Source organism: Magnolia sinica, chromosome 12 (genome assembly GCF_029962835.1).
Source record: "Magnolia sinica isolate HGM2019 chromosome 12, MsV1, whole genome shotgun sequence".
In the NCBI taxonomy this organism is placed as follows: Eukaryota; Viridiplantae; Streptophyta; class Magnoliopsida; order Magnoliales; family Magnoliaceae; genus Magnolia; species Magnolia sinica.
This window is the reverse complement of record NC_080584.1, coordinates 70,056,180-70,128,268: the sequence shown is the minus strand read 5'-3', so window position 1 is coordinate 70,128,268 and position 72,089 is coordinate 70,056,180. Positions and strand designations below refer to the sequence as shown.

General features: G+C 37.8%; 1 protein-coding gene, 1 long non-coding RNA gene and 2 pseudogenes across 3 annotated transcripts; all 4 read left to right on the top strand.

Annotated features, from left to right (window-relative positions):
* Positions 1 to 37,234: 37,234 nt before the first annotated feature.
* On the top strand, positions 37,235 to 38,616 carry LOC131220620 (pentatricopeptide repeat-containing protein At2g15690, mitochondrial-like; annotated as a pseudogene).
* Positions 38,572 to 41,788, top strand: LOC131220222 (B-box zinc finger protein 19-like; annotated as a pseudogene).
* Positions 41,789 to 48,558: 6,770 nt separating this feature from the next.
* On the top strand, positions 48,559 to 49,119 carry LOC131220221 (eukaryotic translation initiation factor 5A-2-like; the record flags this gene model as incomplete). Its single annotated transcript, XM_058215181.1, has 1 exon — positions 48,559 to 49,119. A coding segment is annotated over one exon (546 nt), but the record flags the coding sequence as incomplete, so codon positions are not given.
* Positions 49,120 to 49,224: 105 nt separating this feature from the next.
* Positions 49,225 to 55,100, top strand: LOC131221618 (uncharacterized). 2 transcript variants are annotated; one of them, XR_009159495.1, is made up of 6 exons: positions 49,232 to 49,864; positions 50,306 to 50,371; positions 50,455 to 50,904; positions 54,333 to 54,435; positions 54,737 to 54,767; positions 54,900 to 55,100. It is a non-coding gene; the product is annotated as an uncharacterized LOC131221618 (long non-coding RNA). The 2 variants fall into 2 exon arrangements; XR_009159494.1 differs by lacking the exons at positions 54,333 to 54,435; positions 54,737 to 54,767; positions 54,900 to 55,100 and having other exon boundaries at positions 49,225 to 49,864; positions 50,455 to 50,921.
* Positions 55,101 to 72,089: the final 16,989 nt, after the last annotated feature.

The window sequence follows — 72,089 nt, the reverse complement described above, 5'->3', positions numbered from 1 at the left end:
GATGCCAATGACATGGACGAGAAAAGGACCCGCTCTATATTATAAACTCCGGAGGAGGATGAAGTTGATGAAATGGACTATCTAAGGACTCACTCCGCCCCATTAGATGTAATAACTTAGATTTTCCTTACTTGAGTTTGAAAAAGAATGAATTATTACATGGAAACTTTTCACTTAAATATATCATAAGATGTTTTCACTTTTACAAGTTTGAAAGATGGCCGATATAACCTTCAAACCTTTATTGTTAGGAATTATGAGAAATAGTTTTTATGAGAGTTGCTCAGAATCAAAATAAGCTATCTTTTAAATATGATAAATTTTTTTATATAAAATAACGAAAATTCCCTTATGGACCCACCTATCACATTTTCTAATCAAACGATTATAACTTATTTCGAAATAAACCATGATATTAGAGTAAAATAGCTAAAGGAACAATTTCGTAAAATAAAAATCTTAAATAGGCCACTAGATCATGGAGATCCAATATATTGACTCATCGTAGCTGTCGATTCAGAAATGTGGATCCAAAGGTAAACCAACCATTCTCATTATCATGTTGATAAAATCTAAACCCACCATTGAAATTACAAATGGATAGATATAAATGCGATTTTCAAAATGACCCAAGAGTTATAATAGTTCACATTAATCTACACCTATAATGATTAATTAGATCACTACCAGTGATTCGATCGAACCTAAATTTTAAACCTAAGTTATTGGGCATGATTTTACCATACAAACCAAATTTTCAATTATTATCATCTGCAAATCTACTTTATATTGAACTAACTAATATATGTTATGCTCTTTCAAGGTGCGTAAATTCAGACCAACCCTCACCATCTGAGTAGTTAGAGACCCAATCAACATCATCAGATTAGGCAAGAGACAATGTCATTGACATGGACGAGGCGTGCACCCACTCCTCATCATCAGATTAGATGGGAGATAATGTTGATGACATGGACGAGAAAAGGACCTGCTCCATATTATCAACTCTAGAGGAGGTTGAAGTTGATGACATTGATTATTGGAGGACTCACTTCACCCCATCAAATGTAATAACTCAGATTTTCCATAACCGGGTATGAAAAAGTCTGAATTATTACATGGAAACTTTTCACTTAAATATACCATAGGATGTCTTCACTTCTACAAGTATGAAAGATGACATATATAACCTTCAAACGTTCATTGATAGGAATTATGAGAAACAGTTTTTTTTTTTTTATGAAAGATGCTTAAAATCAAAATAAACTATCTTTTGAATATGATAAAATATTATAAAAATACAAAAATGTCCTTATGGACCCACCGATCACATTTTCTAACCAAACGATTATAACTTATTTTGAAATAAACCATGGATTATAGTAGAATAACTAAAGGAACAATTCCATGAAATTAAATCTTAAATGGGACACTAGATCATGGAGATCTAGTATATCGACTCATCATAGCCATCGATTAGGAAATGTGGTTCCAAAGGTAAATTGACCATTCTCATTATCATGTTGATAAACTCTAAACCCACCATTGAAATTATGAATGGATAGATATATATGTGATTTTCAAAATTACCCAAGAGTTATAATGGTTCGTATTAATCTACAACTATAACGATTAAACAGAGAACTTCCAGTGATTTGATCGAACCCAAATTTTAAACCTAAGTTATTGAGCATGATTTTACCGCACAAACTAAACATCCTTTTTTAGATCAACGTAGAAATACCCAAACTAACAAATCATCCCTTAAACCCTTCACTTAGTATTCTATGATCATAAAATTAATTTTCCTACACTTGGGGCAATGGACTTGATTTAATGAAGGTCTAGCATCGCACCCTTCATGGGTCGATCATGGAAATCTAGGAGAGCACTTTTGTTTAGTTAAAAATTGACCTAATTAGAAGTTTCCTAATTCTTTTTAAAATCGTTGGTTTAAACCTTAAGTGACTTGGAGTGAGATGTTAAGTGGTGTCATTTCCCACTATTCGTTCATGATGAAAATTTACATAATTGCCAAGATCGCCTGACTACAAGTTCGTATACATTTTGAGACTTGATCATCGAGGATGAACCGTACATGAATTGTCTAAAACACTCTTACGTGTCCATCCATCATGAAAATTGCAACTTTGATTACCGTTCATTAAAAATATGTAAGACAATACATTGAATGGTGGAAACACCACATGAACGAGACCGAAATTGGGTTTCACCTTGACTCCAAAAGGGGGCTGATGTGTAAACCAGCCCTTAGGCATGTGAAATCATTCAAGGGGTTGGTCGACCACTAAAAGTGGGCCCCCCTCATGGGCCATCTACATTAAAAGGGTGGATAACGCTTGGTTGGTAAGTGGACTTAGGATGGTTCGATTGTTACATAAAATAACACCTTTGTAAAGGGATTTAAAAGAAAAAAAAAAAACTAATTAGTTTCATGAATGTTTTAGATCCTGAGTACAACAAGTGGGCCCCACACTTACTCCCATATTTAGCCATGCAAATGGGTTGCCCTAAGCTTCCTCAATAAGAGGGAAGGGCAGGATGCCTAGCCCCTTATTGCATTTTAGAGAGAGAGAGAGAGAGAGAGAGAGAGAGAGAGAGAGTACAAAGAGAACAGGGTGTGAGCGTTCCTACCTTTTCAAAATGAGTTTTCTTCTTACACTTCCTTCCTTATCATCCTTCAGTAAAGATATGTCAATAGTAGATTTAATTGATGTAAAAAAAATAAAAAATTGTCTTATAGTTTATAGAATATTCGATTGAAACCCTACTTTTGATATGCACTGTATATGTATAATTTAAACGGTGTAAAGTTGAATTTTTATTTTAGATTTTTAAATTCTCCCTTGGATTATCCCTAATGAGACATATGATCTAAGGTGATAGATTTTTTTATTTTTTTATTTATTTTTTTTACTTTTTGCAACTTAAGATTAACTTATGCATAACTTCTTATATTTTTATTTTATAACTGCGTATAACATGATTGTTATTGCCATTTCCATGATATTAAGCTGCTGATCTATTATGATTGATTTTTTATGTAAGAGTTATGCTCAATATATGATATTAATATGATATTAATCTTGTTAGACCAATTTTGTGGTATGGGTAATAAAACTACACTTATTCTGTAAAACTACGTGCGTTCGGGCTTCGAACGATGTGTAGTTTGTGCATATTTTGAATTGGATGTTTAGGTCAGTAAACCTTAAGAGTTTTTTTAAAAAATAATAATAATAAAATTTAAATTTTATATTTCAAACCTTAGGACAACAGGACCCAATTTTGGATATTTTAGACCTATCAGGTTGTCCCATTTTAGACTTATCATGTTAGACCTATCAGGTTGACCCATTTTAGACTTATCATGTTGAACCATTTTAGACCTATCGGGTTGACCCACTTGAAGAAACTTGCCGTTAAGTTCCCACTTGTTGATTGTCATGATTCTCCCTATATCTTGTTCTGGTTAGTTTATGGAACTTATAACGATGACCAACCTATTGGATGGCAAGAAATTTGCTAGATTCCACCGTGCTTCATACTGCCTTGTTTTGGGCTTTGTTCATACTTTTTACTTCTGTTGGAGCTTCATTATCTTCTTGAACTTAATTAGGAAAACTGACCTTTATTTTAAAAGAACAATCAATGTGTCCATACTTGATTACAAGAGTTGAGACGATGATGGTACATGGGATAAGCAAGCAACATGGGATGAGTTACGGGAAACTAGAAGGGAGGAAAGGGTTTGCATGGTAATAGTGTCAACCAGTGGTTAAACCTAATAATATGCATGGAGGTAGGTGATAACATGGTCAAGATGAACATGATCTAGAGAATAAGAGTGCACAAGTAAGGTCATATCTTATCTAAGAGGAGGGGCCTTATTCGTAATAGCTAACTTATTCGTGATAGTGAACAAATAACAATGTTCATAAAAAAGAATTTTGATGCATGTATACATTTTTTAAAGTTGAACAAAATACTTATAACTCTTATAACTTTTGTTATATCTAAGGAATACACGAGGTATAGTGTGTAATGCAAGTTTGGGATTCTAATAAAAACAAAGATATAAAAAACAAGTGTACCCAAAGTTACTTAAAATTTTATAGTCAGGCAGAACTTGAAACAATTCATGATAAGGAGAGAGATAATTAAGAATAAGGTTGGGTAGTCAATTAATAAGAAATATTCTAGTGGTAAAAGCATCGTCCCAAGATGATATGGGACACTGGAATGAGCTAGTAAGGCTAGTCCAATTTCAACAATATGACGGTGTTTTTATTCCTACGGGCCATTATGTCTAGGCATGTAAGGGAAAGAAAGCTTATGAGAGATACCATATATTATTAAGAATGATTAAAATTAATGAGTTAGGGCATGCCATGGGTGGTGAAGCTGATGAAGCCGATTGCATTCTACAGGATCACGGTGAGCCGCTACTCGTGAGGCGTCTACTATATACACCCATTAAGGAAGTACATCCATAATGACACAACATCTTCTAAACAAGATGTACGATGAATTGAAAAGTCTATTAATGTGATCATCAACATCACGAGCAACGAAATTATCGTCTCCAAGGTCATGGTGGAAAAGTTGCAATTGAAAATGGAGCGTCATCCCTCCCCGTATATAATTGACTGGATTAAGAAAGTCAGGGAGACAAAGGTAACTGAATAATGCACAATATCTTTTTCAATTGACAAACATTATAAAGACCAAGTGATATACAACGTTGTTGACATGGAGGCCTGTCACATTCTACTCGGCTGAGCATGACAATCCGATCATGACGCCACTTATAAAGGATAAGATAATGTGTACATTTTTCATAAAGATAATTGAAAAAGCATATTAGTCCCTTTAGATCCAGAGGAGTCACCCGAAACTTCTAAAGTGGAGGAGTGTTCACTCTTAACTATTTAGGACTTTGTAAAGAAATCCAAAGAGACAAGACAAGTCTATGCATTAATAATGAAGGGTAAATAATTGGAGCCCAACATCATTCTTGAGAAACTAAAACTATTGCTACATGAATTTAAAGAAATTTGGACTGACGACCTTCTCAACAGATAGCCTCCTATGCGAGACATTCTGTCACGCCCCAAACTCGGGAATCAGGCTCACAAAATTCCCGATCGCCGAACCCGACACCGACAGCCTTCGTAGTACCTCATTCTCGGCTCTTAGCGTCTATATGCCAGATTCCGATCTTGGGATCCTACAAGGAGGATTTTCTAATGTACATTTAACTCGTAATAAGCATAACCACAAGTTTACCTAAATCACGAAGGCAACATCATCATCACATATCCACTAATATAAATAGTTGGATACAATGCTGAAAGGGAAATACATATGTCAAAAATCAAAGCTACATAAGTCCGCCGCACGCTCTAAGCTCAATGCTGCTGCAACCTAACGCCACCTGCACGCATCTATCATGCATAAGCTTATAGAAAGCTTAGAGCGTGGTGAAAGTGTGTGCACAAGGTAAGTGCTAAGTATACAATACAATGTCATAAATCAGACAATGGAATAAATAGAAATATTGACAAGAGATGATATCAGAGTAATGCGAAAACCTACTGATAGGTCCATAAATACCATCAGCCTTATCCAGACTATACGATGCAGAAATATAATAAAAATAATATCATATACTGATGAATCAATGCAGATCAGCTATGCAATGCGGAGACAGTAAGCCAAATATTAAATGTCGATGATGCAAATGCAATATGCAAATCCTGATGAGTCCACGAATACTGTCAGTCGTATCTAGGCCATATAAATGCATAAACATAGTAACCCTAAATACCATATATTGCGAATGTAATGCGATATGCGGTGCGAATGGAATGACCATGCTAGGGTGTGAAGTCGGGATGATAATACTTAGTATCACAGACTACGGGGTCCACCATATGGGACTTCTATCCAAACCAGTCTCATACCTAAATTTGGATAGTCAGACTCAATGTGATAAACTCCTAATCTCAGGTTAGTCGCGCGCCTAACCGAAATCCTGGCCATGCGAAGGTACATGTAACAAATAGTTACGCACCACCAGCCCGAGTGGATAGTGAAGGAATGAATGAATGAATATGCAATTCCTTCTCAATAAGTCCACATATCAGTACGGTTACTCTCTGAGAAATCATCGGGGTCTATTACACTCTAAACCAGATTGCCGCCCATCTCGCGCAACAAGGTGAGTGGAAGAGACCTCACTATCCGCCTGCCAATATCGGGCCCGGCTCATCGATAGCGGACTCATTCCTTGAGCTGGTCAGACTCAGCCTAACATTGCCCCCTCCTCTCTGGCAGGTAAGGCCGTACCCCTTTCCAACCGACCACGACACAGTGGGAGACGTGGCCTAACGGTACGCGGCCCTCATGCGCTCATGCATCCACTCGGTCTAGATGTTGGAGCAACCTCTGGAACCAAGAGGGTTTAGGGACTTTCACTCAGGGATATCTATAGCACCCCATGTAGAACAGATTTTCGGTGTCCCATCTGGCCATCCACGAATTACCTGTGGAGGCTACGACCCTGATGTCGCTAGGGCGTACAGTAATCACCACACACAATGCAAGATGTATGAGTCATACAATACAGTCATGCATCAATCCTACGCATACCGTGTACTCATGTGAGACAATCTCTGCCTATCAGGGAGTCTCATAACAACATGCCCAATGACATATGCAATGGTCAACCACATCTCATAACAAACATGCAGATAATGCGCATAGGCATGTATCGTGATGCTATCTTGTCACATACTGATAATCGGTATCAACAATCGGCCTTGACAATGTGGACATTTAACCAACATTACCCCCAAGGAATGGCCCGCATAGAGCCTACCATATAGTGGACCCCTGGCCTCATACAAGGGCCTAGTATACAACATCATAGGTCTCACTCAAGAGATTAATACATCATAATGGGCCTTTCACATGGGCCTCACATACATTATATAAGCCTCAAAATGCATCAGGCCGAGGCTGAATGCTCATCAAAATAGGCCTCAATAGTAGGAATCGGCGATCGGAATCCGTCGCGAGATTGACCTCAATAATCGGCCATAACAATTGGAATTGATCAATAATCGGCCTCGATGATTGGAATCGGCAATCGGCCATAACAATCAGAATTGATCGATAATCAGAATCGACAAACCGGTCACGAGAATCGGATCGATCGATAATCAAAGTCGGCAAATCAGTCACAAGAATCGGATCGATCGATAATCAGAGTCGATAAATCGGTCACGATAATCGGATCGATTGATAATCAGAATCGAAAAATCGGTCACAAGAATCAGATCGATCGATAATCAGAGTTGGTAAATCGGTCACGTCAATCAGATCGATCGACAATCAGAATCGGTAAATGGGTTATGAGAATCGGATCGATCGATAATCAGAATCGACAAATCGGTCACGAGAGTCGAATCGATTGATAATCAGAGTCGACAAATCGGTCACGACAATCGGAACGATTGATAATCAAAATAGGCAAATCGGTCACGTCAATTGGAAATCGTCAATCGATCACGTCAATCGAAATCGGCAATCAGTCATGATAAACGGCCTCGATCGCTAATCGACAATCGGTCAAGTCAATCGGAATTGACAAATCGGTCACGTCAATCAGAATCGGCCATCAGCATCGATAATCGGCACCGATAATCAGGGTCGATAAGCGGCGTCGGTCTCGATAACTGGCACCGGTAATCAGTAGATAAACAAAGCGGGGTCCATAAATGATCAGCCGATTAACTATAGTCTAAAGATCCAGACTCAACCGTGGTTATATCAAATCCGATAGCATGGAGTCATCCGTCTATGGTGAATGGAGCCCACTGATTAGGGTTAACCCACTAAGAGAACGATGAGGATGGGCCTAACAAGCCTAAGGGAAGGTCACAATGTGGACATTCAACCATCATTGCTCATCAATGTGGACATCTAACCAACATTGCTCCCAAAGAGTGGCCCACATAGAGCTATACGAATAATGGCCCTTAGCCTTATGTACAATCACTATGGGCCTCATTTACGTCACATAGGTCTCGTCATATGGGCTAACATACATCTCATCGGGCCTCGAATACACAACAGGTGGGCCTCGCACCTGGGCCTCAAATATATCATAACGGGCCTCGCACCTGGGCCTCATATGTTAAGTGGGCCATATCACATGGGCCGCATTATATGGGTCACACCATCGGCTTCATGTATATCAAATAGGTCGCATCGGTGGGCCTCATATATATCAAGTCGGGCCCGCCCTTATGTAAATTTGAGTCTTGACATATTCATAAGTTAGCTTAGAGGTAAATGAAGTAAAAAGAATATCAGCTTATTTAGAAACCACTACGGCCCTAGAAGTTTGAACGGTGGATGTCACTGTCTACTATTTAAATGGCGGGGTCCACCTGAACTTTAGATATGATTCACACTATCTTCCCATGTCGTAAAATGATCTCACAAACAGTTGGATGACATGGATACAACACTTGCATCACGGTGAGCCCCACCGTTCAAATAGGGGACGGTGTAGATAAAGCCTATACATAGGGAGTGGGCCCCACCGTCGGACGGATGGCGTGTGCAAAACACATACACCATGCGGGCCTCCACATGCAGCCCGCTGCCCATTGTGAGGTCCCACCTAGGCCCACCCTCATGCATTATATAAAGAATATAATATTATATAATGCATAAAGAATATAATATTATATATATATATAATGTATAGCTATAACTGTACAGCTTAGCTGTATTAAAATAAAGGGAGCAGGGGTGGGTCCCACGTAGGTCCCACCTTTCTCAGATAATATAATATTATAATATAATATATAATATATTATTCCTACTATATGAGGCATCCTTAGTAGTGGGACCCACGGAATTGGCTGTCGCCAGATGGCAGTGGCCCCACCATCAAAATAGATGGACGACATTTGCTAAAACACATACATCATGTGGGGCCTACATCCCACTGACGTTACAGGGAGAGAGAGAGAGAGAGAGCACGTGGCTGCTTGTACTAGCAGCATGGCTGCATTTTAATTTCGTTTTCTTTTTCTTTTTGAAACAAACAGAGGTGGGTCCCACGTAGGGCCCACCATAGTAGCATACATCTAATATAATATATATATATATATATATATATTATATAATATAATATATCATATATATAATATAATATAATATATAATATATATAATATAATAAAATATATTTTATAAAACAAACGTCCAAGGCCTGGACAGGTGGGTCCCACCGTCCAAGAACGGTGGACGGTCCAGATTAAACACATGCAACATGGTGTGGCCCAATCAGAGTGGATGGACGTTGTAGGTGGGTCCCATGGACCCCACCGTCAATCACACTACACCGTTAGCCACTCCCTACAAGGAAATCCAAGACCTCAGTGTTGCAACGAGGTACCTCCATTCAGTCTACCAGTTGAGCTATGGGCTGGGTGTGTCAAGGAGGGCTCCACACGAACTTGGGCCCCACCGTTCAGAAATGGTGGACGGTTTAGATTAAACACATACTGTATAGTGTGGCCTGCCAAAATGGATGGATGACATGGGTGGGTCCCATGGACCCCACCGTCACTCCACACCCATGTCAGTACACAGTCCATGTCAGTACACACTCATGTTAGCCACCCACGTAAGTGAACACCAAGAAATTTCACTTTTACCTACGAAACATTTCGTAGGTAAATGATATTATTTCGTAGCCAAAGAGTTTTACCTACGAAATATTTCGTCAGTAAATTCGTTGGTAAAAAGCCGTGGCTAAAGACTTTTACCAATGAAAAAATGTCATCGTCGGTAATGGTAAGACGTTTACCAACGAAATTAAAAACTTTGTTGAGACTTTTACCAACAAAGTGTTAAGACTTTTACCTACGAAAGTTTTCGTAGCTAAAAACTTTGTTAAAACTTTTACCTACGAACATTTTTCGTTGTTAAAAACAATGTTAAAACTTTTACCAACGAATTGTTTCGTAGGTACAAACGGTGTTTAGACTTTTACCTACGAACATTTTCGTAGCTACAAACTTTATTAAAACGTTTACCTACAACAACTGTATTAAGACCTTTACCTACGAATGTTTCCGTAGCTATAAACTTTGTTAAAACTTAATTTTACCTACGAATGTTTTCGTAGCTACAAACTTTGTTAAAGCTTTTACCTACGACATGTTTCGTAGGTATAAACTGTGTTAAAACTTTTACCTACGAACGTTTTCGTAGCTAATAACTGTGTTAATACTTTTACCTACAAATGGAAAATACAAATTAAATAGCTTTTTTCTAAAAAGAAACAGAGATCCCACATGAGGAAAAAGAAAAAGAAAGCAAATCCAACCCCAAAAAGAATTAGAGAAAAAGAAAAAGAAACCTGCACATATATGGTGTTTGGATGAGCAGCTTTGAGAAGATAATCAGTACCCCAACGAATAGCTTCCTACAACGAATATCATCATACAGAAAAGTTATGCAGCAAAATTGAAGAACTAAAAATATAGAAAAAGATAAGGATGAGATGTCATAAAAAAGAGAGGGAGACAATACTTCAAGAGCACATGCTCATCTTCTCAATTATAAACTCTGAAAAACTAAGCAAAATCTGCATTATCTAAAAACCAAATAAACATCCAACAATTCATGGGCTAAAGTGAATGCTTCCCCATACTTTTGTTCAAATATTGATCTTTCCCACTCCTTTAGATCCATAGGTGCCTCAAACCTATTGGACAGTCATGGCCTGAACAAAATCAGCAATACATAGCTTCCAAAACAGATAGTATTCAATTATCAACTTTCTTTCAGAAAGTTTTAAATCTCAAGTTTGTAACACTGGAGTAAAATGCGAAATATGGCATGGACATTTCAAACATGAGAATTATATTCAAATTACCCCACATTATGATCCCAACCATTGAATGAGTGGGCCTTTGTAAAACTTGCTGTCCAACTATTTTTGGGCACTCAGAAACATCCAACTAGTAAGATATTACAAAGTGTGACCATAGATTGGTAGATTTGGAAAAGCCAAACAAATGCACCAAATGGACAGAAAAGATAGCTAATGTGTTCAATGTCTTGTACATCTATTTTTATTTCATGTTGGGAAAACACTACTTTTGCAATTGGTGCAATATTTGAATGGAAAGTTCTATTCTCGCACCTTATGTTATATTGGTACATGCAGCTATATGTTGTTACAGAAGGCTCTACCCATGTGTGGGCTTAGCAAACTTCACCTAGTAAAAACAACCATGATGTAATTTGAAACATTATTTATCTGACTTGCAAACCTAACTGTAAAAACTAAAATCTACAATGGAAGACTTCAAAATAAAAAGACAATTCAATGAAGGTCCGTCAACCAGATGAAGAGCTCCACAATGTGATGGCCTTTTATGTACCTAACTAACAAGCAACAAGTAAAAAATAAGAACAAAAACATGTGAATAGATTGAAAGAACAACAATCAAATATCAAAACTGTCTGAAAAAAATTGTGACAATTGAACATACATATGGGGGACTGTTGTTAGTTGACTCACCTGGTTTTTGGACATGCTTGATGCACTCTTGACCGGAGGGGAGCTCGTTCTAGACCAAGCGAGGCAAACTTGTTCACTTGCTAGGTATGAAAATGCATCTCCTGTGAAATCTATAACAACATAAGAACACCTATGGTAGTTCAACAAGGAAACTCCGGCAATCATCTTAACTGAAACTTGTAATGCATATAGAACTAGCAAAAGGTAGAGATGCTGAAAATTTCTGCTGAGGAATGTTCAAAATCCAGAATGTAATACTCTAGATTCTTATGAGAAATGCATCACGTACATTGTAAAAAGATATTTGGAATGGCATTGCAGGTATAATTGGACTTTCCAGGCTGATTTGGAATGGCATTGCATGTATAATCAAGAATAGAAGTCAGACCAAAGTTCTGAAGTTTTCTAGAATGTATTTCTGAAGAGGAATGGGTTAGAAGCATTGCCTTCAACTTCATCTTCCCATCATTAGCCATAAACCAGCAGATTACATTAAAATATTAGTTGTCAATGCACACATATCTCCCATAATCCAAAAAGAACCAAGCTAACAAACTGATAGCCCCTTGGGTGGAACTTTCATAAGATCCACCCCATTAAAATATTAGTTGTCAATGCACACGTATCTCCCACAAACCTGCAGATTACATTAAAACCATTCTTCTAATGTTCCTTGTCAAGATGAAAGAACTACCTAAAAAGTGCAGTATTCCAAAAACTAGGTAGGCCACACCATAGGAAACAAAAGAATATTGATGACTTGGAAAGAAGAGAAGGAACACTGGGGCTCCACAATGAGTTCCCCAGTTATTAAACTTTCAAATCCCAAAAGCGGCATATGCATGAAGTTGGAAATCATCATTAGTATGGTTTCTATAATTTAACGGACAAAAAAAGAAACAAAAATTATCATTAGTATGGTTTTTATAATTTGAGCAAAAATTATGTTGATGAACCTGCAAAGAAGTGTCACGAGAAAACAAAAATTGAACATAAGGAACAATAATAGTTCTTAAAGACAAATAAATTTGATTTAAATAGCCATTCATTTCTTCAACAAGCTGGCTAGTGGATGTAATGGAACTAGCTTCAACAAGCTGGGTGGTGGATGGAATGGAACTACCCTTCATTTCCTGAAAATAGGAGTAAAGCAAGCAAAGAATTCTAATTAATGTAATGGAACTAGCTTCACAACTATTGATTGCTCCAACCATTAACAAAAGGCATATACTGCACCTATGCATCATGTTTATCAAAATATCCCAAATATCACAAATCATATAAGATTCCAAACAATTTAGAATTGATCAATCACTGTGAAATGCCAAGTTATTTACCTAAGGCATGTTTTGTTCCACAACACTATAATGCAGATGTATAAGAGATTAGGTTATCTGGCAAGTAATGCAAATGCATAAGAGATTAGGTTATCTAACAAGGCATGTTTTGTTCCACAACACTCTAATGCAAATGCTACCTTGATGCCTGGTGGAGATGCTGAAAGTAATGAAAACCAATAGAAAAAGGTTAGCATTTCCAAGAAATGAGCTTTTCTCGAGATATAACCATGAGAACATTGTATTAAGTTACTATTGTAAAACACAGTTTGTGAAGCAGAGCCCTCTCAAAAGGAAATTGAGGTTTTCAGCTTTAAAAAGAGATAAATACATCCTGGTTTTGGGTTGGCATGGACGAATGGAAAATCAAGTATACTCATGATGAAAGGATTGAATTCATCATCTGGAACTCAGTTCTGGAAACTGTTGCAAATTTCATTCACTGAAATGTCCTGTTCACAGCCATAAACTTCCCTTGTCATTCAGTTAAATACCTATGCCAATAAAATCTATCAAGCTCTACCATGCATCACAATATTATGCGAATCCACCGCATCCAACTTATGTGAATCAGTTGGATCATGCCACAGTTAGAAGAAAACAGATTTGATAAACACGTGACTGTTAATGAAGGGAAAGTACCATAACTCAAGTCAACAAGTCCTACTAGTTATATAATTGGATCAAAGAAGGCCAATGCATCTCCCATGAATTGAGATGCCATACAATAATAAAGGCTTGTACATGACAATATGCAGTTCTAAGACATATAGGAAGAATATTCCTGCAAATAAAAAGGGTCTAAGTTTGATTGACTTGTAATGAACAAATTCACTTGATCAAGTCAATTCAAATTGAGTCAGACAATACTTACAACAAGCTAGCTTGGTTTTCTCTAAACCTAAAGAACCTAGTCAAAAGTACTTTGACATTTTGATCAATAGGTCAAAAATTCAAAAGAGTACTCAAAGACTAGATTAGATAGCAGGGTAAAACAACAATCTATAGCCATTTGAAAACTAGCCAATCTTAAAAGTAAAAAGGGAATAGTACAAACATTATTTTAAAAAGATAAAGAAAAAAGAAAGGGAACTTGTTCACCTGCACCATGGGTTGTTGGTCCAATTCTATTGACCATGCATTTGTTTTACATACACACAGTCCACCTATTATAAAATAAAAAAAGAAAAGAGATTTTGAAAAAAAAAAAAAAATTTAAAAACAAAACAAAATTCTAATTCTAGCGTCTATGTTGTATTGGATGTATTTGACTGATACCGGCGATGTACCCAATGCATGCCCCTATTTTTTATTTTTTTTTTGGATGGACTCATATGGACCTGACTGAAAGGGCACTCCAAATGCCTCGAATAATGGGGCAGTTGTACAGTTTGTCCTGCAACCATTGATACCACCATATGCCAACTACAAATAGCAGAGTTTGTATGAGAGACTGAGTGTGAAGGGATTAGCCCCCATATATACGTTAGCCAAAAAAAAAAAAACAAGAATGTGACCAAGATGGAAAGGGGTCAAAGTAGCCCGGAGGCTTCAAAATAGATGATAATGCTAACACAAACTCAATGCGAATGGGGATCCAAGATATAGAGAATTCATTACAACCATCCAACAGCTCTGAGTTTGAACATTCAGTTGCAGAGTGTTTAAGCTTTGGTTTACAGAATGAATTTGGTGAACTTGTCTTAATATGCAAGGAACTTGGCAGCATCAATACCCGTCTTCAGAACATTTGTAATCCCATAAGTCCACTTGGCAGCTACGATACACTGACTAGCATATTTGGGCTATGTGTCATCCGTGACAATGCCTAGCAAATGAACAGTACATGCATGCCAAGTGTATGGAAATGCAATGCACGATAACTTAGATAAACAGGTCCAAAATTGGATCATTTTCCATGCAAAGTAGCTAATTGCTCCAGTACCTTATCACGTCATCTTCCACTAATTATTGTCGTTGGGAAATAGTTTGCAACATCCCGCATGACTTCACACATCTGTCAACAAGTTGCGACAAATTATGATGTGAAGAAAGCCTTTTAGCCCAACTTCATCATAGAAAACTACCAAATGCAGGCTTTCTGAAAATGGCAGTCACAAATGTGTTAAAAGAAGAACAATAGAAAAATGTAGTTTGAGCATCTAAGTGTGGAATTCTCTAGACAAAAAGGTGGAAATGGTCTAAAAACTCATAAGAATGGAATACCTTCTCATTTCTAGAACTACAGTGCATTTATGTCAGGTGACTGAACATTTGTAGAAGGAAGCCTTCTGCATGATACAAATAAAATAAACACAATTAAATCCATGTAGCATGTTTGTATACATATAACATATCTATATAACATAAACAAATCACAAAAAAAAAAAAGCCATCACCATCATAGGCTAGGCCAATTGAACCAAACAACTCTTTTACTACATTCTGTTTCTTTACAGGCACTGACTCTATATTAAGCACATCCATCTATTTTAAGAGGTAATCAGACAGTTGCTCAACCCCTGCTAATTGCGAATTCATTGCGTTATATAGATTATGCAAAGACTGAATTTGTCAATATATAAAGTTTGAAAATGTCAATATCATAGCCCCTTGTCCAACAATGCAACCTGCAGCATACAAAAGAAAAAAGAAAAAAAAAAAAAAAGACCACCTGATTGCATAAAAATATGAAAATTGTAGGCAATGCTGACAGATGGTGATTGAGAAGCTTTTGACCAATCAGGTATTTGATTACTTCAAACATGAGGAATTTTGTATTCACAAAAATATTGTTGCTTTGTGATTTTCTAAGTTGTGAATCAAATCTTTCTTAGTACAAGACTTCTTTAATACAATGGAATATCAGAGAAGTGAAAAGAAGAATGAAGAAAATGTAAACTTCTCTGTCCTTCTGCATATGCCACTTCAGTGTCCTTCCTGCTTCTGTTTTTCCTTCTCGAATAACACAAAACAGACAGAAACATAGAGCATAAATCAGAGAAATGAAGGGAAGAAAATATAAGGAAAAAAAAACTTTCAGAATGAATTTTAGGTTTTACTTGTACTCAAATGCCCTGTCATCTAATTAGTGGCACACATGAATCTATTAGTGATGGAGAGTAATGTCTGGTGGGTAGAGCCGTTTGTAGAACTCTTGCCAATCTAATTAGTGGCACACACAAAATCGTAGCTTAACATTTATTTTGACTGCACAAAATGAGAGAGCTAATCACTCAAAGTAGATCCATGTGGTAGTAGGAATCTGCTTGTCGTGGATAAAACACATACATCATGATGGGCCGCACAGCTTTTCCAATAGTGCACAGTACTGACATTGGTGCTGTGTGCCACACTACGCAATCCAAGTCTAAGGAGCACATGCAAAAGAAACATTCAGTTCATACGCAGAACAAGTCCACAATTAAATCATATATCATGAGCTTACATTTATTTTGACCACGCAAAATGGGGGAGCTAATAGCTCAAAGTAGATCCATGTAGTATTAGGAATCTGCTTGTCATGGTAAGCTGATTAATGAGAGAAATAGATGGCAGAAAACAGACCTTTTTTCGAATGGAAAAACTCTTTGTTTTTAGCTCCCTTTTGTAAATAATGATGAATTCTGTGCATAGAATCAATCAGATCCTCTAGAAAAACCCAAAAGACCTGCTAACATACTCAATAGATGGCATACAGATAATGGCAGATGGTCTGATTTTTGCAACATATCACAGGATTCCTTCACAACACATCACAATCTACTTCAAACGATGTATCACAAGCGGATTGTTGCAAACAGCATATGGGATATCACAAGACAACAACAGATGGTGTCCAACTGATTCTTCAAACACAAGATAAAACCAGTTCCTATAAATCACAAGCTGATTTTCCAAACCAAATATCGCAGGATGACAGCAGATGGTGTACATAGAAACACAGATTAATAAATAAAAAATAAAAACAATGACTAATAGCAATGCTCAACAAGAGAGACCTAATTTCAGAAAATATCACTTACTAATTTTCCATAACTTTCAAAAAAATTTGCAGTCATCCAACCATACAACCATATGGGCCAACTCATGGGTAAAGAAAAAAAATGGAACTCAAATGCGATCCACACAAAACATTCCTTGTTGAGACATTTCATCATACATTTAGCATACATGATATATAGGAGATTATATACAATGGATTTTTCAGTTTTTACAAGTGAGGCCATTGTTCAGTGACCTAAATTCTGATATTATATATGATCCATACACCAAAAATCTGAAAAAAGGGGCCCAACTTGTATAAAATGAAAAGAAAAACATTAATAATAACAGGTAATTTACTAACAAATTGGAGATTGGTAAGGAACGTAATCATTTATTGTTTTTCATGTGAAAGTATACTCAGATGACTGAATGACTGAATATCTCACTTTGTTGGAGTGTGACACAAAGCACCCTACAGACGAGTGAGACAGAATCTTCAACTGAGAACACCACAGCACCACCATAGCTTCTTTCCTCTCCTCCACCACACTCACTTTCTCCTAGAACTCATTTTCGTCATCTATTTGGAGAGAGAGGGAGGAGAAAGAGAGATGGAGCAAAGATCGGGACAGTGACAGAGGTTTAGGGGAAGAAGGGTTTAAGGAATGCAACAGAGAGAATGAGAGAGGAGAGAGAGACCGTATGAAATCCCTACTTTTGGGCGCGGCTCTGTTTTGAGCACGCGCCCAAATTTGGGAGGCGGATTGGCTACTGGTGGTGGGTGGTCTGTGGGCCCCACCATTATGTATATGTTTCATCCATTCCGTTCATCTATTTTTAGGGATCATTTTAGGAATTAGCACAAAAAATGATAGGTATATAAATCTCAGGTGGACTGCACCATAGGAAATCAATAATGGTTGGATATCCACTATTAAAATCCTCCTAAGGCCCACTGTACTGTTTATTTGAAATCTAATATGTTGATTAGGTCACAAAGACCTAGGTGAAGGGAAATAATAAATATTAGCTTGACCCAAAACTTTTATGACCCCCAAAATGTTTTTAATGGTCAACATTCATCCAACACTTTTTTATGTAACGTGGTCCACTTGAGGTTTAAATATACCTCATTTTTTCTCTCATATCATAAAATGATCTATAAAAATAAATGGACAGCGTGGATGAAACACATATATCATGGTGGGGCCCACAAATCACCAACCACCAGCCATTGCCGGGTGTAAATAGATATGAGGTCGACCACACCACATAAAAATAATAATAATTGGTTACCCATCATTAAAACCCTCCTAAGGCCCACTTTACTTTTTATTTAACATTCAATCTGTTGATTAGGTCATATAGGCCTAGATAAAGGGGAAAAACAAAAATCATCTCGATCCATGACTTTTATGGCTCCCGAAATGTTTTAAATGGTTAACGCTCATTCAACACTGTTTCCTGTTAATGTGGTCCATTTCATATTGGGATATGCCTCATTTTTTGTCTCGTGCCTTAAGATGATTTTTAAAAATAGATGGACAGCATGGATTAAACACATACGTCAGGGAAGCACCCACAGAGCATCAACCATAAGCCATTGGATGGTGCAAGGGGAAGCAGCTAATTTGTTCCCCTTATTTGTGGTGTGATTCATTTAATTAATCTTTGGATATGAATAATTTTTTGAATAGTTCTCTAAAATGATATCGAAAAATGGATGAACAAGCCAATGATCCGAAATTTTCGGTAAATCCAAAACTCAAGTGGACCATGCCACACGAAACAGTGTGGAATAATGATTTCCACCATTGATACCTTCCTTGGGCGCATAGTAATGTTTATTTGACATCTAACATGTTCAAAATATCAAGAAGATATGAATGCAGATAAAACACAAAAAGATACGAATTAATGTGGGCCAACTACGATGACAGTGTAAAATATACTCCGTCCATCATTTTCTCCAAGCCATGATACAATGAGATCTAAAAAATGAGATAGATCCATTGTCGAAGTGGGCCATACTACGGGAAAATAGTGAGACCCGAACTTTAATGGAACATTGGGCTATATGGTCCAGGCTGGATTGGTTCATTTAGCCCATCCCATTGGTTATTTATATGGCTGGGTTAGGTTAGGTTGGATATGGTTCAACCCCACTTAGACCCATACCCATTTGACTTACTCCAACCTTCATTAGGAACAGCTCGGGTCTATTAACCTGCTAGCTGACCCAATACATTGTCACCTGTAGTTTAAAACGTGAGAACATAGTAACCGAGTCAGGGCCCTTGGACAACCCTAATTGATGGTTATGCTTGAAGCCATCCAGGTCCCTTGCCAATTATGGATAGGGGCACCATGTGAATTATGGCTCGCAAACAATGGATGGTTGTTAGCAAATTGGCTCCATTTAAAAAATCTTAAGAAATGAAATATTATATTTTTACCTACGAACCATTTCGTAAGGACAAGTTTTACCTACGAAAATTTTTTGTAGGTAAAGGTCTCAACTACTTTTCAAAAATAAGTTAAAGAACCATTGTGTAGGTAAAAGTCTCATACACGTGTTTTAACTACGAAATATTTCGTAGGTAAAAGTCGCATCTAAGTTAAATATTATATTTTTACCTATGAAATCTTTCGTAGGGAAAAGTCTCATATATGTTTTTACCTACGAAAATAGTCGTAGGTAGAAGCCTCATACATTTTTTAACCTACGAAATCGTTGGTGGGTAAAAGTAAACTTTTCGATTTTTGGTTTTTTCAAAAACTCAAAATACCTTTACCTACGAAAATTTTCGTAGGTAAAGATGACTTTTAAGTAAACATTTCATTTTTTTTTAATTTTTTGAAAAATTCAAAACACTCTTTCCCTACGAAGATTTTGCGTAGGTAAAGATGGCTTTTACCTACAAAATCAGATTTCGTAGGTAAAAGTAAACTTTTCATTTTTTTTGTATGTGGAAAAATTGAAAACACCCTTTACCTACAAAAAGTTTCGTAGGTGAAGATAGCTTTTACCTACAAAATTAAATTTCGTCGCTAAAAGTAATTTTTTTGATTTTTAATTATTATGAAAAATTAGAAAAATAATTATAACAGTTTGATCAATGGTCTTTAATAAGAAAGGTCAAGATCATTTACACATGGAATAGGTCTATGCAACAATTCGATCCATATATTTGTTAAAGACCATCATTGATTTTTTATGACATTAAGAAACACTTTCTTCAAGCAACCGTAACCATGGTTGGAAAAGGATGGCTGCAGAAAATAATGCTAAATCGAGGATGGATTATATCATCCGACCAGTGCAATTTTCACATCGTGTTGCTAGACACTTCTTCTAAACTTGATGGATGGTTGGGATCAATCGATTAAACTGAATACTGAACTAATAAACCTAAGAGTGATATAACTTATAATGCAGCGCCGGAGCACTTGTAGCAAAAGCAAAAGCTAAAGCAAAAGCTAAAGTAAAAGTGCGCTTCTTAGCTGTTAATTAAGTCCACGCGCAAGTGGGCGCATGTGTCATCCTATAACCCGTTTACGCGTGGGCGCAGTATGAGATTTGAACCTTCCATTGGTGATATACAATTTTTATTTTTATTTTCAATCTTCTGACATAAAAAACACAAAGTTTTACAACTCAATTGGACCATTTAAACCAAATGAATAGCAAGAGGCTATTCACTTTTTTATATTGAGGCCCAGCTAATAAAAATAAATTATTATTATTCAATCAAACACGAGGTCATGAAAACGATTGGATTCGGTTAATCATTTGCCATTAAGATAATGTTGGGTGTGTGAAGTTGTACTCAATTTGAGTTTGATTTAGCATTGGCGACTTCAGATGCCAAATCTGCCGTGTACACAGACCCCCAAAAGCTGATTTGACCATCTAGCCCCCATTGTGCAGTGGCAAGGTGATTTTAAAGGGAAGAATTAGTCCTTCTGAATGGGATACATTTTCTTTGAGGCAATGAATTTTCTTTCAACGATAATCACAGGCCTTAAGTTTCTCAATAATCCTATAATATTTAACAAAAATAATTAAAAGCTAAAGCCTGAATTACTAAGTTTATTAATTTACAATGAAGTTCAGTACAATCAACAAGAAAATAAAATAAACAGATAAATACCTACGATTGCCCGTATAGACAAACAATTATAGGTGGTTAGGAGGATGTGATTAAGGTGTGACCTTCCACATAAGGACTGGCTTGACCGAGGATTCAACAACGGTGGGACATGGATATTAATCTACTCTTAGGTGTACTACAACGATGATGCTAGACAACAGTGATTTAAGCCATTCTAAACTCTAAACATGTTGTGGTGGGGTTAGAAAGAAGTGGAGGAATCTAAAGCTAGAATCAAAATAGGATAGTGTTGCCATGTGAGAGGTTGTGTGATGGCTCAGCCGGTGCCTTGAATTCCTCATTGAGCGGTGATTGTACGTAAGTTTTTGCATCGTGAGAGATTTAGATAATCAGTCATGTAATTCCACATAATTCTCCACATAAGAGTATCCAATCATATTGTGCCACATGTGAAATAAATCATAAAACCTCTTGCCATTTCAGTCTAACAATATTCGTAGGAAGCTTTGTTAGCATCTTGACGTAATTGCATTATTTCCTTTTGTGGAGTTACTTTTTGGCATGACTCTGGTATTTAATGTCCAGAGATGTGCACATCCCTAAGAGGACTCCTCTTGAAGTCCATTTACGCCATTTGCGCCACGGCTGCCACATGGCAACTTCTGAACTATTTGATGTGGTGATGATTGATCGGGTGTAAACAAAAATTTTATAATCTTTCAGTGTGTGTGTGTGTGTATATATATATATAAGAACTCTCTAACACGTTACTGAAAAGCTTGATTAGATCGTACACTTGTTTGATATGTGCACACGTTTCCCCATGGGTATTTGCATCAACATACATGTGTTTGCAAATAGGAAGCATCTAGCAAATTAAAGACGGGTTTTTTTTCTTTTCTTTTCTTTAATGTCAATGGCCCAATGGTATGATAAAATCAAGGTTTTAGCTTCACCTTCGATAATTATTGTCTTTTTGCTCGAGACACTTTTAGATGTTTTTAGAACAAAACTGCCCTTATGTCAGCTTCTTCATAGTATGGTGTTAGCTTGTCTTAGAAGTTGAAAAGTCCTTTTCAAAAAGAGTGTGGTTCTTACTAAACTCAAATTGGGCCCATTTGTTTAGAGATCTAATATGTTCATTTTAATAGGATAGCCATAAAACCTTTGAGGTAGTTTTTTCATTTTTTGTTAAAACTTTCCATGGCCCACAACGATATTAATATTTTTTATTTATTATGAATTGTTTCCTCCGGTGCAATCCATCTACGTTGATTTTTGCCCTCAAACTTGGGCCAATGACATAAAATTAAACCCTCGTGGAGGGAATTGTCACCCACGTAGGAAAAGACATGAACATATGGACCAGAGAATCGTTCGGGAAATTCATAGTCAAGTTAGCCTGGGAGATGATTTGCAGGGTAGGAAACAGAATCGGATGGGCTAAGTGGGTTTGGCACATCCAATTGCCACCCAGAGTCGTAATATTCGTGTGGAAATTGTTAAACAGAGAAGTCCCTATTGACGTAAGCATCCAAGCTAAAGGTGTGTCCACTGCTTCGAAGAAGCCCTATTCATGTTGCAATTGCTGCCAAGAAGAAGCCTCCCGCAATGAGGAATCAATTGACCACCTTTTCGTCAGTGGCAAGTTAGCTAGCAGATTATGGTCCCACTTCTCAATCATCCTCTCTATTTCAGTTCTACAGGGCCAATCCACTTCGGCTCGAGCGCTTTAATGGTGAAATTTGGCCAATGGTAAAACCAGCATCGAAGCTCTTTGGGGCTGACCCTGACACTAATTTTCTAGGAAATTTGGCTAGCTAGATGTGGCAACCGCTTTAAAGGGACCCCAATTAGATTTCACAAATCCATTGCTAGAATTTACAATTGGCTTTCCCGCATTATTTCCTCCTTCCTGTTCCCTCCTTGTAGAGAAGGAGTAACTGTTGAAGTGTTGAGGGACTTAGGCATTTCCCTCCCCCATTCTAGTAGTCCACGACTGTCCATCATTAAATGGAGACCGCTCGAAGGATGGGTGAAATTGAACGTTAATGAGTCCTCCCACGAGAACCCTGGGCCTTTTGGAAGTGGCGGAATCTGTCACGGTTATAAAAGAGACTTTATTTTCACATTCTGCAAAGGATATGGGAAAGGGTCCACCTCTCAGGCAGAAGCTAGAGCGGTGGTGGACAATTTAAATCTATGCTTGGTACAAGGTCTCCACAAGATTAAAGTGGAAAGCGATTCCAAATTAGTCATACACCGCATCTATCTCTATCTCAATCAAGCACATTTCGTGGGTGGCTAACAGGGTAGCAGATGGCCTGGCACACCTGGGTAGCGTCTATCAGTCAGATAGTAATTTTTCCATATTTCAGATCTTCATCATCAGCTCAGAGGGAATTTTATTTTAGACAGAACAGGCCTAAGAGCTATCAGAAACACTCCTTCTATGGGAGGCTAGCTCCTCAAGAGTCTTAGGATAAGATAGGCAATCTCCTCTTCTCCTTTTTATTGTTGAGGTATTGCCCGAATTGTATTTCCTGTAGAGTTTCTTCCCCTGGAATTTCCTCTAAAGTTGCTTCATCTGAAATATATCTAAAATCTTTAAAAAAAATCCCTATTGTCCGGATGGCGTAGATTTGGCTCATGACAAGCCAATGGGCTCTACACAAGTTGTCAAAATGGGGCATAGGTAGGGCTCTACTACAAGAGTGGATTTATCCTTTTTCTTTCACTCTCTTTTATTCTTTTTCAGGAGGAGACCATGCAATCACTAGGGCTCACATGTTGGTTGGATGGTTTGTGCGGGGAACCACCACACTCTCCGACGACGCTTTAGGACTCTGACATACTCACCAAACTCTCCGAAGGAAAAACTAGTTATTATTATCATTATTATTATTATTATTATTATTGCAGATTTTCGGCCACATTTTTACTCTTTGAAGTTGTTCTCAGACTCTCCAACGTATATAAGTTATGGCGGCCAAAGATAGGCTTATGTAAGGATACCCCCTTTTGGATTTTGATTTTACTTGGTGTGTTATGATGTTTGGAGTTTGTGAAAGGGAGCAAGGTGTGGTGGTCCCCCTTTTATGGTTGTTATTTTCTTAGATATCAATGGTGGAAGAAGAGTGTGGTGGTTCCCCTCTATCGAAGGTTGATATCATTTTAATGTTAAATGAGTTTCTTTTAGCCTAGGCAATGTGGATCACTATGGCGTTAGAAATTCACTTGGATCGCTGATAGGGGTTTGTGAATCTTCAATGACATTAGGATCTCACTTGCATTGCTGATAGTGGCTGTGTGGATCATCGATGACATTATGATCTCACTTGAATTGCCCATAAGGGGTCTGTGGATTGCCAATTACATTAAAATCTCACTTGGATAGGTGATAGGGAATTTATGGATCACCGATGGCAATGGAATCTCACTTGGATTACTGATAAGGGGTCAGTGGATTGCCAATGGCATTGGGATCACACTTGGATCATTAATGGGCATTCATATCGCAGATGGAGCTTTAGATTGAACCTAGTTCACTCTGGATTGCACCCGGATAGTGGCATTGCCGGTGGAACACTGTAGATTGCAAATGGGTGCTTTGGAAATGTACAATAGAGATACTTATACTAAGCTCAACGATGATCCTCTTGGAAACATGCAACGAAAATCCTTGAACTAAGCTTAACGTTGATCCTATTGGAAATGCATAATTGAGATCCTTGGACTAAGTTCAACAATGATCTTTTTGAAAATGCATAACAAAGATCCTTGTATATATTCTTATAAGATTTGATTATGTTGTGTATTCTTTCATATATATTTTTTTTTATTTTACTACTTATACTAACTTGTATGTCAATCCTTAGGAAGAAATCCCAAAACTTATAAAAACCATCTCATTTTATTGCCTTCAACAGCTTAGAAAAATTAAAATACAAATACCGTGTCTACTGAAAATAAAGATAAGGTTAAGGATGAAGTGGAGAAAGTCAAGGAAGATAAGTTAGAGGCTAGACTTGAGGAACTAAAGATGCTAGGAAGTAGTCCAAATATCCTTGTCACATTGAAGAGAAAGAAGATGGTCCTAAAACTAACCACAAGGAGATTATTTTTTAGAAGGTAAAAAAATGAGTAGTGTAGGAATTTCATATTTTATATAATTTTATACTTCTCTTTACTTGTAAGTGTCACTCAAGTAGCGAATTGTGTATATGAGTATTGTATATTTGTTAAAATGGTGTTAATATAATTATTCTTTAATTCTTTTATTATAGTTCTTAAATTTTGATAATTGTTCAATGCATTTGGATGAAATCTTACATTAGTAGTACAATTGCGGACTATGGATCACACCTACGATCCCATTGCCCTAACTAAGATAATTCTAAATCCATTTGAAAGATAATCAAATTATCTTTCCAACGAGCACAAGATTACCACAATTGGACCTATAATGAGGGAGTTATGACCATTTTCATAGGATCACTCTTGCTCTCATTTCTAGAAAGGATCCATGGCATGATGGACTTTGGGCCCACTTTTAGACTATTAAATGGTGTTTACATAAGATGATTCCAAATCTATTCGAAAGTTGATCAAATCATCTTTTCAACGAGCATAAAATCACCCGAAGGCATATAATGAGGGAATTCTGAATGTTTTTATGTGGATCACCGATGGGATACTATAGATCACCAATGAATCACCAATGGGACACAATGGATTGCAGATTGGCGATCCTCCACATTCCATTGGTGATCTAGTGTCCCATTGGCCTAAGTAGTAGTACAAGAAGTTTGATACTTTCATAATGAATCGACGGTTTAATAGGAGTGAATATGATCATTATATCTACTTCAAGATATTAAGTGATGGAGGATTCATTCTATTGATATTATATGTTAATGATATGCTTAACCCTAGCCAAAACATGTCTAAGATAAATATATCGAATACTCAGTTATCAAGGACATTCGAAATAAAAAGATTTGGAGGGCTTCAAAGAGGATTGTCGTCATTGATATACACAGAGATAGAGAGATGAGCAGGTTATAGTTGTCTCAGGCAGAATACCTTGGAAAGGTGTTGTTCAAGTTTGGGATGGATAAGGCTAAACCAATTAGCACACTGCATGTTGCTCACTTTTGGCTCTCTTCATAGCAATGTTTTATTACAGATGACGAAAAACAATTTATATCTCGTGTGCCCTACTCGATCATGATAGGTAGTTTGATGTATGTCATAGTCTCTACAAAGCTGGATATTTCACATGCTATTGGTGTTATGAGCAAGTAAGTGTCAAACCTTGATAAAAAAAATATTGGGAGGCAATAAAATGGCTACTTTGTATCTATAAGGTACAACAGACTACATCTTGACATTCAAAAAATCATAAGGAAAACTAGTACACTATGTAGATTCAGACTATACAAGAAATGTGGATAACAGAAAGTTGACTTCCGATTATTCATTAACGGGTGGAGTGGTCAGTTGGATGTCGAGGCTTTAGTTCGTCGTTACTCTTTCCATAATCGAAATTAAGTATATGGCGGTGATGGAAGCATTCAAGGAAGGTGATTAGTTGTGAGAAATGATGAATGAGTTTAGGCTTCAGCAAGAGGTCGTGCCAATTAATTATGATAACAAATGCATGATAAATTTGTCAAAAAAAATTGGTATATCATTCTCATACTAAGCATATTGATGTTTGTCATCATTTTATCCGACGGGTGCTTGAGAAAGGCGATGTCATTATCGAGAAGGTCGACACAGGCATAAATCTAACAGACATGCTTATGAATGAGGTTTTCGGAGAGATGTTTAAATTTTTTTCAACTTTTTTAGATCTAGTGAAAGGTTTGATAAACATAAAGTGTGCACAAAAAGTGACAATGGTGAAGTTATGATAAAGACAATTAGAGTTGAAGCTTGGAGCCGTGTTTCATGATAATTGAAGCCATGGTGGAAAATGTTATCAGGATGTCTTCAATCTGTTTGGAATAGAGAAGTTTGTTCACACCCCAAGTGCAGGGTTGTGATGTAGTAATAAACTCGGTAAGACCGAGGTCGAATCCACAGGGACTGATAACTGTACGTTATCTGAAACCAAGTAGAACTAAAACTAGACTAAGATGTGATCTAAACCAAGTAGAATTTAAGAAATAATTGTGGAACAATTATCTAAAACTTTAAGGAATTCAGAGGAAGGAAACTAGGGATTCAGAGGATCCACTTGTAGAGATCAGGGAGATCTTATGCCTGTATCAAGGATTATGGAATTCAAACTGAACTTACTTGATCTGGTTTTCAAGAGATGAAAGGTATATGAATTAGAATGGATTCCATCATCTAACCATGCCCAAGAGACAAAGCAAACAATAGGATTAAACTAATTACCTACCAATCAACAATGTATGAAGATCAGGAAGGGTACTGTCATCCTACAATGCCCATGGAACAATGATGAACAACAGGGCTTCCTGACTTTATAAACATAAAAAGGGGAAAGAAATATTCAAAGCCATTGCAAACCCATTATAATTTCAGTCACAACAGAGCATTAAAGACTAAGAAAAATATTCCTTGAATAATCAAACCACAATCAAGTTTAATTCACAATTAAATAATTAAATAAAGTCTCCCATCTCAATACAAGCTTCACCTCTTAGCCCTAGCTAAGAGGTTTAGCCAACCATGATTAGGCTAAAATCCTTAGGATTCATAAGGAAAGAAAGGAATGACAGCCAAGAGAAAATAAGAGAAAAAAGAAAATAAGGCAGCCAACCTCCTCAATCCTTTCTCATCTCCACACGCTGCCAGCTTCCAAAACCGAGCCTTTTTCCCCTCCTTTCCAAAACGAGCGCTTCAAGTCTGTGCTCACGTTACAGCAGCAACAACTCTATTCCTCTCCCACGGCCTCCAGCAAAACCAAAAAAAACTCCCCTGTTCCGTACAGCTCTCTCTCCAGCCACGTCCCGCAGAAAGCCAAGCTCCCTGTACTCTCTCGCGCTCCAGATCCCCGTTTTCTTCCTCCTCCTCCTCCCTCTCCCTGTATTTTATATATCCAGGGGTCCGGAACAGCTGCTGTGAAATACGCAGTCTATAGGCGTGCGCAGCAGACGGAACGCAGAAAAGCACCTGCGTTTGGCTTGAGATTTTGGATGACTAATCGTCCAGAATTGGAATCGGACTTCTTGGTGGGATTTAAGATCCCCTACTCTATCATTTGAACGGACTGGATTGCTGATCAGATCACCATCTTGATCAAGGAACGGCCCGAAAATCCCGGTTGCGCGCAACAGAGCTTGGCGCTTCTTGCGCTGGAACGTTGGTGGAGGCCATGATCGAAATCGGTTGAGAAATCCCCATCGTCCATTGAAATCCTTGTGAAAAACCATTCGGGAATGGTGCTTTTTGGAGTGAAATCGTTGGGGCACGTAAGATCTTCTACTCTGCCGTCCATTGTCCGTTTCAACGATCGAAAACCGATCTCTGGTGTCTTTTGACATTTATCCACCTAGGCCTAAGTGATAGGGGACATGTGAGTCTCAGAGACGGTCCGGATCTGACCGTTGATGCATGGTGGGGCCCACAAAGATTCATCCGCACGTCTGTGTGCGGACGCTGGACGAAAAATCACGGAACCGGAACGAGTTTCGGTCAGAGACGGAGTTGGTTTTTGTTTTTAATGCCGTGCACGGCTAGTGCACTTATGTACTATGCACCTCTGTCTCATATGGGATCCACATATGATGTTCGCGAGAAATCTGCACCATCCATCTTCTTCCCCTTTTAATTTAAGCCGTTGAGTCCAAGGATGAGGTGTATCCAGCGATCAGGTGGGCCCCAGATCAGTAAATTATGGGCTGATCTGTCCGTTGGGCCACTTCCACAGCGATCCAATGGATGAAATTTTACGTGTACGGTTAATTTATGGCCCTCAGGCGATGTATGAATTTTTGAGCTGAACGGATGGTGGAAACCCTGTGATCTTGCATTCTGGATGTCTTTCGGGCCACTTGAGCTTTAGTTTCTCGATTTTCTTGAAATCCCTGACGTGCACATCCGTCGATTTTGGTCTCCTGGGGTTCGTCTCTTACCTTGGTGATTTCAGACCGCTAAATCCATGCTTTTAGTACCTTTTTCCCAGTCCAGGCTCGTAAACACGCCCTGCAACACAAACACGCTTTAAATCGGGCCGTTAAACAGTATCATGTTTGAAAACCCAGGTAATAATAGGGTCTGATATGCAATATTTGACCCTCAACAAAGTTCGATCGATCGAACCCCTAGCTCGATCGATCGAGAAACCCCGTTTTTAAACAGTTTGTTCTCTGAACACTGTTAACCACATTCGATCGCTTGGACATAGGAGCTCGATCGGTGCCGATCGATTGCAAAATTGCATAGATTTTGTTTCATATTCTGAGTGTAGCACTATATATATGGGTGTAATGCAAAAGTAAGATATTCTAATAAGGGTTAAGTCATTTATAGGGTTCCACCTCCTATTTGCTAATAACACAATTATTTTTCTAAATAGCATGACCTCTTCCATCTGCTCTCTCCTATCGTTCATCCACTCATATAAGGAGGCTTCGGGGCAGAAAGTCAACCCGTCTAAAAGTTACTTCATTCTTCCAATGAGAGCAGGTCCAGCTAGGGCCAGGCACATTTCCCATATATCGGGTTTTCACCCTTCGGCTCTCCCCATCCCATACCTCGACGTTCCCCTTCTCAAAGGGAGGATCTGGTATCTTCACATTCTTCCCCTCATCCAGAAGATCGAACTCAAAATCGACAACTAAAAGGGTAAGCTTTTGAACCAGGCAGGCAAGTTGATCCTCATCAAACACATTTTTTCCAGTATCCCAATGCACATCCTCTTAATAGTCAATATTCCTAAGAAAGCCAGCAAGCGCATTGAAAAAGCGATTGCATCCTTCTTCTGCGGTTCAACGGATGGCGCCAAGAAACACCACTGGGTCAGTTAGACTGAAGCTTGCTACCCAGTAGCAGAGGGGGGCCTAGGGATCCGTCAGATTAGCAAAGTCATGCAGGCCTTTTGATGAAAGATGGCTTGGCGGCTAATTGATGGAAAATCTCATGGGCCATATTTTTTTCAACTAAATACATGCAACGCCTCTTCAGCTCCACTAAACAAGGCAGATATTTCAGTTCTCGCATATGGAAAGATATCAATAGCATGCTTTCCTTCACCATCATCAATTCTACATGGTTAGTTGGTGAAGAGAAAAATAAATTTTGGCTTCAAAACTGGATTGGCAAGGGCCTTCTTATTGGTGCGGCAACTCCTCATCCTCATCCCCATGCAAGAGAATCACTTCTCTCAAATTTTTGGGACCCGTTACATAATTGGAACCTAGTCCAAGCATAAGGCGTCCTCTCCCCTTAAGCCATTCACACCATCCTTCATAGCGGAGTTTTTAAATTAAACATGAGAGAAACTAATCTGGAACCTCTCCCAAAATGGCAAGTTTTCTACCAAGTCAGCCTGGAACTCCCTTTGGCCCTAGTGGGCCTGGAACAAATTTCTGCCCCCCAAGATTGTTGCCTTTGCTTGGAAGGTCATGCACAATGTTGTCCCTGTAAAAGCTGTCATCCAACACATCGGGGTTAGCGTGGCATCTAGCTGTGTTTGCTATGGGCCCCGCATTGACAATCATGCTGACCAGGCTTGTGGTTCCCCCCCCCCCCCCCCCCCCAAACACACACACACACACCATCCCACCCATCAGCAGGGTCATGGGCCTCCATTAATTGGTAACCACCAACCATCCCAATTCCTCCATGCACCCCTAGCTCCCCTGTGTCCCCTAGTTTCAGACGCACCTCAGCGACATCTGGCCTTTATATCATCCCCAATCCAGCCTCTTGTCCCAAATCCCATCCCAACCATCCACACAAAAGCTTCGACCCCTGTCCATTCCCAATAGCAACAACCTCACAGACTCCCCCAGCACAGTTACTTCTCATTTTGCGCCTCATATTGAAGACTTAGACCATCTTCTATGTCATGGTAGGGTAGCTTCTCAAGTATGGAACCACTTCGCTTGCCTATTCAAAATTCCAAACATCCCCAACTAGTCCATCCAATCCCAAGTTCAACAATGGACAACTGCAGCTTCCAAATGCTTAGCCAAAAAATTCCTCAGAGGTCTGATCCCTTTCATCATTATCTGAAAAATTTGGCTTGGCAGGAATGGAGCTAAATTCAAGAGTAAGCAGTTTTCAGTTGTTCCCACCATCAACAAGATTTCCAACTAGCTTGTGGAGATTGGTACTCATCTCACAAAGGTTAACGGTTTGGTATGGAAAGGGAAAGCCCTACGGGACTCCACCTCGGCTTCACCCTCCTCCCATTTTTCAGCAAATATGATCAGGATTGTTAGGTAGGAAAAGTCGACCGGGTGCTGGAAGAAACTTAATATTGATAGCTCAGCCCAGGGCAACCCGGGGGCTGGAGGTGATGGAGGTGTCTGTCGTGATCACGTTGGGAATTTGATAGTCACCTTCCACAACATCTACGGCCAAGTCTCCAACATGGTTGCTGAAGCCAGGACGATGGTTGATGGGCTTACTCTATGCAAGGATATAGAATTATCCTCCATCATAGTCAAAATTGACTCTCGTAACCTTTTCGAAGCCGTTGCAAGACACTCTCCCTCCTGCGGTTGGAAACTCTAGTACCATCTAGAAACAATCCATCAACTCTCCCTATCTCTCAATTTCAGATTCAGTCATATTCTAAGGGAAGGTAACTCAGTGGTGGATTACCATGCCCACACAACCAGCAGCGGCGCCCCAGACCAAGTCTTCCTCAACTCCGCTGATCTCCCAAGGACTAGTAAAGGCTCATTGGTCATAGACAGATCAAGGGTGGGCCAGATTCCGCACTGTCGGCCCAAAAAAGGGATCGATTAAGCTATCCCTTCCTTATTTTGTCTGGCGACCTCCTGGCCAGCCTATGAGTCGTTCCCTCCCTCATCTATGCCATTGTCCTCCCTGCCAGTGCTGCATGCCACTAATCTATTTGGCTTTTATGTCAGCCAGAGTGCTTTCTCTATTGTTGCTTGCCTCTTAGGGTTGCAGCTGGGCCCGTTCTTTTGTTGGCTCTCCTCAACTCCTTGTCCCCTCTCTCATTTTTCCCTCCTTTCTCCCTTCTTTTGTCTTCCATATATGATAGGCTGGACCCATTCGTTTTGTTACCGAGCATGCCCGAATAGTTGTATAACATGTCCATCTAATATACAGTTGGTGGCATGTTCCACCTTTTGCAAAAAAAAAAAAAAAAAAAAAAAAAAAAAGAAAAAAAGGAAGAGTCTTTTATAGGGTTTGGAGAGGAGAAAACAAGGGTTTTCTAAATTGTAAGTGTATCAATCTCTTGTGTTTTTCATTTTCATAATGTTCATTGTTGCTTTGTGTTGTTTTTTTTTTTCGAGAAGGTTTCTCCATGTAAAATTCATGTGCACTTGTACATGCTTTATTTGCGTTTATCTATCATCATGTGATTTGAATTCGGAGTTTGCTTATGTAGTCTCCCAACAGTTGAACTACTCAATCCAATTATCTATATTGTTTGCTAGGTCTAATGCTCATTTCACAGGCAATGAAAAGATCATCACGCTAATCTAACAAATATTAATTAATTATTTGATTAATGGTCTTTTATATGGATGGCCATATCATTTACATGAATATAGGTTTATGTAACAATTTGATCCATATACTTATTAGAGACAGTCATGGACTGTTTATGATTCTAAAGAATCACTTTCGCCTAGCAATTGCTGGCATCCCATCCATGGGTTGCCAAAATGATGAGTAAAGAAAATAACGTTAAATCAAGGATTGATTAGATCATCCTATCAGTACAGTTTACCTATGATAGCTTTCAAAACTTCTTCTAAACTTCATTGATAGTTCCACTACAAGAAATTATTCTTTTACCGACGAAAAAATTCGTCAGTAAAAGATGATTTTTCATCAGTAAGAGTATTACCGACGAAATATTTCGTCAGAAAAATCATCGGTAGAAGACTGTGGGTAAAGGCTTTTATAGACAAAAAATCAATTTGTTAGCAATAGTAAGACTTTTACTGACAAATTTTTTCGTAGGTAAAAAATGTGGACAACACTTTTACCTACGAAAGTTTTCGTAGGTAAAAAATGTTAAGACCTTTACCTACAAAAATTTTCATAGGTAAAAAATGTGGATGAAACTTTTAATTATAAAATTTTTCGTTCGTAGGTAAAAATGTGGATGAATCTTTTACTTATAAAATTTTTCGTAGGTAAAAAATGTGGATGAAGCTTTTACCTACGAAATGTTTTGTAGGTAAAAATGTGGAAGAAATTTTGACTTGCGAAAGTTTTTGTATGTAAAAAATGTGGATGAAACTTTCACCTACGAAATATTTCGTAGGTAAAATGTGGATGAATCTTTAAAAAATATGGATGAAACTTTTACCTACAAAAGTTTTCATAGGTAAAAAATGTGGATGAAACTTTTACCTACGAAATATTTCGTCGATAAAAGTCTCTTTTGTTTTTCAAAATTCAGGAAAAAATTCCTGATATACACCTGTTACAATATATTTCATTATATTCACATTCACATCCATCCAAACACAAACCACGTCCATCCATGCACAAACAATCTTATCCACATCACATTCATCCATGCACAAATATATATAAGTTTAACATTCATATATAAAATAAATCATAAATAAAATACAAAAAATTATAAAGATGAAGGTGAGGGTGGTGGGGCATCAGATGAAGGTGGAGGTGGTGGGGCAACGGTGAGTAAGTGTGCAATGATAGCCTGAAACATCTCCTATATCCGTCGCTCATACTCCACCCACATCTCCTCGATCCTCCTCTCCTGCTCCTTCCTCTACCTTTCCTACTCCTCTCTCTGCCTCTCCAGCTGCTCTCTAATGTCATCGACGATGACCCATAGCTATTGAACCTCTATCTCTCTGTGATATCAGATCGGCATATGACGTTCTCGCCAACGACGGATCGGCTGGAGGTAGCTCTAGCGGATGCCATGAGCTTGGCACCATGGTTAAGCCACGCACATATCCAGAACGGGTGTCAAGCACCTCGATTAGGATCTCTAACTCACTCTGCTGAGTACCCTAGAGAGTGGGCTGACTGTGTATGGTCTCCATCGCCGCCTGTATTGAAAACATATGAATTTTCATAACGAATAACATTATTATAATTCAATGCAATTAAATTTTATAATGTAAGGATTTTTACCCAATTCTCGCTGGCTCTAGGATGAACCTAAGATCTCATCGCTTGCCGACAGTGAGTCCCTCTGTAGAGGTCTACTAGTCCAAGTTCCTGGTCGGTGACGGAATCTCACTACACAATTGAAAGGACAATAGAGTTAATATAAATGATTTTGAATATATTAACTTAATAATCACCAAAAATTTCTTACCATGTCGTGACAATGTCATAGAAATGACTTTGAACCAGCTACATGGTTCACTTCTAACTTTTTCCCGTTCGCAAAATTTATTTTACTCATCTTTTAAACACATTATTTATAATACATTGTTATTAATTGTGAATTTAATTGTTACCTTAAGATATCGTAAATATATAAATATTACCTGAAAAGACTCAGACGGAAATCTCTTGCTGAGTATCCGTCAGTCATCAAGGGTCACGTGCGGTAGTGCAGACAGTACGGCATCCTCGTCACTCCTATATTGTTTGTACTACTGGTATAAGTCACCGCGGTACTCCTTGAACCGCTCCTTAACTATGTCGTCGATGACATGGGAAATGTACAAAACACTCAAATCCAAGATAAAATTATCCTACAGTTTCGTAAATAATAGATTAATGCAATAAACTTATTAAGAAAATAACTTAACCATAAATAAACTTTTACAAAATAAAATTTAATTTACTAAAATTTACCTAAAGACGTTGACGGATGAACTACCGCACATCATTTATCACGTTTACCCAATGGGGGGTGGTAGTGGGGATCAAAGATTGACATAAGACACCAACCTCCGACATAAACAACCTGACATTGTCCCTAACAGGTCTAAGGCAGTCCCGTGGGAACTCTACCATCACCCTACCCTCACGTGTAAGTCGCTCTAAAACTAACCCACGTGTGGGTCCACGTCCTCGTTAGGTGGTCGAAGATGCTGTCGCAAAAAAAATAATATAAGTCTAAATATAAATAGAAGTCATTAAAAGAAATATATGTCTAGACTTACATACAGTACCCGGTGTATGCACAACTAATGAATCAGACGCCTTTGATACAACATGTGATAACGATGTTGTCTCTGTTGCATTACGGGTGGAAGGGGTAGATCTAGTACGTGAACGACGTAATCTCCCATCTGGTGCCATCACTGAATATGTGCGACTACAAACTTATAAATTTAAACGATGTCAATACAAGTGGAATGTATTAAAAAATTATACAAGTAGTGTTGATGATATAAAGCATTTGTGCTTATGTTTAGAGAGATGATTAAAATATGATTAAACCATTACATTATAATGCAAGTAGAATATAATAAAACTGTAAACTTTAATATATATAACATTTGAAAATTCCATTACACATTGTCATTCTATATTAAAAATATGTATTTTATTGTCAAACGAAACAACTTTGAGGTGAACTATCCAAAGTACTCCCTGCATAAGTTATCATACGCTACAGAAGTATTTATCAAGTTGTATGAAGCACTTGACATTGTTATAGCTAACATGTCAGTCACAATAGAAGAAATATGATATCTCAGGACTCCATTCAGATGTGCAAGTGATAAAACTGCATCTTCCATATGAAGTTTCTCGCGTTCTATTCCTCCATCAACTCTAGAATTTCTTTGATATTGTATAATCTTTCATGTGAGTCATCGTCGATATATTCCTCCCTACACTCATCGACCAGATCGGGAATCTCTTTGGCCCTACCAGAAGAAGATAGGGCCGGAAAGTCCATCCGTAACAGCTGATGAAGTATATTGCGTGCTTCCGCAACGCTCCGGCTTGAGGAGGACATGATCAGAAATTGACTCAACTGCAAATGTGAATTATAAATAAGTCAATTAAAAGAATAAATCATGACTTGTAATTTTCACGTATACATGTAATACATAAATTATTCGAATTGAAAAATGACATATAAATCATGTGTACATTTAATAATCGTCATCTGTATCACTATCGCTTAGGACTATTTTTTCTTCATCATCACTATCGCTGATTGGTATTTCCTCTTCATCGTCTGTAACGTTGCCTTCAATGCCATTACCAAAAAAAGAGACAAAGGATACAAACCACGATAGTTTTTTGCTACGGATATAACCCATAGCTGCACTTACTACGGTTTTAATTAGTAGCTAAAAAGGTGCCATACCATTAATAATTAATAGTGGTGTAAGGGGCTCTATAGGACCTAAAAAATATGTTTTCTATCTAAGCCGTCCATCTATTTTGAAATATTATCATAGGGCATGAAACCAAAAATCAGCAAGATCGAAGGCTAAAGTGAACTACATAGTAGGAAACGTGAATATTAAATCGCATATGCTTCCTATGGTATGATCCACTTAGGCCTTTGATCTACATTATGCTTAGGATGATGAGCTAAAATAATTTATTAAAATTAATGGACGGAATGAATAACACAAATATACCATGTTGGGCCCTACGGGGCCCTTGAGAGGACTATCCATGGCCCTACGCCCAAAATTGGGCGCTCGCTCAAAATAGAGCCGCGCCCAAATGTCCCCCCATCCCTCTCTCTCTCTCTCTCTCTCTCTCTCTCCGTACCCTAACCCGTTCTCTCATCTTCCTCCCTCTCTCTCTCTCCGTTCCCCAATCCCCTCTGTATCTCCGTCCCCACCGTCAGCACTCTCCCTCTCTCGAGCTCCCGCGCCCTCACACCTCCTTCAATAGCACCGGCTTCTAGGGTTTCTCTCACTCTTACGCTCTCACTCTGATGGCGGTCCAACACGTTGGACTCTCCCTTTTCGTCCTTCTCTCCAGACTCCAAACTCGAAGCTCTGCTCGCTTTTACCTCTTCAAATCCAATAAAAACCTAAAAATCTCCTGTCTCTCTCTCTCCGCCCAAAACCTCCCCATTAAAACCCTCACCACCTACGTCGCTGCCCTAAACACCTACCCCCCTCAACAGCGACCCCAGCCGTCTGATCCTCGATTCGTCCAATGCGGAAATCAGAACCAATGGAACCGTCAAGACCATCCCCAAAACCAATGGGGCCCTCAAGGGTAGGCCCCAGTCGACAATCAGGTGGCACCTCCCGTCCCTCCGTCTAACATCGATCTGATGGGCCTCTGTCGTGATGGGAAGATCATGGAAGCTGTTGATTTCTTGTGCCAGGGTGCCCGCGCTGATCCCCATGTCTTCTGAGCGCCTGCACAGATTTGAAGCTTCTGGAAGAAGGTAAGAAGGTTCATGATTGCATTGCATGGTCACCATTCAAGGTTGATCTTTAAATCAACAATAAATTGATTGACATGTATGGGAAGTGTGGGAGCATGAAGGATGCCGGCCATGTGTTCGATAGAATGCCTGAACGGAACATGGATTCTTGGCACTTGATGATAAATGGGTTTGCATCTAATGGGCAGGGAGATGATGGGTTGCAGGTATTTGAACAGATGCGTAAGTTGGGGGTATGCCCTGATGGCCAAACCTTCATTGCAGTTTTGTCCACCTGTGCCAGTGCTGAAGCTGTCGAAGAAGGGTTTATTCATTTTGGGTCGATGACAAAAGAGTATGAGATTACTCCGGGGATTGAACATTATTTGGGGATGATAGATGTTCTTGGAAAATCTGGCTATGTTAGTGAGGCAGAGTTTATTGAGAGAATGCCAGTTGAGCCCACATCAGTAATTTAGGAGGCATTGATGAATTTCGCTTGGATTCATGGAGACATTGAGCTTGAAGACCGGGCAAAGGAAATGTTGGTTTTGCTTTACCCATCCAAGGCTGTTTCCAAGATCCCAACGCCCCTGCCTAAGAGGCGAACAGCAATCAACATGCTTGAAGGGAAGAATAAGGCGAACGAGTATAGGGCAACTACGAGTGAGAAGAGGGGCTTGAGCAGACAGATGGAGGCAGGTTATGTGCCAGACACAAGATATGTGCTCCATGACATTGATCAAGAGGCAAAAGAACAGGCTTTGCTATACCATAGTGAGCGGTTGGCAATTGGCTATGGGCTGATCAGTAGTCCTGCAAGGATCCCTCTTAGGATTATCAAGAACCTCCGTGGCTGTGGAGATTGCCACAATACGATCAAGATCATGTCTAAGATTGTTGGGCAGGAGCTTGTTGTTAGGGATAATTAGCGGTTTCATCATTTCAAAGATGGGAAGTGTTCTTGTGGGGATTACTGGTGAAGTCATCACAAGTTGAAGCTACATCCTCTGATATGGGTATGTCGGTACGTGATTGAGGTTCTTTCCTTTGAATTTCCACAGTAGTACTGTATGCACTATGCACGCACCATAGCCTGTGAATATGCTTTCATGTCTGAAAATAAATCTATTTGCATGTACATTTGTACATCTCCAGTGCTGTTTGGTAGGTAGTTTAACTGAAGTGTTTCTGTTCTTCTGTTCGCTAGCGTTGATGATGTCGAATTTGGTTGTATTCTCCTTGATCATCACACATTATGTCTGTCTTGGCATTCCTATAGTCAGCTTGGACTATGCTTTATCTTGTTCTTAAATAGGTGTATGCTTGGTTCATCCACTCTGTAACAGTTCTTGCTTCCCTTTTCATTGTTTATTTCTCAGGGGCAACATTGAAGCAATTAGGGAGATAGAGCAGCAACTTCAGAATGGGTTTTGCGAAAGTCGATTTGATGACATTGTTGTAGCTTGTGGTAGGTCATACTCTTCTCTAGCAAACCACAGCTAACACACAACAGTCCTGTTAACTCATATACTAATACAACTATGTTATGTATCATTCAGTTGGACCTTCAAAGTGATAGTTATATTGTACATGAATTACCTTTTTTTTTTTTTTTTCAATAATTAAAGCGTTGTGTAGTATATGAATCATGTATCAGTATGGCTACAACACTTTTGTATTGTGTAATGGGCAATCTCTTGTGATAGTAATAGACACAAGGAACCACACATGCTTCCTGAATTTCAGGTTTTTACAAAATTGTATAGCTCTAAGCCTGTAACAATTCCAGACCACATACCTTTGTTTCTCAGTAACATAGCACTGTAAGTTATTGCTGTAACTTGGGAAGTGTCTCATGTTTCGGTATAAGAAATGTGAAGTCTAGTAAAGTCAAAACGTTGTCACGTCCTTATGAAATATTAAAATGATCTCATTGTATAATATAATGTGTGTGATCCTGATATGATGACATATTTATGTTGAGAATGCTGAGTGTTGGTTCAAAATTGGAAAGCAAAGCATTTCTCTTAGCTTCACTATTCACTTTCTGAAATCAATTCTCCTCTCATGCATTTTGCTTATTCATGATTTACACGGGTGGCTAATATTTTTCAGTTTTATTAGTTTTTAGAAGCTTCAATTTTCTAAGGATATATTAGAAATTCCCAGTTCCTGAGTGAGATGTCTTCTGGACCTTCCAGTGGATATCTTCTAATTTGGAGGGGAAAATGTGGAAGAATGGAAGCCCATTACCTAGAGTGCTATTTTCCACATACACCAAATGCATGCCAGACCATGTTGGCTCCAACCAGAAGCTGGTCATCATCATCTAAGCCTTATACCAACTAATTGGGGTTGGCTACATACATCTTTTTTCGTCATTCCACTCTATCAAGGGCCATAACTGCAGTCATACCATGGGCCATCGATTCTTTTCTTACTACCTCCACCCACATCCTTTTGGGCCTCCCTTTGCCCTTTTTGAACCTTCAACTTGTATGCACTCACTCTAAATGGCACAGTTCTTGATCTCCGTTGCACATGACCAAACCATCTAAGTCTACTTTCTCTCATCTTGTTACCTATAGGCACAAAAATCAGGGTAATCACTTATCAGATTGGCCACCCTTTAAAAAAATGGACGGTCAAAAATTTGCCTACGGTCCACATTTGACATCCACATGTAGCCACTTGATTAATCGAGTGGCATATTCTTGAACCATGTGACCTGCATAGTTGGTCTCACTCTCATCTTATATTCCATCAGATGTCCATCCACGTGGTTGGCTGGCAACATGTGACATGTGTAAAGTTGCTTCTGGGGCTCAAAAACCACCATCTTAGTTATAAACTTATAGTTATTAAATGCAAAAAATTTCTCCCATTATTTAGTTACACCAACAATCAGCATTTTTAGCAGCAGTAACCATTAGTTAGAACTTACTAAGTTCTGCTAATTGGAGTGGCAGGTTCACATGTGTAACAAGCTTGCTAGCCGACATATATGAGTAGGAATTGCTGACTCCAGTGGTGTTTCCCGCTATGACATATGTGAAAATGCACCAGGTATGCATTCATTTTATTTATTTTTACCATGAAGGTCCTTTTCCTTGAACTTAAGAAAGAACTGAACTTATTTTTATTCTTAGAAACTGGATGTAGCGTTCTTTTACTGCGATATAGATGGGAGTTCCCTTTGCTTGCACTGTGACATGACTGTACATGTTGGAGGTAAAAGAACCCATGGAAGATATCTACTGTTGAGGCAGAGGGTTGAGGTTAGTTTATTTTCTAGAGGCAATTGGGTTGGATCCTTGCCTGTAGGAGACCACAAAACTAATACCTGGTTGGTTTCAACATAGTTTCTAGGGGACGAACCCATTCCTTTGGAAGAGCAGGCCTTGCAACCTACTGAACCAGTTGAATTTAGTAGGCAACAGACTTAGCTGCCTAAATTGACAACGAATGAGAAACTGCAAAACAACAGAGTCTCTCTGGTTCCAGTGCTAGACGCTAACACAGAAGATCCGGGCAAGATCACCTCTACAATGATTGATCTTAACTCGAGGCCAAACCGGATTCATGGGCAGCCTTCAAATACACAGGTATGCATGTTATTGGCTTTCAATATGATATCTATATTTTGGTTTTGTTTTTTAGAGGTTGCGAAGCTAAAGTTATCCAATCTGCTAGTTATGCGAAGTTTAGTGTATTTTTGTGTTCATAAGGTGCAGGGGATGAATGCTTTAAGTGATAGCAATCATGAGTGTGCAAGTGTAGTTCCAGTGGGATCTTGCAATCAAGATCTAAAGAAGTAAGCAAGGTAGATTCTATTCTTCTCATTTGTGCTAGTTCACTGGTCTTTTTGTTTAACCATTTCTTGGTTAAAGGAAAAAAAGAAAAAGAAAAAGATAAGGAGCCTGACTCCTTCGGCAGTTTTGGATGTCCTAAAAAAGAAAAAGATCAGAGTTCTTTAGACTAATCATTGGTTAACATCTATAAACCAATGCCATGTTGCATGGGGTGTTTTTTTTTTTAGAGCAGGAGTGCATGGGACTGAAGTGTACAATGCATCTCTTGAATTCTTGGGGGAATGCATGGGAACTGTTATACATGTTTTGTTGAGTTCTTTTGAAATGCTTCATTTTGTATGGTAAAACTTTCTTTAAAATGATGCAGAGTTAAGAAAAAAAGAAAGAAAAAGGATTGCGAGTTATGATTTCCTGAGATATTTAGAGTTTCATGAGTTGTATAAAAGTTCACACTTTGTTAAAAGCTAGGGAGAGTCTCAGTTGCTAGCTTGTATGCTATATTCAAATCTTAGATTAGTAGAAATGCCTTGCTTTTGTACTTTTCTTCTTGAAGAAGGTAACCTGTACTATGGTACTTTTTTCTGTTCTCAATATGTCGTTTAAACTAGAAATTTGAGCCAAGCTGATTGATCTTTTAGTAGTTTTAAGATGTTTTTCAGTAGTCTTTTTAGTTTTTAGCTATATTATACTTACAACCAACTTCAGTTAATTGGCCATACTTGAATGAGTTATATAATTTTGCAGTTTGGAAATGGGCAGACGCTTAATTCATATATTTCAATATGCAGATGTAAGATCCTGTGCTGCTCCAGGTTATCATGGGGAACAGCATAGCCATGATTGAAGCTCTTGAACCAGTTAGCAAAACGCAGTAGCTGCTTTCCAGATGGACTGCTGGGTTAGTGACTAAGTGTATCATCTGTGATCGTGTTGAAGACATTACTGGTATTATTAATGGATCAGATTGGGGTTTGTTTTTGTTTATCACTTATCTTACTACATGCTATAAATTCAGAGGCAGTTCACATTGGCTCATAGGCTGCTATAATGTAGAGGGAAAAAAAGAAAAGATAAGGACTTTTGCCAGTTATGGTTGAATGATGTGTGCAAAAAATAAAAAAATAAAAAAATTTAGAAATGTGAATATAGGATGCATTGTATGATTTGATTGCTATTTGTAATATCAATGCATCTTTTTCTCTCCTGATTGCATTTTATGTACTATTCCTAGCAGCATTAATTGTATTAGCTTAGATGAGTTGATCAATCACAGCAGGTTCTTGCAATGGCAACAGACACCATTGTTCTAATATATATATATTTTTATTTTAAAGTAGCTATGGATATTAACCGTAGCTATTATTCTAAAAAGCGAAACTCAGCATATTGCTACGGATTTCATTTAGCTTTTAGCTACAGATATTATCCGTAGGTATATGTACATTTCTCTATAGAAAGTATAGCTACTGATTATATCCGTAGCTATTGATATCAATTGGTATGGATTTTATTCGTAACCATAGCTTTTTGGCCTTTAGCTGCATCCCCAATTACTACAGTTGTGCTATGGACTATAACCGTAGCAATAGGCCTTTAGCTATGGTTTTTATCCAGAGTTTATGCCTCTTTTTCTGATAGTGAAACCGCTATTATCTTTAACAATGTCATGTATTATTGAGGCATCAACATGATCAGGTAACACATCATCTCTGTCCAATTGCACCATATCAATATCAACATTTAGATCAATCCCTATATCCCCAGATGGCATGTCTTCTTGATATGCTTGTTCAACCCTAGACGTTTCATTTCCCCCGTCCTCGCTATCTTCAACTTCTAGTACGTGAACTTCAAATATGTTCTTGGGCTTTATTTTCTTCACTATGTGTCAAGAGCCGCCTAACTTAGTGTCAGCGAGGTAAAATACTTGTTCAGCTTGGCTGGCGAGGACAAATTGGTCGTCTTTAAACCACTTCCGAGATAAATTTACGCTCGTAAAGTAGTTGTTAGTCTGTATTCCCAACTTCTTATTTCTAATGTCCCACCAATCATATTTGAATAAGTACACCTGCTTCCTCATACAATAACTCAGCTCAATAATATCTGTCAAAACGTCATAAAAGTCAATTTCTACCTCTTCATGCGTTCCTTTCACAACTATCCCACTATTTTGTGTGATCCTATACTTCTCACATTCTTCAGTGTGGAACCGAATCCCATTTATAATACAACCTGTATATCTATATACAGGTATATGAGGGCCACACGCTAGTGAGTAGAGTGCATTAGATGCATCCGCAGAGTTACCAGCGCGTAATGTCTTCATCTATTATCACGTACAGAATGTAATTGTTTAGGAATTTTCTTAGGTTTAAATATTGTGCAATACAACAAAATTCTAAGTGTGGTGAGATACAATGTGAAATCTTACACATTATGTGAACCATTATGGAAATTGATCCTGATGTATTCGATCACAATTTGTGGGGTATTAAAACTTCATCTCGTCGATGTGTTCGCTACACATAATTGGCACGTCATTATGAAGAAACATTAAGATCATCGTATACAGAGATACAATTATCAAGAGAAGACTTACTCTAAGTACGACTCTATTTCTTCACAATTATGCAACACATACCACCACACCTTTGCTTGATCCCCAAGGTCCATATCCTGAAACGTCGGGGATCCTAAAGGATGAACGTTATGTGCGAATATAGCTATGAGTCCTTGTTCATGCTTCTGCCCTTCGTCGGTATTCCGATTTTCTCCGTTGAATCTAGTCTCTATGCCACGAAGATACATGGAGTAAAATGTCAGTCACTCATTATCAATGTATGCCTTAGCAATGGATCCCTCTGTACATGCCTTATTCCTCACAAATCGTTTTAGTGTATGAAGGTATCTTTACACAAAACCACTATGTTATAAAACATGGATATATGTAGTTTATGGAATGAATAAAAATTTTAATAGGTTCTACCACCTTTCGATCGGATACATCTAACGATATTGTAATGGGCCCGCAAACTTCGCCTCATGCGATAAGTGTATCGTTAGGTGTACCATGACAACAAAAAATGCAGGTGGAAATACTTTTTCAAGTTTGCAAAGAATTACGACAATGTCTCTCTCCAGTCGTTTAATAATCTCTACATTCAACGATTTTAAACACAAATCCTTAAAGAATATTCCCAACTCAATCAGCGCCGCACTGATATCATTACTCAGGAATCCACGAATTGCAACCGGTAGTAGACATTGCAAAAGGATGTGACAATCATGGCTTTTCATTCCTGTTACCTTACAATCCATAATGTTTACACGCCGAGAGATATTTGACGCATACCCCTTGGGAAACTTCACCGATCTCAACCATTCACATAAACACTTTTTCTCTAGTTTTGTCAATATGTAGAAGGCTACTGGTATAGTATATGAATTTTCATGTGGTTGCAAGTGCAACTCGTTCCTTAATCCCATTGCTTGTAGATCTAATTGAGCCTTGAAGCTGTCTTTTGTTTTCTTCTCTATGTTCATCAATGTTCCGAAGACATTGTCACATATATTTTTCTCAATATGCATGACATCCAAGTTGTGTCGTAATTTCAGATCATACTAATAGGGCAACTCCAAAAAAATGTTCTTCTTCCTCCAATTATACTCCAATATTGTATGTTTCCTTTTCTTCAAGTGCGACGCCTTACCAAATCTAACTTTTCCAATGTTACTTAGTTGTTGTATCACATCTTCTCCAGATACCTCTTTCGGTAGTGGCTTATGATCTTGTTTGCCATCAAAAATTATCGTCTTCCTGCGCCAACTATGATCTCTCGGAAGGAAGCGACGATGACCTATATAACATGTTTTTCTTTACCATGCTTCAATGACAATGAACAAGTCTCAATACTACATGTAGGACAAGCCAACTTTCCGTTCGTGCTCCACCCAGACAAATTCCCGTAAGCGGGGAAGTCATTCATTGTCCACAAGACCGTTGCATATAATTGAGATGTCTGTCCTGCAAATGTGTCATATGTCTGTACACCTTGACTCCACAACTCGTTTAACTCATCTACTAACTGTCGCAAATACAAATCAATGTCATTTCTGGATAACCTGGGTCCAGGAATAAGTAATGACATCATAAAAAATGACTCCTTCATACACAATTAAGGAGATAAATTGTATGGCATCAGTACCACTGGCCACATACTGTACGATCAACTCATGTTACCAAATGGATTAAAACCATCACTTGCAAGACCTAGTCGAACATTGCGAAAATCTTCTGCAAACCAGTCAGATTGTTTGTCAAAATTTTGCTAGGCTTTAGAGTCCGCAAGGTGCCTCAGTGTACTATCATCGTGAACGCATTTCTCCTTATGCCACCTCATATCTTCAGCCGTCTTACAAGACGTAAACAATCTTTGCAATCTGGGTTTCAATGGGAAGTACCTTAACACCTTTTGCGGGATTTTCTTACGCTTGGCTTCGTCATACTTCTACTTAAACTCTCCACATTCTGGACACTCCTCAACATTTTCATGCTCTTTCCAATACAATAAACAATCATTTATACATGCATGTATGGGGATGTAACCAAGGCCTAAGTCTCACAAAAAGGATTTTGCCTCGTAATGAGACTTAGGCAATGTCTTACCATCCGATAATGCTTCTTTCAACAAGTCGAGCAATATGTCGAATGATTTGTTACTCCAACGATTTATTGTCTTCAAATGAAGTAACTTTGTAAGAAAATTCAACTTAGAGAAGTTCTCACACCCCAGATAAAGTGGATGTTGCGCATCCCTCAACAACCTACTAAACTTTTCTGATTCGACACTACCAAAAAAACGATCAAAGGCTACGGACTATGCTAGTTTTTAGCTACGGACATAGACTGTAGCTCAATTGTTACGGCTTAAAACCATAGCTAAAAGCTAACACCTCCATACGTTCATACAACCTGGGATAGCCCCATAAGGGACTTTACAAGGCCTATTAAAATGTGTGTGCTCCATCGAATACGTTTATCCGTTTTGAAAGAGAATGTTCGGGTAAGAGCCCAAAAAATGAAGTAGATCGAACGCTCAAGTAGACCAGACGATAGGAAACAGTAAAGATTAATACCTTTTTTTTTTTTAAGAAAAGGAAAATTTCCATTGATCATCAAAATTTACAGACATTTTGGGTGGGTCCCTACAAAAAGGGAGGGAGCCACACCTATCATGTACCCACAACTGAGAAACAGAAAAAAAAAAAAAAAAAAAAAAAAAAACCACCAAAACAAAAGGCCCACAAGGGACGCTACATAAGAAAGAGCAAAAAGGAAGAAAATGCCTCAACACCGAGGCAGAGAAGGGCGAACAGTCAGGGGGATCTAACTGCGCCCAGGCCAACATTGTCCAACACAAGTTCCCCTCTCACACGCTGCGGGAGAGAGGAACGATATCGAAAGAACCTATCTGGGCACCCGTCACTAGCTAGCCTAGCTAGAGCATCCGCCACAGCGTTCCCCTCACGAAATATGTGGGAGAAAGACAGATTGAGGCAAGATTTCTCAAACTGAATTTCTCCAATAATATATCATATTTTCAAGGAACGGATGAAGAAAGATCCTCCGCTGCGTCCACAATCAGCTTGGAGTCAGACTCCACCACAATGTTGGTCAGGCCCAGGTCGGAACATAAGTTCAAGCCATCAAGCATGGCCTGAGCTTCGACAATCGTCTTGGAAGCATGGCCGTAGTATCTGTGAAATGCAAAAATGAGGTTTCCTGAGTGATCCCTACAGACACCTCCTCCTCCGCTCTCTCCTGGGTTACCTCTTGAGGAGCCGTCAATGTTAAGCTTCAGCCAGCCCTTTGGAGGTTTGGTCCACCGAACTATAATCGGAGAAGCTGCATGATCGGAAGAAGAATTGCAAATCTGAAGAGATCGGAGAAAGGCCTTCTCAGAGAAAGACTGGTTGGCTGAGGTTAGAATGGAAAACCCAACCTCCCGCAGCCAATAGGAAACTCAGGAGATGACTTTGGGTACAGACATCTTAAGGCCCTCAAATCTGGCGGCGTTCCTACTGATCCAGAGCTCCCAGAAGAGGATGCTAGGAAGGAGGCCTGTTAGAATAGCAGAATAAGAATGGTGGCTTGCTGAAGAAGTCTAAAACTTCAATCGATGAAGAAAGGGCTGACTGTGTATTAGGGGAGTATCAAAAAGCTTACTGAAGAAATCCCAGGCCTGGCTGGCTATCTGGCCCTGACAAAACAGATGATCAATACTTTCCTCAACACCCTGAGTGCTTGGAGCAAAGGGAACAGGCTGCTGAGCATTGGGAGACAGAGTTCCAGGCGAGCTGCTGACCGGGGCAGGATGATCAACAGAATGTGGCTGATGCTGATGCTGATTGGTTGGATCCGAAGGAGGGTGCGTCGAGAAGGCTATTTGAGAGAGCCTGCAACATTCACACTTCAAGGCTAAAGACACTCCAAACCTCCTGACAGCAACGTCAACAGGGACTGCTCCGTTCACTGATTTCCATGCAAAGATAGCCAGCTTAGGGGGGAGGAATTTATTCCAAATCCAAGCTGTCCAGTAGAGATTAATACCTACCATTGATTGATGGTGTGGTTCAATTGGACCTTTTATTTGCCTAGATGTTGGGGTCATTCCCTATAAAAAAATATTACAAAATTAATGGACGGAGGGGATATATCAAATGCATGACAATGGACCCCACAAAGCCCTTGACAAGACCGTCTGTGCAGAACCCGTCAAACGTGTGAACGCGGAGGGGCTGTGAAGGATGGTACAATGGCTACGGTCTAAAGGGCTTTTAGCTACAGTGTAAAACCATAGCAGGACCGTAATAGGTGAAAATGCAGAAAACTGCGCTCTCTTTTTCTTTTCCCCCTCTCACGAAACCTTTCATTTCCCTCCACTCAACCAATTCCCTCTCACATACGTCTCTCTCTCTCTCTCTCTCTCTCTCTCTCTCTCTCTCTCTCTCTCTCGATCTCCCACGCCCCCCTTTTTTTTCTCTCTCTCTCTCGATCCAGAAGACATCTCAGCAGCGAATTTAGAACTTGGTAAGCTTCGAATATAAGCTTTTTTTCCTTTCAGATTTGTGTATGTGGAATGCATCTTTTTACTGCCCCTGCAAACACTTCATTAGAGTAAGAGTGAGCGAGGGAGAGAACATCAGATGAAGAACATCATTTTGAATCAAAGGTAGATGCAGGGGCCTCAAAGACCTATCCGCAGCAAGCAGGAACTATTCGTAAAAATGGCTATATTGTCATAAAGAGCAGACCCTGCAAGGCCATTGAGCTTTCCACTTCGAAGACTGGAAAGCATGGTCATGCGAAATGTCACTTTGTACCGATTGACATTTTTAATGGCAAGAAGCTTGAGGATATTGTTCCTTCATCACATAATTGTGATGTGCCTCAGTCATGTGATGAAGATGGTTTTGTGAGTCTTTTGACTGATAACAGCAACACGAAGAATGATCTGAAGCTTTGCTCGATTGAAAATCCGCTCGCTCAGATCGAGGATGGTTTTGGAGAAGGAAAGGATCTGGTTGTGACTGTCATGTGCACAATGGGAGAAGAGCAGATTTGTTCGCTCATATCCCTTCGTTTTTTTTTTTTTCCCCTTTTATTGTCCTTTGTTCTTCAATTTCTTTTCAATTCTCAGCATGTGAATGGCTTATTGAAATTACCAATATGACTTGAAGAAGCATGTATAGTAGCTAAAGTGTTCTCTCAGCATAAGATTAAGGATGTAGATTACAAGCACTGCCATAGATTAACCTTCTTTTTTTTTTTTTTTTTATATCGACTGGTACTGACAAAGATAAACTAGCAAAACATGGGTTGCAGTTATCAGATATAATTGGCCATTTCATTCATTGTACCATGGATTTCTTGTTATATAGGTTGCAGCGAATTGGGAAATTTCTAGTTAAATTTCTAGTTGGGAAATTTCCAGTTAAATCTTCACATTGAAATAAAAAGAGAGTTAGAGTGATTCATGAAAAAACCCAATGTTACAAATTAACAATTCTAACCTCTCATTCATGGACACTTGTTTGTTGAAATAAGACCATTCGATATCTTCAACTTTCAGCCATCCAATAAATATCCTCAAATCCAATAGTCAGTTGAATACATAAGACCATTCTAATGAATGATTTTTCAGTACTAACATTTCTGCAAAGACAATCACATTATAGAACTGTTTTGTCTGGTGAAACTATATAAATTTACAGATAGATTGGATAAATTAAAGAGAAACTATACTCACAAGTCCTCTTATAGGTGGATTCTCATTAAATGATTGTTGAGTGGAATACGTGCAGTGAGCGTTTATTCTTGCTTTTCAGGATTTCTTATTGCCTAATGTATAATGATCTTTTGTATGAGGACAGGTCTCAGCAGAAACGATGATTGGTCTTAGTGAAAGCAGTAAATGTGCACAAATTTCCAAGGTTTGCTGAAGCTGCCTGATTTTTTCTTGAATATATTTGGCATCTACTACTAAACTATGCATTTCCCCAATTTACTAAATTATGGCAACTTATCTACTATACACATAAACCCAGACCCTCCCAATCATGGGTGGTTCATAGCTGAAAATCACGCCAAGTAGGTAAATATTAACCATCTGATTTTGCCCATGTAGTTTGACTTTATGACATTTCTATTTACCAACTAATGGCCATCAACAGGACAGTCAGGATTGTAGAGTGTGACTTGGCCTTGCTCCATCCATAATGGGGTGCTCATGTAAATCCACACCCTACCAGTCATATGCCCCATCAAGGGTGATTCATATCCGAAAATCACACTAATTAGACTAATATCATAGAATGCCAAAGTAGTCAAATCTTTTGGTGTATCAGCTTCTGTTCATGTTGTGGGCTTTGCAGCAAAACTTGGAAAGCTTAAAGATCATCTCAGACAACTGGAGGATGAATTTGTTAAGTCTCTAGCAGGTATGAATTTGTTAATTCTGGAGGATGTTGCATCACTTACATCATCGGAATATGTTATACATCTGTTGCTTTCTATTCTGAAGACCTGTAAAGCGGCCGGGCGTATTGCTACTAGTGAATCTCTTTCTGCTGCAAAAGCAAGAACTGAAGAACTTAAGAAAATTGTGCAAGATCAACCGTCCAGGAGGGATGAATATTCAGCAATCATATCTCAACAACTTAAGAAACTTGTTGATGTAGGCTCATTGTATAAAAGGTGCAAGTAGTAGTAGTAGTAAGACTTCAGAGGCTATTTTTGCTTTGAACTCTTCATGTAGATGGGCATTAACTACCACACCCATTCAAAATTGTTTAAAAGAGCTCAAGACATTGGTTAGTACACTTAAAGCTTTCATTCCATTGGAAAGCAAAATTTGGTTTCTAGTCTGATATGTAATTTTTTTAAAATTTTTTTCATACCAGATTGAGTTCCTACGAATATTTCCTTTCTCATGGACCTTCTGTAAGGATTGTGATTGCATACTATCTGAGAGGTAAGTATGCTTTACTTAATGGTTGTTGTATAGTTCCTTCTTTAATAATATTAGTTTATGAATAGGCACAAGTTCTTTAATGCATTCTCTCACATAGAACAGAGGATGGTGGATTTTTCTTTCTTTATTTTCTGTAGTCTTTGGTGATTTTACTAATTCAAATACCCCATTATAAATTGAGTCTGAATGTTTATTGTATTCAAGTTCCTTAGTTGTTTGTTTCTCAATTTGATTTTAATGATTTTTATTTTTTTTTCTGAGCTCTCTTTGCCTCTGTGGTTATTGTGAAGTAATCATTAATAGCAGCCACATATCCTATTGGCCTTTCCAATCTAGGAGTCACCTAATCACTCTTGTTGTTGACAACTAAGAGGGCAATGTTTCTGATGCATGTCCTATTTCCAAAATCACAAGGCCAAGGTTGGGTTCCACATAGCACCTAACCACATGATATCACATGCTTGGACTATTAGAACAACTGGGCCCCCCATTTCCCTTGCAAACTAATGTAGCTATACTCAAGATAAAAGTAAATGCAGGGAATGTATGTGAAATTACTGTACTAGAAATTTGAATTTTAAGTGTCTATTATCTCTTGTGAGGAGGGCTGCTGATGGGAAGTTTGTAGATGGAAAATCCAGGAGCCTCTTCAGTTTCTTGAATTGGATGCCGGAGGCACTTCGGATGAGCAACAGCAAGCTCATTGACACGCTGTGCTCGACTCAACTGTTTTACTGCAGATTTTTCTTCTTGGGTATTGAACATAACCCAATTCTCTATCTTTCAAAAAGAAGAAAAAAAGAAAGAAAGAAAGAAAGAAAGAAAAACAAAAAGCCTATTTGGGTTTTCAAGATTGGCGTGAAGGGTGAAGATTTTCCAGTTTTAAAAATGGTTTTTCAGCCAAGCATGTTTGTTTTTATTTCTATTGAAGTCTCCACTTTTATCTCCAAATAATATTTCTTGGGGTGGAAATTTTAGTCTTCTTGTTTTTTTTTTTTTTTTTAAATTATTATTATTATTATTTTAAATTTACTCCCATGCTTCTACATCGGATTAGAATTTAGATACATGGGTTCTTCCCTATTAGTTACAGTGGTTAGTCATACGGAAAATATAGGTAAGCTTGAGAATCTCTCTTGCATAAAAAATAATCCTTAATAAACATCTCGTGTTCACAGATATATAATCAGTTGGCCACAGGTACAAGCTATCACAGGTTACATTCACAAGAATGACACTCACAAAGTACTTGTCACTAGTTGCTATATTCTGCTTTTGAATTCAAACAGGAGGAGCAAACAGTTTACAGTTCGTCTTTCCAATTTCTAGTTACAAAGTACAAACTACAAGGTTGATCAGCTAGGTATAAAATGAAAACTTCGACTCATCATGATTTTGCTCATGGGATGGGCTGCCCCTTTGGCTGATGTCAAGGCGACTGAAGTTGCTTTAGGTCATGTAGCTACCTGTCTCACCATTCCTGTTGTTGGAGTTGGCATATTCTTGGATTCTTCTATGAGTAGAACATTTTCATTGTTTATACACTTCACTTTCGTTGGTCATTTATAAATTCTTGTCATTGAAACTTTATCATCCATGTACTTAACCCAGCTATAAGTTGAGGAGCACATGCTTAGTTCATTGGCTAATTATAGGCAATCCATTGTATTCTGGAACAGAGTGTTGAATATCCCATAAGGGGAACACAACTTTGCAGATTCTTGATCGTCTCTAATTTTATGAGTTAATGATCACAAGAAGTGCAATGTGGTATTGAATTTGTTGAGTTGCTAGAGGACGACCCAAATTCAAAGGCTAAAGTCTCAATGTATACAAATGTATTCGAGCAAACCCCTCATAAATATGCCCGGTCCAAGAATCAAGTTCCACTCATCAGGTGGGACGTGGATGTATGAGAAAAGTGAATCAAGTGCCACTTGAAGAGTGTTCCAAATCCCTCTCACAGGCGCTGCATTTAGTTAAAGATGGGGCACATCACATCCATGGTTCTTGAGTCGGCTATGGTGCTGCCGGATTTCCTAGGGATGTCTTTCGAGTCAATGACAAGAGATTGGATTCTACTGTTTTTGGTTAGATGTCTCTGGGTTGTAGGCTTGCCCATCATTTTCTTTCCTATCCTTCTTTAGCTTGCCTTTTGCTGTTGCTTGTCTGGCCTCGAGTTCTTCTCTTCAAAAACAAAAAAAAAATAAAAAAATAAATAAATAAAATTGCAATTCTGGGCTGTTTGGGTTAGATATGGCCCATTTAAAGGCTATGTTGCAGAGGGGTAATGTATTATTATTATTATCATTGAATAAAAATTCCTTTTTCATGTTTCTTAGTTTAGTTTGATTTGGTAGCAGATTTGCAGAGAGGGTTTTTTCATGGTAGCTAACATTCGGCAAAAGGATTGTTGGAGTCTTTCTCACAATCCATACATACAAATACATGGTATTATTGATAGAAAACAATTTTAGAAAATTACAAACATATTATAATTATATAATAACCAAAAAAATAAAAAAGAGAAGAAGATAAACTAATTTTTCCCTCAATAGCTGTTTGCATGTGCCATGTGTGTCTAACATGGCCATATTTATTTGAAATGGAGGGTTTCTTATATAGATAACTAGGTGGAGCTGATATTCCGTTTCTTCTAATGACAAGCTGCTAGAGTGTATGTGAAATCCAGTTAAGAGTCATCCTACATAGATTAATTGCATTTAGCTGATCAGATGAAAAGCTATCTACAATAAGGCCAAGCTGGAAGTTAACTAAAGTCAACACTAGTTACAAACTGACAGTATGAAGAAACTGTTTTGTCTAACTTTATCTTGCTTAAAACCATGTTTCTTACTTTGTTGATTTTTTCCTTCTGTTTTCTTTTTCTTTCTATTGAAACTTGACACCAATGGAGAGAACAATGTATGCTAAAATTGTTTACATAATGCAGGTATTTTTGCTTCATCATGGAAAACAATTAATTTCTAGGTTCATCAAAGCAGGATTCTCCTAAAGAACTTCCATCTCTTTTCCAGAATAGAACATCCCATTCAGTGTCCAGCTTCGATAATATTGGAAACAGTGGTGGCCTGAATTATCCATATCAGCCAACTGTGACTCCGATAAACAATCCTTCACCCAATCATACATTGGTTAAAGTAAGCCGATTTTTCAAAGATCAATACAATTATCGGATCTTAAATGAATTTGATATGATAATTATACTATGTGGAAAAGGATATTGGTTCTTAAATTTGTTACTGTCTGCATAACATGTTGGCAGTGCACATGCTTGTTTCGATGTGTTTGCTACCGATGCACGGCTAAGAATGACTTTGGTGTTAGGCCTATCTTTATTTAAATTTGTTGTTGTTCCTCTTCTTCTCATGTATTATTTATTTCTTTATTTATGTCATTTGCAACAGGTAACAGAAGCATCAGCCTATCCAAGCTGTGCATATTCATCAATGGACTCGGATTGGGGTTGGAATTGGAATTACATTACTGTCAAGCATAATTCAAAAGCCTGTAAGATCAGCTTGACTTCATGATTTAATATTTAAGTTAGATAATTGGAAAATGTTTGGGGTAACATGTGTATATCTTAGTTGAAGGCATTACTCTCCCCACTAGAGGTAGGAGTTTTGAAGCTCCCTAACTTTTACTAATGAACACCTTGACCATGTGAATGACTTTACCCAATTCATTGGCTAAGTTTAGCTAAAATGGTTGATCTATTCTGTTTTTGCAATTTTAGATGGTATTACTATACCTATATTGGTTGGTATTTTGAATAGTTGAATGTTTTTTTTGTCTTTGGCTGTTGCAGATTTTACTTGTTAAGAAATGAGAAGATCAGTGTATGCTCCTTAGTATTGTCTTTCTTTTTTATGTCATCTTGTCGTTGTCTTTCTCTATAATTTAGTTCTTTAGTTTCAGGGCATGGCTTTTTCATATGACTATATTGTTTGTATGAAGAAATTGATTTTCAGTCATGTGCTTTAAGCTTTCAGATCAAAGCGAAGCTGAGAATAGGGTGTTAGTTGATGGCAAATTGATAACCAGTAGAGGCACATCCATGGAGTTTTCGCTTGCGATTGTTGAGAAGCTATTTGGCTGCGAGAAGGTATTGGATCTTGCTGCCAATGAAAACTTTAAATAGACATATAACTATTATGTTGGCATTGTACTTTTGTAAATAGATTAAAATAAATGATTGAATGAATGAATGATTGTGTTTGATTGAATGAATGAATGATTTAGCCATGAAGTATTTATTTATATTAGCTTATATGAGTTGATTTATTAGGGCACGTACTATAATAGTAAGAGATGCCATTAGTATATTTTATTTATTTATTTATTTATTTTTAAAAAGCATTAGCTATGGCTATTAACCGTAGCCCTGTATCTGGAAATCGTAGCTGTTGCTAATTTCAGCCTATTGCTACGGTTCTCGATCTACTTTTAGCTACAGATATAATCCGTAGCTATATATACTTTAGAGTTACGGAAGGTATTGCTACGGATTTAATCTGTACCTATTGTTTCTATTGCTACTGATTAAATCCATAGCCATAGCTTTAAGACCTATGCCTACGGTACCAATGGCTACGGACGTGTTACGGACTTTAATCGTAGCGATAGGCCTTTAGTTACGGCTTTTATCTGTAGCCTTTGCCTAGTTTTCTGGTAGTGCGATATCACCCATAAGAGGAATATCTTGGCTACTACTTATTGCTGCAAAATCAGTATTCACAATTGTTCCCCTGAACACATCCCCTATGATATCTTACATTTCGTCAATATCTTCATCCTCGTCATCTGGCACAGTTGGGTCAACAAGGACTTCAGTGGCCTCAACTCTTTAGTAGATATCTTCACCATGATGGATCCACCAAGTGTAACTCTGGTCAATCCCAACTATGAACAAATCGTCTTCAACTTTTTCTTGAGTCTTATGAACCATGTTCTTGCATTTTTTACATGGACACCTAATCTTATTGCTTAAATTTGCCCGATTTCGTGCAAATTCCATGACCCTTGTTTATACTCTGGGTTAAACTTGTTCTTAACTCGCGTCCAACTCTTATCCATCTCTACAATGAAAAAACTAGAGTTAGTTTACGAATATAGGTTTAAGATTAGGTTAAGGTTATAGATTTAGTATTAGGTGTAGGTTTAGGTATAAGGATTTGAGAATACGTTCAGATTTTAGGTTTAAGTTTAGGTTTTAGGTTATAAGTTATAGGTTTAGGTTTTAGGTTTAGGTTTAGGTTTAGATTTAGGTTAGGTTATAGGTTTAGGTTTAGGTTATAGGTTTAGGTTAAAGTTATAGGTTTAGGTTAAGGTTATAGGCTTAGGTTATAGGTCTAGGTTTAGGTTAATATTATAAGTTATAGGTTTAGGTTAATGTTAGGTTTAGGTTAAGGTTATAGGCTTAGGTTATAGGTCTAGGTTTAGGTTAATGTTATATGTTATAGGTTTAGGTTAATGTTATAGGTTTAGGTTTAGGTTAATGTTATATGTTATAGGTTTAGGTTTAGGTTTAGGTTAAGGTTATAGGTTATGGGTTTAGGTTAAGGTTATAGGTTTAGGTTAAGGTTAATGTTATAGGTTATAGGTTTGGGTTTAGGTTATAGTTTTAGGTTTAGGTTAAGGTTAAGGTTATGGGTTTAGGTTTTAGGTTTAGGTTTAGGTTTAGGTTATAGGTTATAGGTTATAGGTTTAGGTTTAGGTTAAGGTTATAGGTTTAGATTATAGGTTTAGATTTAGGTTAATGTTATAGGTTTAGGTTATAGGTTTAGGTTAAGGTTATAGGTTATAGGTTTAGGTTTAGATTTAGGTTAATGTTATAGGTTATAGGTTTAGGTTTAGGTTTAGGTTATGGTTATAGGTTATAGGTTTAGTTTAAGGTTATAGGTTTAGGTTTAGGTTTAGGTTTAGGTTATAGGTTTAGGCTTAGATTAAGGTTATAGGTTATAGGTGTAGGTTAATGTTATAGGTTTAGGGTTTAGGGTTAGGTTTAGGTTATAGGTTTAGGTTAATGTTATAGGTTATAGGTTTATGTTTAGGTTAATGTTATAGGTTTAGGTTTAGTTTATAGGTGTAGGTTTAGGTTAAGGTTATAGGTTTAGGTTGTAGGTTTAGGTTTAAGTTAATGTTATAGGTTATAGGTTTAGGTTTAGGTTATAGGTTTAGGTTTAGGTTTAGGTTATAAGTTTAGGTTTAGGGATTTGAGAATACATTTAGGTTATAGGTTTAGGTTATAGGTTTAGGTTTAGGTTTGGGTTAAGGTTATAGGTTTAGGTTTACGTTTAGGTTATAGGTTTAGGTTAGGGTTATAGGTTTAGGTTTAAGTTATAGGTTATAGGTTATGGGTTTTGGTTTAGGTTATAGATTTAGAGATTTGAGATTAGGTTTAGGTTTAGGTTCATGAATTCTGGTTCAGGTATATGTTTGGGTTTAGGTGTAGGTTTAAGGTAAGTGAATTAAGTTTAGGTTATAGGTTTAGGTTTAGGTTTAGATTATAGGTTTAGGTTTAGGCTTAGGGTTTAGGTATTCAGATTCGGGTTCGGGTTCGGGTTTGGGATCGGGTTTAGATTTGGGTTTTCAAGTTTAGGTTTAGGTTTAGGTTAGGGAGTTGAGATTAGGATTAGGTTTAAGAATTTTTTTTTTATATATATATATATATATATATATATATATATATATATATATATATATATATATCTTAAATGGACCCGCAAAGGTTCCAATGTTTAATATCCTCATCCCCATTGGTCCATGTGGTGTGACCTACTTTTGTATTGGATTGGGTGGATGCGGCTTTGATGGATCCCTCTAAGGCCCACCATGATGTATTTTTCTTATATCCAGGCTATCCATCTTTTTCACCAGGTTATTTTGGGGCATAATTCCAAAATTATAATAGATCCAAATCTTAAGTGGATCAAGCTGACATTTTTGTGGTCCATTCATCCAGGTCTTTGTGACCTTATCAACAGATTTAATGAAAAATAAACATTTTGGTAGCTCCTAAGAAGTTTTTAATGGTGGGTATTCAATCACCAATGTTTCCTTTGATGTGGTACAGTTGAGTTTTGGATTTGCATCATTTTTGGTAATACGCCCTAAAATGATATGACAAAATTGATGGACGGCATGGATATAATAGAAATGCAACGAAGCTTTTTATATGCCATCTAATCCATTCATAAGATGCATCCAACCTGGATAAACATATCCTCAAATCATCATACCATTCCAAAGCTCAAGTGGGCTAAAACATAAGATTTTAGAAGTTTTAGTCATGATTTTACATCGTATGGCTCACCTTGCCTAATTTTTGGGCATCAACATGAACAGTGGGCCCACATATGAACAGACTGTATTTCATTAAAAAAATCATGGCAAGATGAGCCTATCTTGGAAACGTTTGTATTAGATCAGCCCTGTTAAGACTATGCCACACCATTTAAGGGTCCATTTAAGATATACACACACACACACACACACACATACGTACATACATACACACACACACACACACACACACCATTTATTGTCTTAGGACATAAAATTATCTGTTAAAATGGATGAACGGAGTGGATGAAATACATAAATCACGATGGACCATTGTGTACTGTATTATGGTCCACCTGAGATTTGGATCACACCATGATGTATATGTTGCATCCAACCGTCCATCCATTTGAAGAGATCATTTTAGGGCATGAGCTAAAGAATGAGGTAGATCTAACGCTCAAGTGGACCTCGAAACTAATTAGGGCCACAAAAGTTTTCGATCAAGATGATATTTGTGTTATCCCTTCTTCCGGTTTAGGTCTGTGTGAACTTACCAACAGGTTGGATCTCAAATAACCATCATGATGGGTCCTAGGAAGGAATCAACAGTCGGGGGCACTGTCTCGACCATGATGTTTAGTTTTAGGTTTTAGTTTTAGGTGTAGGTTTAGGTTTAGGGTTATACTAGGGTCTACTCCAATTCTGATCTAATACATAAACATGAGCCTGTCCAAATGGCCAGGCCACTCCAATGCTGTCCATAGGAAGTGGACAGCTTCATCATAGTCATAACAGTGGTTCCCACCTTTTAAGGACCCCTACTCAACATCCAGATAGCTCTGACGTACATCCAGGTCTACTCCATTAATTCTGAACTAATACATAAACACGGGTCTGTCCAAATGGCCAGGCCACTCCAATGCTGTCCGTAGGAAATGGACAGCTTCATCATAGTCATAACAGCGGTTCCCACATTCTAGGGACCCCTTCTCAACATCCGGATAGCTCCGACGCAAATCCGGGTCTGCTCCATCAATTTCGAGTTAATACAATTAAATCCTAAATTAGTTACTCATCCAAGGTTAGATAGATTGTAATACTTTCATATTCTCATTTAAACATTCACGTCGAAAATCCGGCAGTATCTCCCTATGCCTCTCCAGATAAGTTGATTTTATGTTACATTCCGATGCCAAATATCTAAAGCAATGTAAGGATATTTGACATTGGATACGGAACGGAAGAAACATATCCAGAGAGAAATAAGGAGATAGACCGTGGATCAGGCATGAACATTTAAATAGATTATATAAAAGCATACTATCCATCTAACCTTGAACTGTTCAAAATGGGACTTGAGCAATTTTTATGCTACCAAAAATACACCATATCTATGTATGGCCACATAGAAATCCTTAAACAGGTAACTAATTATCTAACTTATAAATCACAATCACAAGTCACAATTATAAACTAACAAGTCATAATAATAATTTAAGAAAAAAATATAATACATATTAAGCATCACTAAATGAAAGTATAATAGTTTCTTGAAATAATGACAAACTCCGTCATCAACAGCCATGGACAATCATAATCCATCCAAATGAGTCAAACGAAAGGAAGGCAACTTCATTCTCAAAAACAAAATACAATAAAAATAACCAAATATACTTACCAGTATTCATACTACCTCCACAACATAAACATATGTTATGCAGCAATCATCATATAATAAAGAATTTGACAAAATCGAAACAAGGTATTATTATCTCTCATAGATTAAAAACAACATAAAAGGTAAGTAAAGCAAGAAACATCCATAGGAAGATATTGAGGGGAATGACATGAATGGTGATAGCTTGATCTACATGTATATGTGTTTGGTTTGATCCTACCACATCTTAAAAAGGAAAAAAAAAGTGGGGCCCACTTCTCATTTGGGTCGCATTCTGTAATCAAACAAAAAAAAGTGTTTGGTTTGATTACAGATGATTATAATAATTAATTAAGTGAAGGGATGAGAATTCATTCCATGCATTTGTTTGGAAGATATTGAGGGAGAATGACATGAATGGTGATAGCTTGATCTCCATGTATGTGTTTGGTTTGATCCTACCACCTCTTGAAAAGGAAAATAACTACCGTGATTCCATTATTACAAGCATTCTATACTGAGATTGAATCAAAATTCAAGGGGATTGCTTAATTTGGATTACACATCAGAATTACAATGAATAGGAAAAACAAACAGAGAGTAATTAGGCATTTGGATGCACTATCAAATTTGAATCACAAATACTAATCTAAAAAAAGTGGTAATAACCAAATGCATATTTCTTTTAGTGGCAATCATATTGATTACTTGGACTCCAAATTTCAATTACATTACTTTTAAGTTACTTAAAAGGAAAGCGTTAGCAGTTATTAGACTCCTTGATTTTGCCATTTCACCTTAACTAAAACAGAATGTCAGTAACCCAACTCATCTGTGCATCCAACACTAGCTGAAGCAACTATCCACAAGCCATAAATATGAAAACATTTAGATGTGAAAGGACATCAGGTATCTCGGGCTCATTTGTGTGGGGTCGAAATGACAAGCGGAATGGATTTCTGGGTGCTGCCCAAACAACCTTTATAATGTAAAAGAGGGTAGGATCCACCCAAATAGTGAATTTGGAGGGAAATCCATGAGCACTAATTACCTGCAAACAACTGCACGTTTAGCATGCATACCCATCTTTCTCTCCAATGTGTCACTTTTGTAGGACACTGGAATCATGCAAAAAAGCAGGCCCCACCATGGAGATCACCTGGCACAAAAATCAGGCCAGTCCACATTGGTCTGGCCACGCCATCAAAGTTAGTGGATTTTGGCTGGTTTGGTGTGCAGGTGTGCCCCACCTAATGAATTGATTGGCCTTATTTTTTATACAAGTGATCTTCATGAAGGTGCCTAACTTTCGCATGAGTCAAATGTCCTATAATATGCCACATTGGCCTGAAAAATAGGGCTTCATCTATAGGACTCATTTGGTAGCATGGATTTGAACTCCAGTGGAATCGAGTGGAATTGAAATTAAAGCTTTGGGGTGGAAATTCAAAAAGAGCTCTATTGGAGGATTGGCATTCCTCTCAAATCCAAATCCCTCGAATTCCTAGCTACCAAACACCCAAAAAACAGCAAATCCCCATGAATCCCTCCAATTTAGGCTGCCAAACGACCCCTTTGACATTTACTATCAAATAACTAAAATTGCATTCAACAGTGATGGGGGTATTTTCACCTAAGAGGTCTGGTTGGATGGAAAACAAACATTATAGTAGGTCTTAGAAAGTTTTTAATGGTTAGCGTTCAATCCCCAAATCCCTAAATCGGTATTGAGATTGAGAGAGATTCGGGGAGAGAGAGAGAGAGAGAGAGAGAGAGAGAGAGAGAGAGAGAGAGAGAGAGAGAGAGAGAGAGAGATACCTCACAGTCGTGAATGACCTTCAAGAGAGAGAGAGAGAGGGTGTGGCATGCATGGGTAGAGCGTTCCGCAACGGTCCACAAGAGAGATCAGAGAGAGAGAGAGAGAGAGAGAGAGAGAGAGAGAGAGAGAGAGAGAGAGAGAGGAGGGAGAGGATGCAAGAGAGACAGAGAGAAGGTGCGAGAGATACAGAGAGAGAGGAAGAGAGAGACAAGGAAAGAGAGGAGGGAGAGGATGCGAGAGAGACAGAGAGAAGGTGTGTGAAGAGAGAGAGAGTAGTCTATTTGTAGGGCATCTCTTGGACGCCCTACTTTCACTCACGTCACCAAGTTCTGTGGGCCCCACTATGATGTATTTGTTATATCCACACCATCCATCCATTTTGAGATATCATTTTAAGTCATGAGCCAAAGAATGAGGCAGATATAAATCTGTAGTGGACCCCACCACAGAAAACAGCGAGGAGAGTGATTCCCACCGTTGAAGCTATCTTAAGGCCCGTCGTAATGTTTATTTGAAATCCAACCTATTCAAAAGTTAAAAAATACATGAAATAAGGGAAAACACAAATATCATCTTGATATAAAACTTTTGGGGCCTTTAGAAGTTTTTCATGGTGGACGTCACTGTCCCACTGTTTTCTGTGTTAGGGTCCACTAGAGCTTTGGATTTAACTCGTTCTTTGGATATTGCCTAAAATGATCTCTCCAAATGGATGGAAGGTGTGGATATAAAACATACATCATGGTGGAATGAGAGGTATATAAATATCAGGTGGACCACACCACATGAAAATAATAGTGATTGGATATCCATCATTAAAATCCTCGTAAGGCCCACTGTACTATTTATTTGACATCCAATCTGTTTATTAGGTCATACAGGCCTAGATGAAGGGGAAAAACAAAAATCATCTCGATCCAAAACTGTTATGGCTCCCAAAATGTTTTAAATGGTTGATGCTCATTCAACATTGTTTCCTGTAATGTGGTCCATTTCATATTGGCATATGCCTCATTTTTGGTCTCATTCTGTAAGATGATCTTTAAAAATAAATGGATGGCATGGATTAAACACACACATCATGGTGGGGCCCACAGAGCACCAACCACCAGCCATTGGATGGTGTCAGGGGGAGTAGCCAATCCGTTCTCCTTATTTGTGGTGTGGTCCATTTAATCTTTGGATATGATTCATTTTTTGGATAATTCTCTAAAATGATCTTGAAGAATGGATGAATGGTGTGGGTTGATCCCAAATTTTCGGTAAATCCGAAACCCAAGTGTACCATGTCATGCGAAACGGTGTGGAATAATTTCCACCATTCATGCCTTCTTTGGGCTCACAGTAATGTTTATTTGACATCCAACTTATTCAGAATATCAAAAAGATATGAATGAAGAGAAAACACAAACATCAGCTTGATCCAAAACTTCTATGAAAGTTATTTTTAACGGTGGACGTTCAATCCCCACTGTGTCAGGACTTTGGCTTTGAAAGTGTCCACGACCCGCTCTACATCATTAACGGTGTCTATTTACAGACAACCAATCAATGGGTTCATATTGCCACATAGATAATGGTTTTGGTACATGGCCCATCTGCAGTAAGATCATTTAAGACCAACGGCTTAGATTCATGAGAAATGGGCCCTACTTGTACAGAGTGGAAATTCAACTATACTATGCATATCCTTGGGTGGTCAAGGAGCCATCATTCTACAAGTCAACCTATCTAAATGCCACTACATGCTGAATTGGCACTAATGTGTGAGATCTAAGCCATCCGTCAGGTGATCATAATTAATGTGCAGATGCCCTGGCTGAAAAAATAATCTAGTCTACTCATGGACGTGAACTCCGAAGTTATAAACAAATGGACGGCTTGGGACAACTTGACCTTTTGAAGCTGTCCATTGTTCTTGGAAGTTTAGTTCAGCTCATCCTTGCAGCTGGACGAGTTCCAACTTTGCCTCTAGTGTAGCTAACTTGAGTTTTGGATCCGCCTCACTTTTTGTTGGGTGTCCTAAAACAAGCTTTCGAAACGGATGGACGGACTGGATTTCTTACAAACATCACGGTGGGCCCCACCCAGCATCGTAGCGTAGAACTTCCTATCAAAGGCTTTCAGAGGAAATCCGCGTCCCTTGGAGCTGCTTGTTTTTGTGCGGGAGAGTCTGATTGGCAGCTTGGATCTTTTACACGTGTCACACATGTGAGCTAATCTAACCTCAGAAATTATTGTGGGACCGCACTTGATTGGTAGCTTGGATCTTTTACACGTGTCACACATGTGAGCTAATCAAACCTCAGAAATTATGAATCTTAAACTACAAATCCAATAAAAATCACAAATCCTCCTAAATACATAATAATAATAATAATAATAATAATAAGAATAATAAACAAACGTGGCAGTGGCATCGCACATGCAATACTAGTTCCCAAGTGACCCTCCCTCACAATGAAAGAACTTCTACTAAAAATGGTGTTATTGATGTTCCACTACAACCTAATGTTGCACCAACATGGAGTGTAGTATGATAGGTGGGCCATCATGGACTAGTGCCTGATGGTGGTGGAGGGATGGATGGGACCGAAGGAAGAGTTGGGATGGAAGGGAGGGTTGGGACAGTTGGGATGGATGGTAGTGGTGGCACTGTGACCTTAGGCATGGTTGGCACCGTTGGCAATGGTGGTGATGTGGGCTTTGGCATCTCCGGCACTTGCGGCAATAATTGGCCCATTTTTCTGTGTGGTCACAATTTTGACCAGAATATTTGACCCATTTTACATGTCTGGTCCAATCACTCTATTTTACTGATCAATACCCTCAATTTGACTAGTTACTCACCTCGATCAGGCTACATATGAGAAACAAATTGGGCATACAAGATTGATCAAAAATTTCAATGAAATTTGATTTAAACATTTGAAGTTATTTACTCTTCAATCTGGACTGATCAGATTGTCCAAAAATGATTAAATGTTCAATTAGTAGATGTGCCTAATAATTTAGTAAATTTTTTTTCACAGATAAATTTCAATTTCCATTTAAAAATAACATTTTTCTTTGCAAAATGTATATTTTTTTACTCTAAATTTTTCTTTGAAAAATTTTAACAAAATATCATCTTTATTATAAAATATTTCAAAAAAAAAAAAAAAAATACAAATTCTGAATTTTTATTTTCAAAATCTCAAAAATTTGCTCATATTTTAATTTTTTTGGGAATTTTTAAAGGTTCAATCAGTAGATGTGCCAAATATTTTGGAATTTTTTTTCACAGATAAATTTCAATTTCCATTTAAAAGTAACACTATTTTTCAAAATGTATATTTTTTTACTCTTAATTTTTCTTTGAAAACTTTTAACAAAATATCATTTTTATTATAAAATATTTCAAAAAACATTTAAAATACAAATTCTGAATTTTTATTTTCAATATCTCAAAAATTTTCTCATATTTTTTTTTCCTCAAAAATTTCAAAATGCCGATTTTTTTCTTCAAAACCATCATTTTGTTTTCAAAATTTTTCTCAAACATTGTTAAAATTTTTAAACTTCTCAATATTCTTTTTCATGTGCTATTACAAATCATTTAAATTTTACTTTTTAATTATAAAGAATTTTCACTCATATAATATAAAAACTATATATATATGCAAACATACTACCTTACCAATGGTTTTTGTTTGTAGGTAAAAAAAACATTATTACCGACGGTTTTCATACGTCGGGAAAAAAAATTACCGACGGACTATTTGGTTCATCGGGAATATTTATTTTTTGCGACGAAATAATCGTCAGTAAAAGTTCTTTTACTGATGAAAAAAACTTTCATCCATATAAGTGTCCAGTTTTTGGTGGCAGGAACTTTTTTGGTTGTAGTAGGAATCTTTTCCCGACGGTTTTGGTTCGTCGGTAAAAATATTATTACCAATTGTAAAAACATTATTAGCGGCAATTTTCATCCGTAGGGAAACATTTACTGATGGACTGTTTGGTTCATCAGGAATATTTATTTTTAGCGACAAAACCATCGTCGGGAAAAGTTTTTTTACTGACGAAAAATAATTTCGTCGGTAAGTGTCTGGTTTTTGGTGGCGGGAACTTTTTTGGTTGTGGCAGGAATCTTTTCCCGACGGTTTTAGTTCGTCGGTAAAAATATTATTACCGATGATTGATTTTGTCAGTAAAAGGGGTGTAGCATCGTCGGGAAAAGTTTAAACTTCTCCTAATGAAAAACAATTTCATCGGTAAAAGTGGTGTACCATCGCAGGGAAAAGTTTTTTTACCGACGAAAAATAATTTCGTCGATAAAAGTTGTGTTTTACCTATGAAAATGAATTCGTCGGCAATAATTTTGTCGATAAAAGGCCTATTTCTTCTAGTGTTCGGATCAATCAACTACCTTGCATAACTAAACTGATGTAACTACAAGTACTCATCATAAGTGCTGTCTAGATTGGTGAAAAGCATGGAAAAGGAAATATTATTTACTGAGAAACCTTGTTTTCAGGAAGTATGATAAAAGAGACTAATTTCTATGTTTGGTTACTAACAATATTTTTCTCAAGAAATTTAAATATGTTTTCAAATCAGTTGGCAAAATACTATTTCTCAAGAGCGACATCCTCTGTCCATATGGTGTGGTATCTCAGATTCATTGTATAACCCCGAATTTTCCTAATCCAAAACTCAGATAGGCCACACCATGTGCATGCAACTATGTAAAACAATCCTTGAAACCTTCAAGTTCACGAGGTTAGGCACACAAGTTTTGGATGAGGCCATTTTTTAGAATCATTCATCCTAGGATGAACAGGTTGGACGGAACATAAATACCACGGTGGACCCTACCCATAAACTTATAAAAGGTATTTTCTTCCCATTGTTGCATATGGTGTGGCCAACTTATGGACCAGACTAATTTTTGGCCCCAATGCCTAATTTTAAATGGCTCACTTAATAGACAGAGTGGATTTCACACAGACACATGCGCACACAAAAGATGAGACTTAGTGTGCTTGAACCAGTCCCAAAACTAGATTGGTTGAACAAAGCTAAACTTTGATTGCAGATTCTGAGTTCTTAAAACAAAGCCACTGAGTACTCTTCATTCTTAACCAACTAATAATGCTCCACCAATATGATAGTAAGATGATCGAATAATTAAGAAAAATTAAGAGAATTTAATTAGAATTGCTACGATGGGATGGAACGTATGCAATTTTTAGGATCTTGTGTATCATCCACCACACTATGAGGGTATCAATGTATCTCTTTCGAAAGCATCAAATTGCCTTGGAAACCTTATGTCGGCGAGAAAAAATGGGAGAGTACCTTTGTTTCGAGTGGGCTAGTTTAAGAAATTAAATAGGTGCTTTTGAGGAATAAAAGAGGGCCAGTAAAAGCAACGGTGAGCTACTTAGCTGTTTTTTGTCCCTTACCTCTCTAGCTTGGAGTTGGTTGTTTTTTTACTTTCTTTTTCATTGGCTGAGGAAGGAGTGATTTTACTTTCATCTTTTTCTCTCCTTGCCCAGCGTATGGGCTTCGCTACAGTGCCATTCGTCTTACTTGCATTTTAATTTATCATATTGCCCGCTCAGTTTGTAATAAGATTATTTCTTACACATCCACACCAGTGGCCACGTGCCATATTATAATCCATGTATGAGATATGAACATTCTATCAAGGTATTTTAGAACTCAGTCAAATATATTAAATAAAATAAAGCTTACCTAATAGACAGAGTGGATTTTACACACACAAAAGAGAGACTTAGTGTGATTGAATTAGGTCCCAAAACTACAATGGTTGAACAAAGCTAAACAGTGATTGTGGATTTTCAGTACTTAAAATGTGGTCATTGGATACTTTTCATTTTTAACCATCCAATGATACTCCACCAATATGATGGTAAGATGATTGAATAAGCAAAATTTTTGGTCCATGATATGCCTTAAACATAACACCTAATTCAGAGAATTTAATTAAAATTCATTGCTAGTATGGAATGTAAGCAATTTTTAGGTTCCTGTCTATCATCCACCACACTATATGAAGGTATCAAAGTATCTCTTTTGAAAATATTAACTTGCGTTGGAAACCTTTTGTCGGCGTGAAATATGGGAAAGGAATCTTTGTTTGGAGGGGCCTAGCTCAGAAATTAAATAAGTGCTCTTGAGGAAAAGAAAAGAGTCCAAAAGCACGGTGAACAACTTCAGCTGTTTAAACCTTTTGTCGGCGTGAAATATGGGAAAGGAATCTTTGTTTGGAGGGGCCTAGCTCAGAAATTAAATAGGTGCTCTTGAGGAAAAGAAAAGAGTCCAAAAGCACGGTGAACAACTTCAGCTGTTTTTTTGTCCCTTTCTTCCCTATACTGGAGTTAGTGGTTTTTTTAATTTTATTTTGCCTTTACCGAGGATACGGTGATTTTTACTGTTATCTTTATCCATCCTTGAGTCAGAGTGTGGGCTTTTCTATACCATCCGTCTTACTTTTTGTCGTTCATCATATTACCTGCTTACTTAGTAACAAGATTATTTGTTACACATCCATGTAAGTGGCCACGTGTCATATTATAACCCATGTATGAAATATGAGCATTCCATCAATTTATTATTTACATTGTGGCCTACTGGATAAATGAAAATCTGTGATATTTCAAAAAAATAAAAATAAATAAATTTGAGAACTATTTATCACCCTAGGAAAAGATCAAAACTTACACGTGTTTCATATTTGCACGTGCTTCTGCGTGTGTATTTGAACGCATGTAGACAGGCATGTGAAGTTTAAAAGCCTTGGAGCAGACACTACAAGAAAACTAGCCTTTACCGGCGGTCAAAACCGCCGGCAAAGGCCCAGAAAACCGCGGGCAAATCCTTTGCCCGTGGTTAGTTAACAGCCGGTAAAGCCTCAGTCGGTAAAGGCTTTACCGGCGGTCAGGACCTTTACTGACAGTTGTGCTGGACGCCGCTAAATTATCAGTTTTTTGCTACACTACCAGAATGTAGGTCAAAAGCTACGGATAAAATCCGTAGCTGAAGATGACTATCCCACAGTACGACCGTAGCCATTCGGATCGTAGCTCTTTAAAACTTCTTACGGTTTAAATCCGTAGCTATAGAGATCACGGCCACCTAAAACCCGTAGCAATAGAGAAAATCTTTCTTATTAAAAAGTATTAAAAAAAAAGGAAAAAAGAAAAAAAAAAGAAAAGGTGACCCACATGTATCCTAGTTTTTTTTTTTTTTTTAATTATACACCAATCTAAGCAGCTAACATACATTGGTTAATGTCAATGATCTCCTCATTGCCAATGATTGCCATTGTTTCCAAGGGACTGGTTTCTTCTGTCGATCTTTGGTGAGCTGTGTAGCTGCCATTGAGGTTCACTCTACTTGCCTTCAAACAGGCTATAAGAGATTCTCTACCTTGTAGAGTGTTAACTGGCTTGCAGCAGGTGAGAAATTGCGGGTATGCCTCCACCTTGTAGACAACTCAGAATTTGGAGTTCTTATTGAGCTTCCTTGGGAGTTCACCTTATACACATTAGTTGATGAAATGGATCTCTTATCAGGAGAAGACCAGTCCGAGTCTACGGAACAAATATTATTTGATAATTCCAGTTCATTGATTTTTCCTACAACAAATCAAAGGTAAAATGAGAATTGGTTGATGCCAATTCAGATCCAGCAAAATTCAGATAAAACCAAACAATAATTTAATCAAAACCAATTGAGAAATATTATGCATTCATCTGGCTGCAAGCAAGATCCAATCGAACTTGCTCTGCTTAAATGGAAACAACTAAAACAAGCTCAAATCGTTTGACCCGGACAAGGTTCAGTTTCATAGTCTGCTGGACTACCAAAGAAAGATGTTTGAGTGGAACAAATGGACCAACTTATTTTCAATTAGAACCAGCATCATCATCATCAAGGTTTACTACTCAAGGAGGTCTGCTACTCTGCTTAGGGTGAATCAGAATCCAAGTGGCCAATTCAAAAAACCAGCATCACCATGAAGGCCACATCTCGGATTGGCGACCGCCTGATGATTGGTAATGATTGATTTTTGGGCCACGTCATCTTAAGAGCAAATCCCATCTATGAAAATGAAAAGTATTGCTTGCTAATAATAGATACAACATTTCCAAATAACTTCATGCATAACATAAATAGGAACACAGATGGAAAGTTACAAAATAATAATAATAATAATAAGGAAAGCAATATCTGCTAGTACAATACTTCGATTGGAAACAAAAGCTGAAATAATGAAAAAGTGCCCTGGCCAACAAAACAATGTACAAAACCGATTGGAAAATCCAAACAAGCCTTTTGTATTATTTTCAAAATGAGGGCAGTCATCAACTGTATTGCCCACATTGTACACAATTTAGTCTTGCAATGACCCACCAGGATTTATTCTCATTGGATTGAAAGCTTAAATTTCAACATAAATCAAGATGTTAGAAGTTAAGAACTAATGAATGACCCTTGCATTACTCATCATGTACAATTTTCTTCTTTCGACAATTGAGCCTAAATCAAAGCTTATTTAGCAATCTGCCAAGAAAAAGTACCAGAAAATTAAGCACAGTAACTTGCCTCACAGACCCACCAACCAACCAAAAAACAGGATAGTCGTTTGATTGGACAAAATATCAGCAACCAATTAAGCTAAAAAATTAATTACCCAAGTTATTGGAACAGAAAAATACTAGTGAATGGTCAAACAAATCAGGATATAACTGAAAGGATTTGAAAAAATGGATGGACAACATGGATGAAACAAATACATCATGATGGATCCACATATAAATGAATTGATTAAGTACTTGTAAGTAAAAAAGTTACTTATAACTAATCATAAACAAAACTTATCTGAAATAAGTTACTTATCTACTGCTGTAAATTGAAAAAGTAACTTATTTGACGATATCCAAACAGGGCCTTAATCATAAATTCATACTTGTCAAATAAAAAAATAAAATTAGTGGAATAGATTTGAAGTGTGTAAGAGAAGTTGTATTCATTAAGTATATGCAGAAACAACAATCTGCATATCCTGTCTTTTATCGAAATTCCTTTCAAGGCAACATAGGTCAGATATGGTTGCCTGAACCTAAATCTCTGCTTTGTTAGTGTCTTCTATTGTGGAATGATCCGATTTAAACACTTTAACAAAATCTAATGTGTTAGCAAACTTTGGGATCATCATACAATTCTGATCATTCCTCTAATACACGTGGTGCTCCATGCTTGTCACAATGTCCAACCTATAGACCAGATTTTGTTAACCTTGCATATGCTTTAAGTCGGAGTAAGCTACAGTTGCAACTTAAACTATCATTTGGTATCCAGATCAGTGGATGCATGTATCCATCCTGATTTACTTATGTATGAATCCAAATTTCTGGACCAATTAATTATTGGGTCAGGTTTGGGTCCACATGCAATTCTGTCTAGAATATAAGGTGTTTAAAAAAAAATAATAATTAATTACATTCATTATTTAAAAGCGATAAAAAGGCATTTTCTACTATGCACCTGACCATGATTCTTAGACCTGAACCCCATTCTGAACTCTAAATCATGCTTAAAATAGACCTGATAGGACCTGATGGAGCTACTCAAATCAGATCAGATTTGGATTGTGTACCTCATGTGTGTTAACATCCGGATATGGGAACACCAGTAACTGACCTGAACCTGATAGTGACAGCCCTAGCTTCCACTAACTGCTCCTGGCCCAAGTTTGGCCTAGGTCTGGCCTGAGGCCAGCTAGCATTGGTATCAAGCTAGAGTTTCGAGTTGAATGTGCCTAAGCAGGCCTTACTAATCAGTCCAGCCTGAAGGATTAACAATTTGTAAGCCAAGTATTTGGCTGGTGAGACTGGCCCTGAGCATCATTCTTAGGGGGTGTTTGGCGCATGGTATTGGGAAGGATCAGGTGGGATGGGTTCAAAAAGTGTAATTATTACATGTGTAAGGGATTGTCCCCTGTTACCAAGTGGGCTCCACCTGTTAGATGGGCTACAAGTTGTCACTGCTCCTCATCAAATGACTTCCACCAAAGGTTGCTACTCTCATTTGTTAGCAGTTACAGAGGCATAAACTGTGTGCATAGATTTTTTATGTGGGTTAGGGATGGATTGGTTTGTTGCATGGAAGGGAAAAAAAGTTTGGATTTGAGATGGGTTTTCTGAAAAGAAAAAAGTTGTACACATTGTTACTTGCTTCATGATTATCATTTCATTGTGGTTATATTATAGTCGATTCATGAACTGTTGTTCAATTTAATAATCTTTCTATGCATCCAGGTTGGATATGATATGCAAAAAAAACACTTGGCTCATACACTACCTTTATTTCTTCTGTGAAGAT